Source organism: Helianthus annuus, chromosome 13 (assembly GCF_002127325.2).
Source record: "Helianthus annuus cultivar XRQ/B chromosome 13, HanXRQr2.0-SUNRISE, whole genome shotgun sequence".
Classification (NCBI taxonomy): Eukaryota; Viridiplantae; Streptophyta; class Magnoliopsida; order Asterales; family Asteraceae; genus Helianthus; species Helianthus annuus.
The window spans coordinates 87,586,049-87,654,639 of record NC_035445.2 but is presented as its reverse complement, the minus strand read 5'-3'; the positions used below and the strand labels follow the sequence as shown (position 1 = coordinate 87,654,639).

The window sequence follows — 68,591 nt, the reverse complement described above, 5'->3', positions numbered from 1 at the left end:
CTGATGGTCTCCTCTATTGTTGTGATCGCGTCTGGATTCGAGATCGTGACAATCTTCGTGACCTTATCATGAACGAAGCACACAAATCTAAGTACTCAATTCATCCTGGCGCTGACAAGATGTACCATAATCTACGTACATCCTATTGGTGGCCCGGTATGAAGAAAGACATTGCTGTGTACGTTTCCAAGTGTCTCACCTGTTCGAAAGTCAAAGCCGAGCACCAACGACCTTCTGGTCTACTCGAACAACCTGAAATCCCCGTGTGGAAATGGGATAGCATTGCGATGGACTTCATAACTAAACTCCCGCGTACACCTTCTGGTTACGACAGCATTTGGGTAGTCATTGATCGTTTAACTAAGTCCGCACAATTCATTCCCATTCGCGAAGATTTCAAGGTTGAACGACTTGCTCGTGTCTATACCAATGAAGTCATACGCCATCATGGTGTTCCTCTTGACATCATTTTTGATCGTGATGGTCATTTCACTTCGCGTCTCTGGCAAACTTTTCAGTCCGCTATGGGTACTCATCTGAATCTCAGTACGGCTTTTCATCCTCAAACGGATGGACAGACTGAACGTACTATCCAAACCCTAGAGGACATGCTCCGTTCTTGTGTCATCGACTTTGGTCGTAGTTGGGATGTGCATTTACCTTTGATCGAGTTCTCATACAACAATAGCTACCACTCCAGTATTCAAATGGCTCCTTTCGAGGCATTGTATGGTCGCAAATGCCGATCTCCTTTAAGCTGGCACGAGATTGGTGACAAACATTTTACTGGCCCTGAGATCATACAAGAAGCAACGGATAAGATTCTTCAAATCCGTGACAATCTACTCAAGGCTCGAAGTCGTCAAAAGAGCTACGCTGACAAGGGACGCAAACCTATGGAATTCAACGTTGGTGACCACGTTCTTCTCAAGGTGTCTCCTTGGAAAGGAGTGGTTCGTTTTGGTAAAAAGGGAAAACTTGCCCCTCGATATGTTGGTCCTTTCAAGATACTCGAAAGGATTGGTAAGGTGGCTTATCGACTCGATTTACCTCAAGAGCTCAACAACGTTCATCCAACGTTCCACGTCTCTAACCTAAAGAAATGTCTCGCTGATGAAGGACTTCAAGTTCCTCTCGAAGATCTTCAAATCAATGATACTATGCATTTCGTGGAGAAACCGGTAGAAATCGTGGACCAGCAAGTCAAGTTACTAAGGCGCAGTAAGATTCCTATCGTCAAGGTTAGATGGGAAGGAAAACGTGGCACCGAATTTACTTGGGAACTCAAAAAGGATATGAAGTCAAAATATCCTCATCTTTTCCCTGCGTCTTCCTAAATTTCGGGACAAAATTTCCTAAAGGAGGGGAGACTGTAACGCCCGGCTCTTTTGTACTTTCCATTTATAGAAGGTTTTGTTCGTATTTCTATTTTTTTGGAAACTTTGTATTCTTGTAATCGTTCCCTTCTTTGTAATCATTGTCAAACCGAGACTTGGATCATTAATGAAGCTTATATTTTGTTACATCTATGTTAAACGCATTCTATGTATACTCGTATGTTCGATTTGGTGAATCAATCTATGTTTAATCGTAATTCTTGGAAACTATGTGCGAAACTTGTAATTAATCTAAACTTATGCATGGAACATATTTAGAACGAGAACGACACTTGATTTGATACTTATACGCGTGATTATACTTGGTTTATACTTCTCATACTTAACCATGTCTTAAACTATGCCTTTATGGCAAATATGGCCCTTAAAATACCCTAAATGCATCAAATACACAACTCCAGGGCCAAATTGTAAAAAAATGAAACATATCCGGAACCACAAAGGGCTCGCGGCCCGTGTGAACTTGCCTGGATATCCCAGGCGGGCCGCGTGGACCTTCATATCTGCAGAAAGATGGATGGTCGCGACCAGCCTCCATTTTTGAGCGGGATTTCCTTGTTTAAACCGAGTTTTGGCTCTTGTTAACCCCTCTAATCAACCCTAATCACTTCCCTATAAGTACCCAAGGTCCTCCAAGCACTTGGACACTTTCATCACACTCAAATCTCTCAAAAACACTCTCAAGTTCCAGCAAGAATCTGCATTTTCGGACAGATTCATACCTCTACACTAAACTTGGTATAACTTGCTCATTTCTTGATGAAAACACTTGATTCTTCTTCCTATTTGCTTGGTTAATCATGGAGTTTGATTCCTTGACTTCTCCTTGGAGAAATCAGACCTGGAATTGCTCCGAAATTGACCAAAAACTTTCTGTTTTGTTACATCTTATGCAAACTTCATCCAACTTGTGTTTAACACAACTCAAACCAATGTCCTAATGCTTACAACCCCTCTTATGGTTGGTTAAGCTTAAAAACATGGTTGAGACACTTAAATCAGAGGATTAAACCTCATAAACTTTCTGTTTTGTTAGGGTATTTAACCCACAAGTCATGTCAAGCTTAGACCTTGATGAATGAGTGATTGTAGAACAACTTGGGTTGTTCCAACATAAAATCCTCACATGATTTGATGATTTCCTTTAGTTTAGATTATTTACATACTTGTATTAACCCTAGTTCGTGACCCTCCTTGGTTGTCTTTACATCAAGTGAAGTGGTGAACATTCAAGGGGTCCCAAAATGGAAGCATGTTCTTCCTACCCCATACATGACATTCATGAATGACTCGAGGTGCCTAAACGAAGATCTTAATCTTCTACCTCCTACTTGAAATATTGAACTTAATAATATGTAATACTTAAATATATATATACACACATTCGAACCTTTAGTATTAAACTCGTGTTTATATGTTAAAGTAGTAGAATGACATCTAAGACTTAACACTCCAAATATGATTCTAATGGGCCTACTACCCGTGAAATACAATATAACCCTAGTGGTTACGTAGTGTCATATAAGGGTATAAGTCAAGGATGATTATTTTGATATCCTACTTTATGCTATGTTAAACTCCAAATTATAATCTTCCGTTATACGCCAAACTCACACACCTACGTTTCCTTGTGTAGAAGGACTAGGTGCTCCAACTTAATCCATCCACCAAACTCGCTCGCGGGATTTCAAGTAGGAAAGCTTGCAACCACCGTGAGTATACTCGAACCCATTTTTACTTTTAAACACTTTGGGTGCAACATGTATTCTATATTAAACACACTTGACACTTGAAACTTATTTGAAAAATGCTCTATCCATTTAAACATGAAACTTGTGATACTTGAGACTATTTTGTACTATGTGAACGTTTAATCCCTGTGTGTAGTTCCGCCTTAACAATAGTAGCGCTATAGGGGTAATGCACCTCCCCGTTAGTCTTTGGGGTATTGTTAGGAGGAGACATATTAACCTCCCGTGAAACTTTGGGATAGGTACTTTAACGCATTGGAAACTTGGGCTATCACTTGGACTGCGTAAACTAGCATGGTTGAAACTATTTTAATATGTTTATGTTGGATATGAGTTTTTTTATTCTATTATGCTATGTAGACAAACTTGTATACTCGCTCTTTGCTTTTGCATTGAAACTCTATTTTAATACATGTTGCAGGTTGATTATTGAAGTATGGATGATTGATGTAACAAGTTTAGGGTGGACTAGATACACACCTAAATTTATCTATCTTTTTTGTTATGTTATTTGTTGGAACAATGTTGTTATTTCTTTTTTGAATTTGTTTGACATTTAGTTTTGAAATGAAATTTGAATTTAATTAAATATTGTCACATAGTGTTATGACGTCTCTAGCAATCTTTACACACTTCGTCTCATCTCGATGTTTCCGTCATCGGTTGGGGTGTGACAAAAGGTGGTTACAGGACGTGAAGGGTCCTTAAAAATCTAAGGTGTCATAGGACGTTATCCCGTTACACTCGACATAGGATATATGATTTGGTAATGCTTCTTTATATATTCTTATTACATCCGTATATATAATTGATTAGTAGGGTCAGAATATACTAGGAAAATCTTTTTACTAGCAATACTAAAAAGTAATCTTGACCATCAATTAATTAATCAATGACTTGGATTAAATAATTGATAAAAAAGAAGGAGGCGCATGAGTTTGTGTATGGGTATTCTAGTCAATACAAAGCAATAGCTTTCCTCTCCTTCAATTCCTCCAGTTTTTTAAATGTTAATAACTCTTTCATACGACATTATTATTTTTTTTTAAAATTGCACAAAAAAACGAGCCTTTTTTTATCTTTAAAACGAGTATACTATTGCTATATTTTTGAAAAAAAAAATTCGAAAACTCAGATGCGTAAAACGCAATAGACAAAAAGCATAAAAAATGATTTTTTTTTTCTAAAACGCAATTGACAAAAAAAAATACAAAGAAATGTCTTGTTTCTAAAACGCAAAAAGACAAAAAACACAAAAGAAATGTGTTATTTCTAAAACGCAATAGCTGAAAAACACAAAAAAATGTCTTATTTCTAAAACGCAATGGCTAGAAAACACAAAGAAATATCTTTTTTCTAAAACGCAATAGCCAGAAAACACAAAAAATGTCTTTTTTTTTCTAAAACGCAATGGCTAGAAAACACCTTATTTCTAAAACGCAATGGCCAGAAAACACAAAGAAATGTTTTTTTTTTCTAAAACGCAATGACACAAAAAATGTCTTTTTTTCTAAAACGCAATAGCTAGAAAACATTTTTTTTTTCTAAAACGCATCGGCTAAACACAAAAAAAAATGTCTTTTTTTTTTTCTAAAACGGAATGGATTAAAAACACATAAAATGTGTTTTTACCTAAAACGTAATAGACTGAAAACACAACAAAATGTGTTGTTTCTAAAACGCAATGGACTGAAAATACAAAAAAAAATGTTTTTTTCATTCCTTTGTAAAACGCAATAATTCAATTCAAAAACCCATATTGTAAAAATGCAATTCAAAATTTTCTTACATAGATGAAGTCGATTTTCTTCAGATTTCTTCAACGATTGACGAAATTTGAATGCTAGAAACACTTATCAGTGACCGAATCGAACGAATCGAGTGATTCGCTTCAAAATCACGGGAAAAAAAAATGAGATACTGTATGAAATTAAACTGGTTTTCTTAAAAAAAGTTGAAGAACCCGTTGATTGGGTGTTTGAATCATTAATTGGTGACGAAAATCGCACTATAATGTAGTGATTATTGAGATAAAAGTGAAGAAAATATTGAAGATGGTGGGTTTTGAAGTTAAAGGGTGAGAAAAGGAATGGGATTGGATAAAACTGACTAAAATATTATTCCCTTTATTTTTAAATTTTGTCACATGTCATAATTCTATTGCTTTTTATTCTTCCTAGCTAAATTAAACTTTCTATTTGATCATCTACTTGATTAGTAAGGGGCAACGGGGTGGTCGCGGCAAGGGTGGTCGGCAAACCCTTTGCTGATTCGGTAGTCCACCGCCATAAAGAAGATGATGATCGACAAACTTGAAGTTGGGTTGTTTTCGGCATATACTTGCCGATTGCAGCAAAGAAGAGGGAAGGAAAAGTGGTGGGGTCAATAGGTATATCAACCAATCATCTTTTAAAAAAAAAAAAAAATTAGTTTGCCTAATCTCTCCATGCACCTCTTATGTTTTTTGGGTAATAGAAAAAAATGAGAGACAAATTACATGGCACAATTCAATTGGGTGGGGTGAAACTTTGCCTAAGGGGTTAGACATGCATCCCTCTCACCCTAATACACAATATCTTACGAGCTTTTCATTATTACAACAAAGAATCAAGGCTGCCAGATCAATAGGATAATGGCAACCGCAAGAGTTTGGGGGTCGGGTTTCTTTATCCCAAGTTAAAAATAAATAAATTAGGCCGTGTCGGGTTTCTTTACCTCAATATTAGTAAATGAAAAATGATTACAAAATGAATAATCAACTGCACGACAAACATATTTAAGCAAACAAAAAGAATAGAAAAAAATTGTCAGTTTTTGTATCAATCTATAATTCCATAAATATTCGTAGTTTTTGCTAACAATTGGAGACAAAAGAGAGAGGCATATGATAATGCAATGAGTCACCAACTCAAGTGCATTGTATAAAGCTGAAATGCAAGCAACAATATATTGGTGAGAGGAAAAAGATATTATTTGACCGTAGAAGGTGAGATCTTCTTGGATACAAGGAGATTTTATACACATGCTATAGATGATCGTGATCTCTATGCATATTCTCCTTGTTAATATTATGCTTAAAGTTTTCAATTATGATTAATAGTTGACTATTTGAATATCAAAAATTGGATCTTAAGATATACTAAACTGTACCAAAACCTAAGGTGGTTACTCCAATGTTCTAACATTGTCCAACAAATAATAGACCAAGGATAGTAACGGGGCTGTTTAGGTAAAAGGGTTGAAGGGTTCAACTTTGCCTAATGCAGGTCGTGGGATCCCCCCACGTTTGCAAGACGTGAAGAGAGGTTCACTAGTTAATTTTGGTTGTTTGCTCAAGATCCTCAACTGAAGTGTTTAGTTTCGGATGTGTAAACAAAAGGAATGTGTGTGTTGAATGTGAAAGAAAGTGACTTGCATGAAGCAAGTACTTGAGGAGAATGACCAGAGATTTCAGGAATCAGGGCTGGTCCTATAATGTTTTTCACACTTAATGAAGGGTCTAATTTATAGGGAAAGCCATTGCTCAAAGAGGAAGCTGTTTGACTAGTGAACATGCTTGTAGTGGGGGTTTTGCCCTTTTTGGGGTTGAAGCCTTTTGACCTGCGGATAAAAGGTTGTGCTTTGTGGACTCGTGCTACTTTTGCGGCTGGGGAGTTTGGTGAAGCAATCAGAGATGTGACTCTCAACTGTTCACGTACTGCTTTATCTCAACTCCCGGGTTTTCAACCTTCGAACCTTTTAACCTTTTAAGCCTTAATGTGTCTAAGTCATTTTATTTAGTCTTGGGCAACCCCCGTCATCAGCCCCCCAAGTCAGAGGTTTTTGGGAGTGAGCCCAAAGGCTTCTGACTTTTGCACATTTGCTTTTATTGCTTAAAGGCTTAAAGGCTTGAAAGCTTGGAATCCGTTGAGAATTTTTTGAATTTAAAAAAAAAAAACTGACAACTGATCTGATTTGTGGCAGTTTATAGGTCGGCGGTTTTTGCAGAGAGTAGGTTAATGACTATTGTGCCATCATAACTTCTATTTGGGTTTTATTTTCATCATTCAAGACAAACAACAGTTTTCGTTTTCTCTTCAAGTTTTCTCCATATTTCCTTTCCATCTTTCAGGTTAGTTCCGGTTTCCTCTATTTGCTTTACTTTGTTCTTTATTTTGATCATGGGTGCCCGAAAGGATCTCTCCGTTAGTTTTTCACGCCTCACTCAAGAGGAAGTTGAGAACTTTTGCATTGATTTTGGTATTGGTCTTAAGTTCAGTCCGGTTGCACCGGCTTGTGATAAATCTGTTGATTAGTGTCCCCCTGGTTCGATTGCCCTATATTGCCGACATTTTGAGTTCTCCAACCTTCGCCATCCCTTTTCACTCTTTGTATTGAATGTTTTGGAGTATTACTGTGTCTCTTTTGGTCAAATCCATCCGAATGGTATGGCTAGGGTTTTGCACTTCGAGGTTCTATGTCGTGCCCTTGGTTATGATCCTTCATTGTTGCTTTTTTGTCGGTTTTTTCGTTTGGCAAAAAACGGTGATTGGTTCACCTTTGAAACATCCAAGGTTGATACTTGTCTCATCTCTTCCATGGTTACCACACTTGGTACTTGGAAAGACCGTTTTTTTTCTGGGTTTCTGATTCTATTATCCCCTTCAAAATGGTGTGGAGGCACCCGGATGCTGTTCTCAATGAACCGGAACCCTTTGAATCCGATTTGAATGACGCTTTTCTTAAAGCCATTCGAGAGTGCCCTTCAAGGGTTCGTCCCTTCCCTAAACATTTGCTAGTTCTGTTAGGGGTTAGTAAATTGTGGGAAAAGGCCAATCGGGATCCGGTTCTTATGAGGAATGGCCAGGGTATGCTTTTTTCCTTGTTTTTGCCTTTTTTAAATGTCTTTGTTTGGTGATTTATTTGTTTTTTGTAACATTTTGCAGTTATGTCTGCTTTGTACTTTATCAAGAGTGACAATACTTCTGACGTTGTTTTTACCGATGCCCAAGCCGCTGAAGGGGATAATGCTGTTGCCAGGGGTGTAGAACAGAGGTTTGAAGAACTTGGTATGTTAGTGTCTCCCTCCAATGTTAAGGGTTTTTCTAAGCCTGCTACTCCCAAGGCTTCAACCCGTCGATCTACTTGCCGTTTGCTGAAGGGTGCTCCTCAATCCACTTCTTCTGAACCAGTGGAGTTGAGTGATGAAATTGAGGGTTCTGAAGGTCAAGGTGTTGATGTGGATGTTGAGAAAGAGAAGAAATTGGTTCCTCATGGCAAGAAGAAGACTCCAGCCAAGAAGGTTATGGCTACTCATGTTCATGCTTCTTCGAGTAGGGACGTTGAAGGGTTAGATCCTGATGAGGTTTATGTGCCTGGTTGGTCTGTGAAGCTTGAGGACAGTTTTAAGGATGCTACTGTTTGTGAAGATGTGTTGAGCCACATTGCTCCTCCTTCGGTTCATAGCACCATTGCTGAAATGGATGATGACATGATGTTGTCCCGCATGATTTTGAGTACTTGCAACCTTGCTGCCATGCTTCCTCAGGGAGTTGCTCATTTTCGTAAAAGGATGCATGAGTATGAAGAATTTTCTAAGAAGAAAGAGAAAATGAAATCTTCAATGGCTGCAATGAAGAAAGAGATTGGTGGGTTTGCTGAGAAGGAAGAGGCCTGGGTCAAAAAGGTTGGTGAATTGACCAGGAGGCATGAAATTGAGTTAGGTGATCTTAAGAAAAGCTTTGAGGCCGATCGGTTGAAGCTAAAAGCTGATAGGGAGGCTTTATCTGTTCAGCAGAAAGCCTTTGATGAAGAGAAGGAAGGCTTAAAAGCTTTGGTTGCTCAAGCCACCAGTGATAACCAATGGCTAATTGAGCAAGGTTTCCAGCAGGTTGTTACTTACCTTCTTCATTCCAAGGAGTTCAATTCCGCTCTTGGTGAAGTTTACACTAAACTGCTCAACTTGGGGAAACATCAAGGCCTCATTGCTGGTTATAAGCTTCATGAGTCTGGATAATCTTTAGAGAAGTCTCCCTTATATCATCCTGAAGCTTCTGAGGTCTTCAAGGGTTCTGTTGAACAGATGGAGAGGCTGACCTACCCGTATGTTAATCAAGTTTCTACTTGTTTTGGTAAGCCTCTTACTGTCTTGCAGGAGCTAAAACCGGAGGGCCTTAACGAAAAAGTCTGTGCCGAAGTCCTTGGTTCCCTTTCAAGAAAGCGATCTTATTCGGGAGATAGTGATGACACCCTTTCAGAAGGACCTGCTGCTTCGAAGGATGCAAGCTTGGAGGCTTCAGCAGTTGGTGGTGATGGCGGCTTGAAAGCTAAGAAGTCAAAGAAAGCAAAGAAGGTTATGAGTGATGGTTCCGGGGCTTCCAAACCTTCTGCTGATGCTTGATGGACATTTGTAGCTTTCTTAGCACTTTTAAAAACAATTTGTTGTTTGTAACACTAACTTAAACAATTCTAGGTTTCACAGGAACCCTTAAGGTTCTTGTTATGTGGTTGTGGTTAGGCCTGTATGGCCGTTTGAACAATTTCTAAGGCTTCCTTTATTATGCTACTATGTTTAACTATCTGTCTTGTGTTATGCTTTTTATGCTTGTGCCTATTTTGTTAAGGCAGCTTGGTTGGCTTCAAGCCTTCAAGCTTTCTGGCTACCCCCTATGTAGGTTGAAGCCTTTAAGGTTTCTGGTCGTCACATATTTAGCTTGGAGCCTTTAAGGCTTTTTAGTTTCATGTTTTGGTTTATTTTTTTGAGTTTTATAACTTTTCTTTCAAGTTGTTGTATTGTTCCTTAGGTTATTTCTTTTTTCCTTGTAACTTTGTCTTTGTTGAGTTTGTGTTGCCTTTATGTTTTTTATATCTTAAAGGGTTCAGTGCTGCAGTCACTTAGCCTTGGTATTTTTAACAAGAAGACATAGCACCTATCCTATTCATTACCTTTCTGGTTTTCATTTGATATCGTAAGCCTGTGTGTTGATTATTTTTCTAAAGCTTAAGGAACATTTGGTGTAGGCTGTTCAAACCCGCCTATGAGACAACTTTGTTTTCAATGATGAGTCTCATGGAGTTGTATTGATTTAGGAACTCACCCCTTATATAGGTTCATTCAACCCTTAAACCTATTGAGCAATGTGGTCTGGGAGCTCATCCCCTTACATGGCCCTTGCCATGGAGTTTTTTGCTAGGTTCTCAACCTGATTTTAGGATAGAAAGACAAATTTGATAAAACAACTTCATTCATTCAAGAGATTTTGTTTTTACAAAAGGTGTTTATAGTGCAACTCTTGAAATACAACTTGTGAAATACAAACCAATCTTTCTTGTTTAGAGATGGAACCTTTTCAAGGTTTTTCCATTCCAGTGTCTTGGAAGCCTTTTACCTTCTGAGTCTGCTAGCTTGTAAGATCCACCCTTATGTGCTTCAAGGATGGTATACGGGCCCTCCCATTTTGGGCCAAGCTTTCCTTGGTTTTCCTTTTTGCTAGCTTCATTGTTTTTAAGCACCATGTCACCTGGCTTGAAGCGTTCATTCTTGACTCTTTTGTTATAGTAGGCTTCCATTTGTTGTTTGTACTTGGCCTCTTGAATTGCAGCTTGGTCTCGTGCTTCCTCTAGGAGTTGTAAGTTCAACATGGTCTCTTTTTGGTTTGCTTCGGGATCCATGTTGACAATTCATTGTGTTACAACTCCTATTTCAGCTGGAATCACAGCTTCAGACCCAAATACCAAGCTATAGGGTGTTCTTTTGTGGCTTGTTTTTTCGATTGTCCTTATGGCCCATAGAACACTTAGCAATTCTTCAAGCCAATTGTTTTCATACCTTCCCAATCTGGTTTTGATTCCTTCCACTATGCTTCGATTCGTCCTCTCAACTTGACCGTTTGATTGTGGGTATGCCACTGAGCTGAAAACCTGAGTGATTCTTAATTCTTTACACCAAACGCTGAAAGGCTTCTCAGCAAATTGCTTTCCATTGTCGGTGACAAGTACTCCCGGCAATCCATAACGGCAAATAATGTTTTCCCAAACGAAGTCAATGACCTGTTTGCCCGTGATTTTTGCAAGTGGTTTAACCTCAGGCCACTTGGTGAAATAATCTTTGGCCACCAACAAGAATTTTACTCCACCTTTGGCTTGTGGGAATGGACCAACGATATCCATTCCCCATTTATGAAATGGCCATGCTGAGGTTATCGGGACAAGGTCATGCTTGGGGTTCTTCGGGACTGGTGCATGAATTTGGCAGGCATCACACTTCCTTAATTGCTCAGTGGTATCTCGGTGCACTCAGGGCAGATTTTATATAGCATTGTAACTAATGAAATGATTTAGTTTGATAATCATACTTAGATTGTATTTTATAAACCAAAGACGGATTTGGTGTAATTTAAGTCGTTAAAAATTGTATTTTATGAAGTTTCTTCCTTAGGAATATATTTAAAAAAAACAAATTTCAAGGAGTATAATTAGATTTACTATTTATAAAACAAATATCAAGGAGCATAATTGATGTAGACTAGAAAATGGGATACAAAACCGAACCTGTTGATTCTCACAGAATGTCAGGAACGATTCTTCCAAAATTCGTTGATTCACGAAGAATACCGAAAATTAGGGGTTTCACACACAAAACACTCAACAGTGAATTGGGAGAGAAAAATGACTTTTCATATAATTCCAAATTGATTAGCTTCCTCCTATTACATTCATATAAATAATAACGTAAATTGAAAACGGGCCTCAAAACACACTTGGGCCAAAAGCTAGAACGAAAAAAAAGTCCACGAAAAGCACTAAAAAACATAAAAAAAATAAATAACTCATAGAAATAAGCGTTTTTGGGCTCGAAAGATGACCCAAACCACCAACGATCGTTTTTCGAAAGATGGGCTTCGTTCTCATGATCTACTCGCCTGGTTGCACGCCAAAAAACGGACACCTGTAGCCCAAGTTAGAGCCATTTTAGTGAAGCCCCTTTTGTTACACGATCTTGGGCCTCCAAATACAAAATGGCCCCCTCCTCCACACTTGGGCCCGCATCAATAATTAGATTTACTATTTTCTAACAAGAAATATCCATCCTATTAAGAATGTTAAAAGTTCGTATCTTAAGTGGTCTCGCACGCAAGCCATGAGGACAAATCAATCTTATATTAACGTAAAAAAAACACACACACACACACACACACACCTCCTTATCCAACACCTTGTTCTATATAAGATTTGAACCTTTTAACGAGCAAGGGGTCTCACTAGAAGCAGTCTCTCTATTCCTACAGGGTAGAGGTAAGGCTGTCTTTATCTTACCCTCCTCAGACCCTACCTTAGCTTTGCTATTGGTGGGATATACTGAGTATGATGATGATGAACTATTTATATAAGGAACACCATTGTAACATCCGACTTATCATACTAACCAATATTCTCATAATGTCACATATCTTAAAGTTTCTTCCATCCAACCACAGTTAGAGTGGAGTATACTTTCATTCACATCCAGAGCGCCCGAATAAATTGTTGATGTTTGAAGTTAAACATTCCTTATGATCAAACATCTCTTATATCTACAAGTGAAAATTACCTACGGCGTAACGACCACCCCTCTAGAGACTTATTACCATCCTTGATGTTTGACCCATCATTTTAAAACGACACGAGTGACCTTGATCTCATATACAACATCCAACCCCTAAATGCCAACTAACATTGTCCGTGTTCCTAGTGGGGTCTCACAAACTTTGTATTTAGCTACCTGTAACACCTCGTAAATTCATGTCTGGTAATGTACTAACACGTGTCCATACTCTCATTTGTGCCTAATGTTGGCCGAGAGGGACTATTTTTGCCAATTATTGAAAGTATGAATGTGGAGGGACTAAAAATGGAAACTTACTGAAAATTTTGGGTATCACTCGTCGTATACAGACCGTAGGCTATAAGTCTCTATGGTCCGCAAAGAGGACTGGAAAACCTGGTGCGCCCCAAGCCTTTACGGACCGCAAAGAGAAGCCTCTACGGTCCGTAGAGCAGTGCCAGTGACAAAAATATGCCTGGAGCCTAAAGAAACCTGGATGGAACCTCCATTTCGAAGCCATGGGCTATTTGGTTGCTCATGACACGTACTAGGACACTTGTAGTGATCCTTTAACACTTCACAACACCTGGATCCATCTCAAATCTTGCTCCAACAATATAAATAGCACACTAGTTGCAACATTTGTTCTTGCACCTTCTTGAATTCATTCTCTCATCTCCTCTAGAAGTTCCTAACTGAAAGGAGCATCCAAATCAGTCTTATTTCATCCAAGGATCACTTTTAAGTGTTCCTCTCTTCTGTATTTTCATTTTATAGGCTTTAAAAGCTGAAAGTCAAGCAAAAACGATATTTGCTTTGACTTTCGGTTTAGACCATTATGGTCCATCTATTGCTCGAGTCGAATATGGCTACGCGATCATAATTAGGTAGGTGTTAATCCATCAAAAGGGCACCTCCTGAAAATCACGTGAACTTGGTTAATTGATGGGTCAAATTTTATTTACTTAAAAAGTCAAAAGTCAGTTTTATGAAAACTTTATAAACTAATTTTATATATATATATATATATGTTATAATCAGTGTTTTGACACTTAAACAAGTTGGTAATTAATATTAGAACACGTATGAACATGTTCAGCCCGTAAATTCCAGTTTTAAGATCGGTTCGCAACCAAAAGTCGAGCAATTTGACTTCTGCTTTGACTTTCGATTCTGACCCGATTTAGCTTAGTTAGCTACTGAATTAGAGTTGCATTATGATTGTATTATAATGTAGCATAACCCTTTGAGGTTATATTACATGATCATAATCAGATTCTGAGTTTATATGCAAGTTTCTATATTATGCCTAACTTTGACCAAAATGCTCTTTTTTGCATAAAACATGGTTTTAATCAACAATGAACTTGAAAATGATTTATCTACTGATATGTTAATATAATTAACATATTTTGATATTATGAAACTGATCATAACCTGAGTTCTGATTAAATATCGTAAATTATGTTATTTAATGACCAAAACGCCATTTTGGCGCATTGTATGGTTTTAAACCATAACTATCAATCAAAACTTAATACCTACTGATATTATAACATATTTAAAATTGTTTTCATAGTAGGTACTTGATCATAACTCAGATTTTTAAATAAGTTCTCAAACTATGTATATAATGACCAAAATGCCCATACGGTGCATAATTTGGTCTTAAACCATAAAACCCATACATGTTTGATTATTTATTGATATTACACCATAAATAAAGTATTTTTACAAAATGAACATGTTCATAATATCAGTTTTTATGCATGTTCTTATATTACATCACATAACGACTAAAATGCCCTTGTGGTGCATATTTTGATTTTAAAGCCTTAATGGTCATATAAGTTGATAACCTACTGATGTTACAACTTATTTAAAGTACATTGGCATATAGAACTTGTTTATGACTCAACCGGATACACGATATCGTTTATATGCGTACGGTTAAGCTTATGTAACTAGTTTACATAAGTTTACCGAAACGGGTCAATCCTTATTATTTTTACTTCAAATTCCAGAATGTATATTGTTTACCCACATTATACAAGTCTTAGTACTTGTTGGGTTTAAACCACATTCTATTCCAGTAATCGCTTAATCAAGCGTATCGTACCTTTTTCGATATTTTAAGTCAACTGGTCCAAGTGTATGATTTAAATAGGACCCGTTGACATTCTAATTGGTTATTTATACCATCATTACAGACTAGGGTCTTCCAGTAAATTGCAACCTACCTTAGTTATTTAATTAACGGCTGAGCTATTTATAATTCTTGCATATTAAGACAAGTTTTAGCCTAGGTAAATACTCTTAACCAATTTTCCCTATACGGGCTTGGAATACGGTAAATTATTACCACTTGGTCGGGTATAGGATCATACGTCGGATTGTGACTACAAAATTCTATGATCCGCTTAATCGGTTTTGTCTGATAACTTAAACATTAGGGGTTAACGCGACCGTGTCCTGGATATCCTTGACTCATTTAAGTTGCTAATGGCCATGACTGAGCACGGGTGGTAGGCATACACCTGACAGATGCTAATGCTATTATAAAATGTTTTCTTACCCACTAGTTGGGGATACCCCTTTGTGGGTTTAAGTGGCGTGTCGGTTAATCATGTCTCGGTGTTTAGTACTAGGCCCCATATGTATTGACATGCATGTAAAACTGTAAACAAGATCATTTTGAATTGTCCTAAGTTATTTATAAAATCACGTGCCATGTGCACTTAAAATGATTTTTGAAAATGTTTTCAAAACGAGTCGGTTGATTGTATTTACCAGTGTAAGCTGACGTATTTTCAAAAGACTGAGTTACAGGTTGCAAGGATACGTAAATAGGCTGGAAGTTGCTCGGTAATGCTAGAAGGGGAATTTGCAACTCCTTTGCATAAAGCCTAGTAGTCTGTTGATCTCCTTTTTGTACATTTTACGATCCGACTGTGGATCTCTATTATAAACAAGTCTGTATTTATTATTATTATTATTTGAACTTTCGGACATTTACATTTGTAATAATATTTTAAACTCCAAGACTTCCGTTGTGCTACCTGTGATTTGTCTATGATGATACCAATCTTATGTCACGATACTCCCCACCCGGGCCTACCAGGCGATGGTCGGAAATTCGGGGGTGTCCGTAGGCTATAAGCCTCTACAGTCCGCAAAGAGGACTGGAAAACCTGGTGTGCCCCAAGCCTTTACGGACCGCAAAGAGAAGCCTCTACGGTCCGTAGAGCAGTGCCAGCGACAAAAATATGCTTAGAGCCCAAACAAACCTGCATGAAACCTCCATTTTGAAACCATGTGCTATTTGGCTGCTTATGACATGTACTAGGACACTTCTTGTGATCCTCTAACACTTCACAACACCTGGATCCATCTCAAATGTTGCTCCAACACTATAAATAACACACTAGTTGCAACATTTGTTCTTGCACCTTCTTGAATTCATTCTCTCATATCCTCTGGAAAAGGAGCATCCAAATCAGTCTTATTTCGTCCAAGGATCACTTGTAAGTGTTCCTCTCTTCTGCATTTTCATTTTATAGGCTTTAAAAGCCGAAAGTCAAGCAAAAACGATATTTGCTTTGACTTTCAGTTTAGACTATTATGGTCCATCCATTGTTCGAGTCGAACATGGTTACGTGATCGTAATTAGGTAGATGTTAATACCTCAAAAGGGCACCTCCTGAAAATCACGTTAACTTGGTCAATTAACGGGTCAAAGTTTATTTACTTAAAAGTCAAAAGTCAGTTTTATGAAAACTTTATAAACTGATTATATATATGTTATAATCAGTGTTTTGACACTTAAACAAGTTGGTAATTAATATTAGAACATGTATGAACATGTTCAGGCCGTCTGTTCCAGTTTTAAGGTCGGTTCGCAACCGAAAGTCAAGCAGTTTGACTTCTGCTTTGACTTTTGATTCAGACCCGATTTAGCTTAGTTAGCTATTGAATTAAAGTTGCATTATGGTCGTATTATAATGTAGCATAACCCTTTGAGGTTATATTACATGATCATAATCAGATCCTGAGTTTATATGCAAGTTTCTATATTATGCCTAACTTTGACCAAAATGCCTTTTTTGCATAAAACATGGTTTTAATCAACAATGAACTTGCAAATGATTTATCTACTGATATGTTAATATAATTAACATATTTTGATATTATGAAACTGATCATAACCTCAGTTTTGATTAAATATCATAAATTATGTTATCTAACGACCAAAACGCGCTTTTGGTGCATAGTATGGTTTTAGACCATAACTATCAATCAAAACTTAATACCTACTGATATTATAACATATTTAAAATGTTCTCACAGTAGGTACTTGATCATAACTTAGATTTTAAATAAGTTCTTAAACTATGTATATTATGACCAAAATGCCCCTACGGTGCATAGTTTGGTCTTAAACCATAAAATCCATACATGTTTGATTACTTACTGACATCATAAATAAAGTATTTTACAGAATGAACATATTCAGAATATTAGTTTTTATGCAAGTTCTTATATTACGTCATATAATGACTAAAATGCCTTTATGGTGCAAATTTTGATTTTAAAGCCTTAATGGTCATATAAGTTGATAACCTACTGATGTTATAACTTATTTAAATTACATTGGCATATAGAACTTGTTTATGACTCATCCGGATACCCGATATCGCTTATATGCGTAAAGTTAAGCTTATGTAACTAGTTTATGTAAGTTTACCGACATGGGTCAATTCTTATCATTTATACTTCAAATTCCAGAATGTATATTGTTTACCCATATTATACAAGTCTTAGTACCTGTTAATGTTGGCCGAGAGGGACTATTTTTGCCAATTATTGAAAGTATGAATGTAGAGGGACTAAATATGGAAACTTGTAAAATTTTTGGGTTTCACTCGTCGTATACGGACCGTAGGCTATAAGACTCTACGGTCCGCAAAGAGGACTAGAAAATCTGGTGCGACCCAAGCCTTTACGGACCGCAACGAGAAGCCTCTACGGTCCGTAGAGCAGTGTCATCGACAAAAATATGCTAGAAGCCCAAACAAACCTGCATGAAACCTGATTTTCGAAACCATGGGCTATTTGGCTGCTCACGACACATACTAGGACACTTGTAGTGATCCTCTAACATTTCACAACACATGGATCCATCTCAAATCTTGCTCCAACACTATAAATAACACACTAGTTGCAACATTGGTTCTTGCACCTTCTTGAATTCCTTCTTTCATCTCCACTGGAAGTTCCTAACTGAAAGGAGCATCCAAATCAGTCTTACTTCGTCCAAGGATCACTTGTAAGTGTTCCTCTCTTCTGCATTTTCATTTTATACGCTTTAAAAGCTAAAAGTCAAGCAAAAACGATATTTTCTTTGACTTTCAGTTTAGACCACTATGGTCCAGCCATTGTTCGAGTCGAACATGGCTACGTGATCGCAATTAGGTAGGTGTTAATCCCTCAAAAGGGCACCTCCTGAAAATCACGTTAACTTGGTCAATTGACGGGTCAAAGTTTATTTACTTAAAAAGTAAAAAGTCATTTTTATGAAAACTTTATAAACTAATTATATATATGCATACATGTTCAGCCCATCAATTCCAGTTTTAAGGTTGGTTCGCAACCGAAAGTCGAGCAGTTTGACTTTTGCTTTGACTTTCAATTCTGACCCGATTTAGCTTAGTTAGCTTCTGAATTAAAGTTGCATTATGATCGTATTATAATGTAGCATAACCCTCTGAGGTTATATTACATGATCATAATCAGATTCCGAGTTTATATGCAAGTTTCTATATTATGCCTAACTTTGACCAAAATGTCCTTTTTGCATAAAACATGGTTTTAATCATCAATGAACCTGCAATGATTTATTTACTGATATGTTAATATAATTAACATATTTTGATATTAGGAAACTGATCATAACCTAAGTTTTGATTAAATATCGTAAATTATGTTATTTAATGACCAAAACGCCCTTTTAGCGCATAATATGGTTTTAAACCATAGCTATCAATCAAAACTTAATACCTACTGATATTATAACATATTTAAAATGTTTTCATAGTAGGTATTTGATCATAACTCAGATTTTTAAATAAGTTCTCAAACTATTTATATAGGGCTGTAATCGAACCGAATGAACACGAACAAATCCATGTTCGTGTCAGTTCGTTAAGGAAATTAACGTGTTTGCGAACTGTTCATGAATGCATACCAAACATAAGTTTATGTTCGTGTTTGTTCGTTAAGGAAATTTAGTTGTTCGCGAACAGTTCGTGAACACTGATCTCGTATAAAAACAAGCATTGACGAATAAAACAAAAGTAAACGAACATTTAACTTGAAAATAAAAAATAAAAACATTGTTAACCCTAAGCATCAGGCATGAGTAATTAAATACAACCATTAAATGATAAATTAAAGACACAAGAAGTTTACTACAATCACCAAACGATTGATCAAGTTTAACTAACTTAGACATAATTTTAGCTAACTTAAAAAAAACAAGGTTTCAATATGTTTAGATAATAGGTTTATTATCTATTATTTTTTTAATATAATCAAACGAACACGAATGAATGTAAACGAACAAACATGAACGAACGTAACCGAACATATTACCGAACGTTCACGAACGCAGTCGAACGAACGAGACCTTTGTTCGTGTTCGTTCGCTAAGCTAATCGGACGAAACTTTTTTGTAACGCCCCAAAAACCGAATTATTAAATTCGTTACCATGTTACCATGTTAGTAAAATGAGATACAATAACTAAGTTAATAAACCTAGTTAAATGCCTAATAGATAAGTTAAAAGTTGAAACTTGTGGCAAATATAATGGTATGTTAAACTTGAGGGACTTAGGTTGCCAAAATGAAAACATGAATTATTAAAAACAAAACATCACACACACACAAGGTGTGTGTGCGTGACATCGATCAGGGGAGAAGGAGGGAGGGGTGCAAACCCTAACCCTCAAGAAACCATCAAATTGGGAAGAAATCTCGAGGAAGATCGGATGCATGAACCTGAAATGTTGACCATTTAAGTGTCTCTAACACAAGGTAAGTCGAATTAAGTGTTTCGATGATGTTTGGTTAAGTGGGTTATATGTAATCCGTGAGTATCTATTGAAATTGAGAAGGAATTCTAAACAATATGAATATATAGAGGCTATAGCATGCTTAATTTCTATTATGTTGATGATTTGGGGAAAAACCCATTTGTAGTAGTAGTAGAATGAGATTGATGATGACTATATGTGTTATGTTCTATAGAATTTTGATGGGTAAAGTTAGATGTTGTATAATGTTGTTGAATGAACCTAATTAGAATGGAAATTGTGTGGTAATTGTTGAATCAATGATTTTGATATGAGGTAGTAAGCTTATGTGCAAGATACTTGTACATTGAGCATAGATAGTAGTACGCTCACAAGGTGTTTGATGAAATGTCTAAGCGATGTTATGATATGAGAGTTATATGAAACATCTTGAGAATTATGAAGGAATTATAGAAAGACGAAGTTAGTAGTAAACTAACTTGAATATTGTGCCTTGGATGGGATTCGTAGGGGTATTCGGAGGAACTATGTATAAGATTAGAAGAATATGCATGAATTAGTTGTACACTATGCTTAGGAGGTAGTAAACACGCCAAGTGTATGATGAAATGCATGTAGTGTTGTCCGTATAAGCTATTGTGATGTTACGGGTATATAATGATAAGTCGAAAGTTAAATTAAATGAACCGTTGACCTCTGAAAGTCAACTGTGTATAGAAGAATGGTTAGACGTGTTGTCATAATTGTAAGGTTAAAGTAAGTTATACGGTGCGTGTTAGATGTATGTGTGTTCAATGCGATGACATGATGGATTACACGAATTGGAAATGATATGAAGTTGGTGTATTATGCTTGTTAGTAGTGACTAATGAAAGTCAAATGTGAATTATGCTATCGATATGATCCTTAACATGTACAATTGTGTATGCTAATAAGAATGCGATTTCCATGACATGGAAGTATAGGAATCATTGTAAATGTGTCACCTTAAAATGAACCTCAAGTAAGTTAAGACGTTCATAATGAAAGAAATTTTATGGCATGTATTTTCCGCTGCGTCTTTTCAGTTAAAGCGTGTTTAGGGCGTAACAAGTTGGTATCAGAGCCCTGGTTTGAGAGAATCAAGTAACAGGAGGTGAATACTTGAACTCAAACTGGTGTGATCTCGTGACCAAGAACCCGTGCAATCCAAGACTCGATCGAGGCCTAAAGGAAAAAGTGAATGTAAGTATGTATTAGTTTATGTATTTGAAGGAAACTAATAGTACGTTTTGTGAAGGGTAAGCGCAATTGTTGGAAGAGATGATCCGTGAATGCGGTCTAGGACCGGCATCGAGGCAAGTAATGAAACGAATTGACCTCAGGTACGTAAACCTAGCGTATGGGCGTATGAAATGGTATGGTTAAGCAAGTGAAAGAAAAATTTTGAACGAATTATGATAACGACATGGTAAATAAGTTTAAAAATTTTACACGAGCCGAAACTAAATTCTTCGGACATAAGGTGGCGATTACGCGAAGACACGAAAATAGTACGTGGAATGTGTACCTGGCCAGTACACAAGAAACGTATGACGTTCGTGAGACCGTGATAATTATTACAGGTATGTCCGATAGAGTTTGGTAGCAGCTAGGCGTGTGGGTGAAATGGGTAGTAGGACTCTCGAGGGATTGAGAGTACTTTGTAGGAATGAAAGATGTGAATGCAATGCTTGAATCCGCGAGACGAATTCAAGGAATGAAATATGCGAATGCCATGCTTGAATCCGCGAGACGGATTCAAGGAATGAAATATGCGAATGCAATGCTTGAATCCGCGAGACGGATTCAAGGAATGAAATATGCGAATGCAATGCTTGAATCCGCGAGACGGATTCAAGGAATGAAAGATACAAATGATGCAAATCCCTTGCGGATTTGGTTATGATAGCGAATGCTATGATAAGCTATGCAAGTCGACCGGTTCAAGTTGAACAAATCGAGTAAGGATAAGGTACCATCCGTTTAGAACGGGTGGTCATGAAAAAAAAAACGAATGTATGAAGTTCAATTCGTTATACGGATAGAACGAAAGATTTATGTTGAAAGCAATTAACCCGATGTGACCGGGTCGTAAGTGGCATGCTTGAATCTCATTATGAGAGTATATGCCATTACCCCTTTAATTGGGTAATCGAATGTGTAATGGAAATGAAAGTATATGAGCAAATGAAACTAAAATGTTAGTATTGTAAGCGAAATAAGTATTATGACTAACCTTAAAAACGGGAAGGGCAAGTGTTTGCAAGAAAAACTGGAACAGTGAAGCGATGAGATCGTAAGCATGTCTGAATTGAAAAGGAGTACAAACATGTACTTCGATACGTATGTATATATATATAATAAGAGATAAGTGGCAGTTTGACCTTGAAAGGTCAAACTGCAGAAGCTGAGAAATAATTTAATTTCAAACCGTGGGAGCGTTAGTGAAGAGAGGAAAAGTGTAGTGTAGTACACCAAATGAGTTAAATAATTACAAAATAATGGTTATGTATTTACCCATCAAGAACGGGTCAATTAATAAGAATGATATATTAAGAAATGGCCATGTATTGACCCGTTATGAATAGGTCTAACACACTAATGTCTTAAGAAGGAATTGAGAAAGTGTTGATATATAAATGAGGTGATGTGATAAACATCGTGTCTGAATGAGATCGAATGAAATGTGTAAACCCCTAATTTTGTAATGAGATTGGCAGTAATCATGATGCAATAAATCTACCTAGGACGGTGAAAGAATGCTCATGAATGGAAGCTCATGTTACCAGATGGACAAGATCAACCCTGTTAAGATACGGATTCGTGAAGGAACGAGTCAACTCGGGTTGTTACACGTTGGTTCGTGCCAAATTAGCGAGGTTAGTAAATGGTTTAACTTGTGGATGTTAAATAGAAAGTTACATATTGAATAATACTTTTATGCGAACTGGTAGTACTGAATTTGAATGATCGTAACTGTGGAAAATTCTGATAGAATATAAGAAACGACAAGTATCGGTAAGAAATGCTAACCTTGATGCTCGGCTCGTTGGCCATGTTCATTTGAACAAGGCATTGTAGAAAAGATATGCATGACATAAATAACAATAGCAACCATGGAAATAATGCTTAGTCTTCGTGTTAAGTACGGATAAGTAAATGTAAGAAGGGTGATTTTGGTTGTAATAATAAGTCTTTGAATGATTGTAGTAGGCGTATGATAATATATCGACCCTTCCTATGAGCTTAAAGGTAATCAGAGGCAATGATAGTAATGGAATGTTTAGGATAGCTCATAGTGAACAAAATAAAAGATAGCATATGATGTATGAGTAGTATGAAATAAATCAATTTATTTTGATTAGTAAATGTATGAATGTAATATGGTTAAATAGGAAGCTAAAAACAAGTTGTGACCCTAGGTCTTTACGAGTAATAATTGTATACATTTGGAACAATTTCAATGAATGAAATGCTAGTGATAGTATGTACTAGAAACTAGCAATACAAAGTGAAAGACACTAATAAGAGCTCTGGATCAGACCCTGACCCTCGTGTGATTATGAAAGTAAATTACCAATTTAAGAAGATAAGAACAATGCCTACGATTATAATTATTCATGGTTAAGACTTTTGCAAAGACCCCGAATGAATTATGTTGTAATTTGCCCATTGAGTGAGTACATTAGAAGGGTAAGAGTAGGAACGAGAAAGGTTTCGGGGACGAAACCTTCTTTAAGGGGGTAGACTTGTAACGCCCCAAAAACCGAATTATTAAATTCGTTACCATGTTACCATGTTAGTAAAATGAGATACAATAACTAAGTTAATAAACCTAGTTAAATGCCTAACAGATAAGTTAAAAGTTGAAACTTGTGGCAAATATAATGGTATGTTAAACTTGAGGGACTTAGGGTGCCAAAATGAAAACATGAATTATTAAAAACAAAACATCACACACACACACACAAGGTGTGTGTGCGTGACATCGATCAGAGGAGAAGGAGGGAGGGGTGCAAACCCTAACCCTCAAGAAACCATCAAATTGGGAAGAAATCTCGAGGAAGATCGGATGCATGAACCTGAAATGTTGACCATTTAAGTGTCTCTAACACAAGGTAAGTCGAATTAAGTGTTTCGATGATGTTTGGTTAAGTGGGTTATATGTAATCCGTGAGTATCTATTGAATTTGTCACACCCCGATTTCCACGTGTCACCGGTGGGCCCGGTGGGGGAGTATCGTGACGTGGTTGGCAACGTAATAGTCAAACAACACAACATAATAATGCACAGCGGAAGCAAATTAAAATATGATACAACCGAATTTATTTATTGTAATCAAAGTCACAATATCCGGATGTTTATCCATAGTAGGATCGAAACAAAATTATATTTATGGTTCAACAGACTTCAGGCATCTTGAGTTTGCGAGACTTCTAATGATGCTTAGGAGAAATCCCAGCCCATTTCGCTTAGTACCTGCATTTAATCTTTTTGGGAAAATACGTCAGTTTACACTGGTAAATACAATCAACTGACTCATTTTGTAAAATGATTGAAAATTGGTTTGGATGCACGTGGCATAAACATTTTTGTTTAACTTGGGAGAATTATTTAATATTATAATCTTGTGAACGAATTACATGTTACTTATGCGTTCAGTAGCCCGAATCTTGTCCGGGTTAAAGATCAATAGACACACCACATCATAGAGTTATACACGGACGGTGTACGCCTACACCCCGTGCTCAGGTCGTGGCCATCTCGTAAGATGATGCCAAGGATATCCGGGACATGGTCATTAACCCCCCAAAGGCTGTAAAGTAAACAAGACTGTTTAAACGAGCCGATCAAATTATTCAACTACCCACTTTAACGGTGGAGATTTGATGCCCGATCAAGCGGTATGCTATATACCGTAACCCAAGCCCGTATAGGGAAAATAAGTTAAAAGTATTTACCTGATGCAAGTATTAATCACAATAAGCAAAATGCACGTAGCTTTTACTGGTTCTCCTAATCTGGAACGAAGGTTTATAATAATCTATTAGAATTCTAACGGGTCTTTTATTAAGCTTAAGCTTAGACCGACTAGTTTCAAGATACGGTTCGTACGCACGATTAAGCGAAGACCGGATAGAATGTGATTTAGACCCGACAAGTTTGAAGACTTGCTTAATATGGGTTTATTATTCACATTCTGGATTTTGAGATAAAACCGTTAAGGTTTGACCCGTTTCGGCCAATTTATGTAAACTTGTTACATAAACCGAACCGAACGTGAAATAAGCGTAACGGGTATCCGTAAGAGCCATATACATGTTTCCTAGGTTAATATGCTTCAAATATGTTGTAACATCAGTAGGATGTCTTTCATTATGCCCGAGACGAATTTAAACACAAACTATGCCCCGTAGGGGTAGTTTGGTCATTTTAAAGGTTGTAAAAGAGTTTAGATGTTTAATTGAGTTACAGGTCTGATGTAAACAGTAAACATACTCAATTTAATATGTTATATCAGTAGACTAAAGCATGTATGTGAAACTTATCATTTTTAACCAAACTAGGCCCCGTAGGGGTATTTTGGTAATTTCACATAAGCCGAAAAGCTCAAAACTGAAGTCTGAGTTTATCAACCTTTGCTTACTGTTAAAATATTATAATTTGTCTCTTATATCAGTAGGTATCAACCCGGGTATGTCCAATATGATTTTAAAACATACTATGCGTTAAAAACGCTAATTAAGGCGATTAAGGCCATTTCCGGGTTCGATACTAAAATCTGATATTTTTATTTTTCCAGAAGGCTTAAAATAATTTATTTATCATATGTGATCAGTAGCAAAAGGTTTGGAGTCGTTTAGATAAGTAAAACTCATTTTATGGCCCGTAAGGGCAAAACCGACAATTACCGGATTAAGCCTGCGACTATGAGTTATGCTCAGCCTAAAATTGATTAAAAATCTTTAAAATTCCCAAAATAATATATTACATCAGTGGGTAAAAGATTTGATACCAAAAAGTATGTTTAACTAGGCTATACGCTAATTACGCCATTTTATTATCATAAAGCATTAATTTTGCGATAATGAGCATAACTCTTAATCTACAATTCAAACTGATGTCAAACTTTGCATACAAGTCTATATATCAGTAACTAAGGTTTCTACACTTTTACATTTTCATAAACCACGTTTTAAGGTAATAAGGGCATAACGGTCAACATATGAGCAATTAACGGAAACATGCATATTAATTGGATAACTAATGAACCAAGGTGTATAATCACAGAGGGTTGTTCTAACATGTAACCTAGTCCAATTAAAGCTCTGAGGTATTTCTAAAATATGCCTAAACGGGTCAGAACTGAAAGTCAAAGTGAAAGTCAAACTATGTGACTTTCGGTTCTGAACCGGGTCTAAACAGGAATTTGTCGGGTTGAACATGTTTAGACATGTTCTTACACTTATTACTAAGTTACAACAATGATCCAACAGGTTGTATATGATCTACAATGTTAATTATGCATAAATGGCATTTTAGACTTCCTGTTGACTTTTTAAGTAAAGGTTTGACCCGACTTTTGACCTGGTTAGAGTGATGATCAGGGGAAACCCTTTTGAGGTTTTATTACCCACATAAATACCATCTTATATCTACTTTTAATTCGAGATATTACTGAGCCATTATTAACTAATCTCGAAGTCAAACCGTAATTACGACGGTTTGACTTTTAGCTAATAACTAAGCTAAAACTTAATTAAGAAAGGTTAAGTCAACTTACAAGAGTCCTATGCATGAAATGTGATCACTTGAGAGCAGACTTGAGCTCCAGAAATGACCAGATTGCTTGAATGAAGGTGTGAAGACCAATGTTGCATATCATGGGCTTTATATAGTGAAAATTTCACCACAATTTGTTGACACATGGTTCTACTAGTGCCCACAACTGATCAAGACTTGTACTAGTGTGTAGGGGGTGTTTTAGGGGCCAAGTGAGGTGGAAAGATCGATCAAAGGTGGAGTAACTTGGCTGTGGCAGTCAAAGGATCATGCAAATCAAGGTTCTGTCCAGATATGGCAGTCGCGTAGCGCGACTGCCTGAGCCTATAAGCTCGCGCTACGCGAGCACCTCAGATCATCCAACAAACTTTGGTTAAATTGCAGTTTAGTCCCTGGCTCTTCAAACTTCGATTAGGCACTTGTTTATTGCATTTTGAGCCCTCGTAATTGATCTATAAGAGCCTCAAGGCATATGCCCACTTTGTTAAGTCCCCGGGTAACTTTATTGTTACCCGAAAAGTCCTAACTTTCAGCGTTTACGTTTTAACTCTTCGCACACGAATTTGATCATAACTTTCTCATACAATAACGAAACTTTATGAAATTTAAATCCTGTATTCTAGTGAGCATAATTATCGGTTACAAAACTTCGAGTTTGTTAAAAGGTCACTCAGAGGTATAATTTAAACATGTTGACACATTTAGTCCCTGTAGTTTGAAATATCTCACTTTTTGCTTCGTATGATCCATGATTTATTCGTTTGAAGGTATGAGCATCATGTAGGGTTAATGTACATTATATTTATTCATAGTTGACACTTAGAATACGTATATCCACATGCTTTCCATGTTTGTCAACTTTAGTCCTTTTATAATATTCTTTCACACGTTTTAAGCATATGACACGTGTCAACATATTATAGGACGTGAATTTTCGAGGTGTTACATCCTCACCCCCTTAAAATAAATCTCGACCCGAGATTTACTGAAATAAATAAGGGTATTTTTCTTTCATCGTGGATTCAACCTCCCACGTGTATTCGGGACCTCTACGGGCATCCCATTTGACCTTAACAATTGGTATATGCTTCCTTCGAAGCTTCTTTACCTGCCGATCTTCAATCGACAAAGGTTTTTCAACAAATTTCAGGCTCTCGTCTATATGCACATCTGTGTGTGGTATAACCAGTGATTCGTCAGCGAAGCACTTTTTCAGATTGCAGATGTGGAACACATTGTGAATCCCACTGAGCTCTTCCGGTAAGTTTAACTTATAGGCAACTGACCCGACACGTTCGATAATCTCGAAAGGTCCTATATATATTGGGCTTAGCTTGCCTTTCTTACCAAATCGCATCACCCCCTTCCAGGGTGATACTTTTAGCAACACTTTGTCACCTACTTCGAAGTGGAAAGCCTTACGCTTCGGGTCTGCGTAGCTCTTCTGCCTATCTCGGGCAGCTTTAAGACGGTCACGAATCTGGACAATCTTGTCCGTCGTTTCGAAGACTATTTCCGGTCCTGATAACTGGACGTCTCCAACTTCCGCCCAACACACGGGCGATCTACACTTTCTACCATATAATGCCTCAAAAGGCGTAGCCTTTATGCTGGTGTGGTAGCTATTGTTGTAGGAGAATTCGATTAATGGTAGGTTCTTATCCCAACTATCACCCAAATCGATTGCACATGCACGTAGCATGTCTTCCAATGTTTGAATAGTACGCTCACTCTGACCGTCAGTCTGAGGATGATAAGCCGTACTAAAATTTAAACGTGTGCCCAAAGATTGCTGGAAACTTTTCCAAAAATGCGATGTGTATCTAGTATCTCTGTCAGAGATAATAGACACAGGTATGCCATGCAAGGCTACAATCTTATCAACGTACAGCTGGGCTAACATATCGGAGCTATAAGTCTCATTGATGGGTAAGAAATGTGCTGACTTAGTCAGTCTATCGACTATAACCCATATCGTGTCATTTCCTTTCCTTGTCTTGGGTAACTTGGTAATAAAATCCATAGTTACGCACTCCCACTTCCACTCGGGAAGTTCAGGCTGTTGTAGCAAGCCTGATGGCTTTTGATGCTCAGCTTTGACTTGCGCACAAGTCAAGCATTTGGCTACATGGGCGGCTACAGACTTTTTCAAGCCTATCCACCAATAATTTGCCTTTAGATCTTGGTACATCTTATCAGCTCCAGGGTGAACGGAATATTTAGAATTATGGGCTTCCTGGAGGATAACATCACGAAGTCCTCCATAAATTGGAACCCATATTCGCCCATTCAATCGTAAAATTCCGTCTTTGCTAAGAGTCAACTGCTCCTCAGTTACTCCTAACTTTTCATTTGGATAATTAGCTTCCAACACAGCTTCCTTCTGTGCAGCTAACAACCTTTCCATCAAATTGTTCCTTACTTCAATGCTCTTGGCATTGATTCGGATAGGTTTCACCCTTTCCTTACGACTTAGGGCATCGGCGACTACATTCGCTTTGCCGGGATGGTATCGGATTTCACAATCATAATCATTCAAGGTCTCCATCCAACGGCGTTGCCTCATGTTTAATTCTTTCTGATTAAACAAATGCTGGAGGCTCTTGTGATCAGAATAGATCACAAACTTGATTCCATAAAGATAATGCCTCCACAATTTCAGTGCGAACACAACGGCACCCAATTCCAAATCATGGGTGGTGTAATTCTTTTCATGCACCTTTAACTGTCGTGATGCATAGGCAATAACCTTGCCCTTTTGCATAAGCACACACCCCATGCCGGTGTGTGAAGCATCGCAGTAAACTACGAATTCTTCAGTGCCTTCAGGTAATGTCAGTACAGGAGCGTTGCTCAACTTTTGCTTCAGGATCTCAAAGGACTCTTGCTGCTTAGGGCCCCAAACAAACCTTTCCTTTTTCTTGGTCAAGGAAGTTAAGGGCGCAGCAATCCTTGAGAAATTTTCAATGAAGCGCCTGTAATATCCTGCCAATCCCAGGAAGCTACGGATCTCCGTAGGCGTCTTCGGCTCTTGCCAATTCATAATCGCTTCAACTTTAGCGGGATCCACCTGGATACCACGCTCGCTGACCACATGTCCAAGGAATTGGACCTCCCGAAGCCAAAATTCACACTTGGAGAATTTGGCATAGAGTTTCTCGTGATGCAAAAGTTTGAGAATACATCGGAGATGTTTCTCATGATCGGCTTGGTTCTTAGAGTAAATGAGAATGTCGTCGATGAAGACGATAACGAATTTATCCAAATATGGCTTGCAAACGCGATTCATGAGGTCCATGAATGCAGCTGGTGCATTAGTGAGTCCAAAAGGCATCACTAGGAACTCGTAATGACCATAACGAGTTCTAAATGCTGTTTTATGCACGTCTTCATCTCTAACCTTCAGCTGATGGTAGCCTGACCTCAAATCAATCTTTGAGAAGTAACTAGCTCCTTGTAACTGATCGAACAAGTCGTCGATCCTAGGCAAGGGATATCTGTTCTTGACCGTGACTTTATTAAGCTCACGATAGTCGATGCACAGACGCATCGACCCATCCTTCTTCTTTACGAACAGAACTGGCGCTCCCCAAGGGGACGAACTAGGTTTGATGAAACCTTTGGCTAACAATTCGTCTAGATGTGTCCTCAATTCTTTCATCTCCGTTGGAGCCAACCTATAGGGTGCCCTGGCAATTGGGGCTGCTCCAGGGATGATATCAATCCTGAATTCCACTTGCCTATCTGGTGGCAAACCGGGTAGTTCCTCCGGAAAAACTTCTGGGAATTCAGAGATAATGGGGATGTCCTCTATCTTTGGTTTAGGCTCATCAATAATCACTTGTGCCATGTAGATGATACAACCCTTCTTTAGACATTTGGAAGCCTTGAGCATAGTCACCTGCTCAGGCAGTCCATGTTGGGTATCTCCCCGAATAGTAAGTGGTTCGCCCGATGGAGTTTTTATCACTACCTGCTTTTTGTTGCAGACAATCTGGGCCTGGTTGCGAGATAACCAGTCCATACCCAACACTATGTCAAAACTAGCCAACTTAAACGGAAGTAGAGACAGAGGAAAAGAATGGTTCTTAATGGATATAACACATCCATCTAACATAGTTGAGACGGGTTCTATGGTTCCATCTGCTAACTCTACCTCATAATTCACTTTTAAGGCTTTGACAGGTAATTTCAGCAATTCACAAAATTTATGATCTACGAAAGACTTATCTGCGCCTGAATCAAAAAGTACTCTTGCAAAGACATCATTTACAAGGAAGGTACTTGTTATGACATTATCGTCTTGCACAGCCTCTTTCGCGTCCATTTTGAAGACTCTAGCATTAGTCTTCTTAACCTCCTCAGGCTTCTTGTTGTACTTTGGGCAGTTGGTCTTGATGTGCCCCTTTTCATTGCAACGGTAGCACGTTGCGTCTTTTATCTTTTTGCAATCCAGGGTTTTGTGATCCGTGGACTTGCAAATTCCACAAGCAAAGGGTTTTGACTGAGTCTGAGAGTTTGACTCCAGTCTGCACTTTCCATAGTGCTGCTTCTTGCAAATTTTACACTTGGGCTTTTCACCAGAATTATGCCCATCCTTCCTCGACTCTGACCCTTTCTTATTGTCACCGCTCCCACGGTGCTTCTTGTTCGACTTCCGCGAACCATCGTCTTCACGCTTCCTTTTCTCGGCCTCCTTATTCCTCAGCGATCTCTGCCTGACCGCATCCAGAGTGAGGGATAAGGAAATGTCAGCTACAGACCTGAAGGTAGCTGGCCGAGAAGCTTTTACGCTTGCCTTGATTTCCGGGGCTAAACCTCCGATAAAGCGAGCGATTCTTTTTGGTTCCGGGGTTACCAGGTAAGGAACCAACCGGGATAGCGTATTGAAGCTTGTCAGGTAAGCTTGACAGTCTAGGTTCGTCATCACCAACGATAGAAAGTCAGATTCTATCTTCTCCACCTCATGTTGAGGGCAGTAGTTATCCTTGATTAGGGCGACAAATTGATCCCACGACATATTATACAATGGGATTTTTCCGGTGGCCTCAATCAGAGATCTCCACCATGCTAACGCTTCACCCTTGAAGGATTGTGACACAAACTTAACTACATCCCTTTCAGCGCACCCGCTGATATCTACCACCGTGTCCATCTCGTCCAGCCAAGTCATACAGTCGACGGCCCCCCTTTCCCTAGTAAAATCCCTGGGCTTGCAAGACACGAAGTACTTATAGGTGCAACCCTTGTTACGGGGTTCTTGATGCAGTACTAATTGTTGAGATGGGACACTTTGATGGTTGGTGGACTGACGGTCATCACCATCTTTCTTGGGTCCATTCTTTTTGGGAGGAGGCTTGCTATGAGCCTCAGAATGTGTCTTGGGCTTTGAATGTGGTGCAGAGTGGGTCCTACTTCGAGTACCACTGTATTCCTCATATTGCCTTTCCAAAGCCTGTGTAACAGCGCCGTCTATGATCGCTTTTAATTCAGCACCCGTTAACGTAATCTGGCCGTTCTCATTTTGCTCCACTGGATGGCTATTTATTTCATTTGAGTCAGCCATTTGGATTGAACTGTTGCAGAAAACAAGCACAATATTTTATTTGGGAGTTTTTAAGGAATTACCCCTTAGGGTAACTCGTTAACCATGGCAATCAGAGACCATATTTGGTTAACTTATTAATCGTATTAATTTAGGATTTCAATTAAAATTTATCCTAATTGTAAACAATAACAATATATATTAGCACATAAGGCTTAGTCACATGGACAATTTGAATTTTAAGCTATGATTTCAGAGAATCAAGACTTTTAAGGTTTGAACCAAGTTCTTTACCCTCATCAGACAGGGAGTCATAGCTACCTCTGCCTTATGGCTCATATGGAAGTGAGCTGGGCTCGTAGGCATCATATTACCACGTATGGTAAATTATGACCATCTTAATTGATGATCTCAACCCATGATTCAGAGATCATATAATTGGGTTTGGAATCTTCTAAAGAATCCTTATATATATAAGAATGACATATGATTTTAACGAATCACTTCTGCCAGGAGTGTTAACATGTTTTAAGATGTTAACAGGGATTTGAATCTTTTAAACAGGTCTTACCATCTTGGCCCGGGCTTGTATTTGACACGAGGCTAGGTTTCACACTCTAAGACTCTTAATTAAATAATTACATAGGCAGATTAATTTAAAAGGAATGATCTTAATTTATTTCATTTATAAATTATTTATGCACAAAATGGCAACATGAAATTCATAAAACAAACATTCCATTAATTATACATAGGTTACATGTTGCCCTGAACGGGTCTTTTCAAACAACCATTACCCACGTAGGGGTTTTAAACAAGTACTTGCCCACGCAGGGGCTTTAAGTAAACAAACTAGTCCACGCAGGGACCTTAAACATCATACCCACGCAGGGGTTTAATTAACACACGTACCCACGTAGGGGTTTAATAACAAAACATACCCACGCAGGGGCTTTAACAATATAATAGTCCACGCAGGGACTTACACAAATAAAATACCCTCGCAGGGGTTTATACTAAAAGACTGGCCCACGCAGGGGCTCAACAATACTTGGGAGGATTCAGTGGTCCTTCTTGCTCTTTCCTTTGATTAAGCTTGTCAATCCTTGGAAGAACGTTTGCCGCTCCCTTCGCTCCCTGTGAAATTCTCGCTCTACATAGTCCAACCTTTGCAGAATTTCTTCACGCTCAGGCGGAGAGAACCTTGGTGGTTGCGATTGTGTCCGTATAATAGGTCTTGCAGGTATCTGGTACCCATGAGTTGGGTACCCTACTCCCCATGGATCTCCATAGGGTCCTTGGGTGTTATAGTTAGCCGTTACCACATACGGATCGTCTTCGGCGTAATTGTAGTTGGTGTGTACTGGCTGCTCAAACGGGTTGTACGCCATAGAACCCGTGTATGCCGGACTTGGGTTATCAAAACCCATAGGCGGTGGTTGTGGTGCAACTGGGCGTGAAGGCCCACCCATTTGTGGATCTTCTTGATGTGGCGGGTAGTGGCTGCCACTTGATTGAAGCGGAGAACTAAAATGAAAGTCTCCTGTTCGCACAGATATGCGCGCTCCGGTTCTCCTACGCCTTGGTGGCTACGGGGGTGCCGGTTGAACTGGTGGTGGAGGAGGTGGTGGCGTGACTGCCACGAACCTTGGATCCTCAGAGGGGTCTTGTTGTTGTTGTTGCTGCTGAGGTGATGCATGGCGAGGCGGCGTAAAGTACCATTCGTGCCTGGTAAACATAGCTTGAAAGCTATCTGGACCGACATAGGGTGATCCGTGGAAGGAAGATCCATCCGAGATCTCTATCGGGTGGTTTGGTGTGCCACTGGCAGGCTCGACGGGGTCCGTATCCTCGTCCATGTCGTTCGCATGATCTCCAGAGAAATGATCTTCTGGACCTAATGGGTTAAAATTCCCTGGTTCTTGCAGGAAGTTTGTCGGGTTAAACTGGCCCCTAAAAACTGGTGTAGGGTCACTGAAGGAGTTGTGCGATAAGGATCGCTGTAATGGTATGTATGAAGGTTGAGGGTTGTGGGGCTCATAATCTGGTTGTGGCCCATAAGGGTTAGGAGGTGTTGAACTGTGTGAGACTGACCGTCTGGCCGACTCAAAGAGGTTCCTCCGGTTCTGCTGGGGATCGTCACTCTCCGTGGTAGATGGAGCTCGCGCATTCGAGGGTCCAGCTTCATTATTGTTGGGGGCGGTGATTGGCCCCTTGCCTCTTCCTCTTCTCCTGAAGAATCTTGGCGGCATTTTGTTAATTCCTGTCAATATGGCATGAGATAACAAAACAAAACATAGGCAAAATAAAGGATAATACAAATAAATTGGGATTTGTCCTATGTTGTAGGTCTAGACTCGAAGTTTAGAATTGTGCAATTGTGTAACTGAGATTAAACACAAAAAGGCTAGTGTTTAATTCACTCAGTGTTGGCTCTGATACCAACCTGTCACACCCCGATTTCCACGTCACGATACTCCCCCACCGGGCCCACCGGTGACACGTGGAAATCGGGGTGTGACAAAATTGAGAAGGAATTCTAAACAATATGAATATATAGAGGCTATAGCATGCTTAATTTCTATTATGTTGATGATTTGGGGAAAAACCCATTTGTAGTAGTAGTAGAATGAGATTGATGATGACTATATGTGTTATGTTCTATAGAATTTTGATGGGTAAAGTTAGATGTTGTATAATGTTGTTGAATGAACCTAATTAGAATGGAAATTGTGTGGTAATTGTTGAATCAATGATTTTGATATGAGGTAGTAAGCTTATGTGCAAGATACTTGTACATTGAGCATAGATAGTAGTACGCTCACAAGGTGTTTGATGAAATGTCTAAGCGATGTTATGATATGAGAGTTATATGAAACATCTTGAGAATTATGAAGGAATTATAGAAAGACGAAGTTAGTAGTAAACTAACTTGAATATTGTGCCTTGGATGGGATTCGTAGGGGTATTCGGAGGAACTATGTATAAGATTAGAAGAATATGCATGAATTAGTTGTACACTATGCTTAGGAGGTAGTAAACACGCCAAGTGTATGATGAAATGCATGTAGTGTTGTCCGTATAAGCTATTGTGATGTTACGGGTATATAATGATAAGTCGAAAGTTAAATTAAATGAACCGTTGACCTCTGAAAGTCAACTGTGTATAGAAGAATGGTTAGACGTGTTGTCATAATTGTAAGGTTAAAGTAAGTTATACGGTGCGTGTTAGATGTATGTGTGTTCAATGCGATGACATGATGGATTACACGAATTGGAAATGATATGAAGTTGGTGTATTATGCTTGTTAGTAGTGACTAATGAAAGTCAAATGTGAATTATGCTATCGATATGATCCTTAACATGTACAATTGTGTATGCTAATAAGAATGCGATTTCCATGACATGGAAGTATAGGAATCATTGTAAATGTGTCACCTTAAAATGAACCTCAAGTAAGTTAAGACGTTCATAATGAAAGAAATTTTATGGCATGTATTTTCCGCTGCGTCTTTTCAGTTAAAGCGTGTTTAGGGCGTAACAAGTTGGTATCAGAGCCCTGGTTTGAGAGAATCAAGTAACAGGAGGTGAATACTTGAACTCAAACTGGTGTGCTCTCGTGACCAAGAACCCGTGCAATCCAAGACTCGATCAAGGCCTAAAGGCAAAAGCGAATGTAAGTATGTATTAGTTTATGTATTTGAAGCGAATGTAAGCGAATGTAAGTATGTATTAGTTTATGCAATCCAAGACTCGATCCAAGACTCGATCGAGGCCTAAAGGCAAAAGCCCCCATCCACATCCAAACCCAAGAAATAACAAAGACAGAAGCTTTGGCATAGGGCCGTGCTCACCTAGCATGGGCTGTGCCTGGTGGGAATTTATTGCAGCAGAAAAAGACAACAACAAAAGACAAAATTTAAGCTCAACACGGGGCCGTGCTAAAGTAACACGGGGCATGGTCAACTCTTAGATTTCCAGAATCTGAAGAAGTACAACAAGTACACTGGCCACGGGCCGTGCCGTTGACACACGGGGCTGTGTTAGTACAAGTCTGACAATGCAGTTAATGTAGAAGAGAGAGACTGAGGACCACGGGGCCGTGCCATGCGGGCACGGGCCGTGTTGGATGTTCTGTTTTCAGCTATAAATAGGGATGCTTGGTTCCACTTCAACTCATCTCTTGGCAAACCACTACTCTCTCACTTGCCATCACTCCACCACCACTACAACACCATCATCCACTACCATCATCCATTTTCCATCTTTAGAGTGTATGTGTAGTCTCGGGATCTAAGACTGATCGTAAGAATCTTTGTCAAACTAAGGCCATGCTTGGCTAAATTCTTACATCACTTGGTGAAGATTTTTCTTTTATGTATTTTCTTTTATGATTTCCAATCTTTGGCTACTTTTTAATTGAGTATGTATTAATGACTTTAATAATTAGTTTTTTTATATTGAAGGCGAATCTATTCAAATACTCTTCATATGTTCGTTTACTCAACATGTTTTTATCTTTACAGTCTATATAAAGCATGCTAATTAACCCGAAAGGGAGATTAGAAGGGTGGTTTGGGTAATTCTATGTCTCGTTCAGTATATAGATCCTGCGAGAACCCGGTTCAAGCCTAGTAACACCTCACGAGTCGGAGCGGGCATTACCCACCACGGGAGATGTGCAAAAAGCTTGAATCCCTTATTCTTAAACTACTATTAAAACTTTAAACCAATCCCGCGAGGACTATATCCCTGCTGACTCAGACCAACAGGTTGACGGTGATCGCCGCCTTTTACGAGGGGTCCACCACATTTTGCATTAATAATTTACTTAATTATTTTTCAATATTCCGACCTAGTGGGATTGTATCCTTGCTGACTCAAACCACTAGGTTGAGGGTAACGTCGCCTCCAAAAGAGGGGCCTACTACTATAACTAAGATAATCTCTTAAAATGTCCAAAGTGCGGAAATCATCAAAAGGGTACATGAAAGATAAGTTGGATCCAGGTGATTCTTTCTTGTCTATCATTTTTTATTTTATTTTTATTTTCTGTTTTTATATTTTTATTAGCTTAAAAATCTTTTCTCAAAAGTTGATTCGATTAAATATTAACGATAAGCCGGTACTAAAAGCTCTTGTGTCGTTGGACGACCTTGGTATCTTGCCATCACTATACTACGTCCGTAATGGGTATACTTGCCCTAGTGTGTGTGTAGAGTGATAGTAGAATATCGTGTTTTATAAAATTAAAACTTGAAATCGGCGAGTAAAAAGAGCTAAAAATATAACTAAAAATATATACACCCACACGCACGTCACGTGACCCTCTAAGTTTTCAATAGGAGTATGGTTGTGTGTCGGGTTCGTCACCTCTAACCTCCAAACACTTCCCATTGATTCTGTAAACCCTATCAACTCAAACGGGCTGTTTTCCTTACTGTAGCTACACTCTTATTGTAACGCCCTGCGTTTCGATACTTTTATTAACTTAGCAAGTCTTACCGTACTTCCTATCCTGTTAGGCTTGTACTCTCGAGACGACCGATCATAATGGATATGAGACTATTTTAATCATGATTATGTTAAACTATGTACAAACTAGTACTCTACCTTATTACTTTATGTGATGCTTCTTATATGTGTGAACGATGTGTTTACTCTAGATTTTTGACTCTTTGTGATATTTTGATACTTAATGAACGAGAGACTAGCTTAACACGAACTTGAAACACGAAATTACTCTTGTTATTTATGCTATTTGAACATCTAGATACAACAATACTGTATATAATGGTTGCTCACAATAATATACAACACAACATTTAAACTCGCTCGCAAAACGAACCAAAGTTGGGAAACTTAAACTCGTTAGAATTTTGTGGGTTTTAGAACTTTTTTGATTTTTTAGATTTTTATGATTCTTTTTTGAATTTTTTACATTTTTGAATTTTTTGATTTTATAGATTTTTTTGAATATTTTGAACTTTTTTTATTTTTAAATCTTTTTTAATATGTTAGATATTTTTATGATTTTTTTAATTTTTTTATTTTTATGGATCTTTTTGAATTTTTAGAATTTTTTTGATTTTTATTTTTCTTTTTGATTTTTTTTTGAATTTTTTGATTTTCTATGGAAGGCTTTAAAAGAAATTTTTCTTTTTCTACTTTTTTTTAACTAGTAGTGGAGCGATCTGTATGGATCATGGATCGATCCATATAATTAATTGTATAAATTGATCGATCAGTTGGATTAATTATTGGATTAGTGGATATTTTTTATGATCCAACAAGTGATTTAAATGGATTGGATATGGATCAATATCCAATCCATTGACATGCCTAGTGTATAGGCATTATAGTCTAGTTGAAATGGATATGATCGGATTGTTTCGCTGATAACATGATAATACTCTAGTAGTCTGCCAGTGATATTGTTTACCGTCCAAAAGAATATAATGAGTTAATTAATTTCATGAATATAAAAGTCTTCAAAAATAGATTTATTTTAGTTCAAATACACTTTTTCCGTCCAAAGGTATTCATCAAACTCATAATTTCATAGGCTCTTCACCCAACATATCGAATCTTTATAGTCTTGATTATTTGTTGAAATGTTAAAAAAACTGTTTTAAAAATGTTATAATATAAAAGCAGGCCTTCTAGAAACTTAATGTCTTGCGAATAAAGATTAATATCATTATAAATCACATAAAATAAAAAATATTTAACGAGCCAAACTTGGCTCATCTGTTCAAAGATACAATTTTAATTTATATGTGGTCCTCCTCTTAGATTCTCAATAAAATATGATGTTCATCATATACAATCTTTTACTAATGTAAATCATGAATGATCTTTTTTTAAGTGCTCTAAACTCACATACAAATAGGGGTACTTTGGGTATGTTTGAAAAATAAGCTTAGGTTAGAGTTAACAGGTCAAAACTGAACGAAATGTAAGTTTTATTTGTATATATGCATTTTATAAAATAGTTGTAGTTATAACTAAATTTTCTAATTGTAACATAAAGTGACAAATTGACACATAACCTTAGAATAAGCATATAATTAATTAAAAGAAAAGAATTATTGGGTTTATAACTATTTTTTTAAAGCTAATTTTAAAGCTTAGAGAACCTAAACATAGGGTGATAATTTCCGACACAACATGAAAATAATCGGGTAGTGCTCATGTTAATATGTTTAACATGTTAACCCCCCTCCACACAAAACCTTTTTTAATCGAACAGCCAACCCACTAACCTGTTTAACCCATTTTTTACTGCCCACCAACAAATTAACACGTTTACACCTAATTAGTATGCGTTAACCCATTTAACATATTTAGATAAATGGACTAAACAGATGGTGTTAGAGTTATTTTAAGTGTGTGCTAGTTAGGGTTGATGTTTTTACACGAACAAAAATATGGGCCTTCGGTTTGAACAATTCAGCACATCATTCCGCCAACACAACCTGTCAACCCTGACTCGATTTACACGCCTACGTAAATACCTCAATAGAAAAAGAAACCCATCGTTTATTATTTTAGATACACCTAGACCAAATACCAGTTGGTTTATGAATAATTATTAAGATATTAATATTCTTTAAAAATGATTAGAAAAGATGAAATGACTTGAGTATATGTTTAGCTAAACTTTAAGACAAAACTTAGCCTAATCGAATGTCAACTTATTTGATTCCTTGACTTACTAAATGTCAATACTATGTTTTCATGGAAGAAACTTCTAATTCCTTTTGCCTAGAAATATGATCCCTTATGCACTAAAATCCAAAGGATAAATGATCCACTATTTAAACTTTAAAAAAGGGGAAAAAAACTGTTTTCTACCAATAATTGATAGAATCATGTAATCTTTATTGTTTTCTTCATATATTTTCTAACTGTATAAAAGATCAATTTGGATTGGTTTGCTCTTTCATAATTTAAAAAGTCCAACACAGACTAAGCATTTCAAAAATAAATTATAAAAAGTTGATTAAATAGCCACACCGAACCGTTTTGACCGGTCAAACTAACCCAACCAACATGATTGGTTTGGGTTTTCCCTTACAGAAACCTATTAACAATTCGACCTAGAATTTTTATCAAAACCAGTTGAACAGGACTTTAAAGACTCGAAGCCTCCCTAATCATGTTGGTTTGTCCAAAATGTGTGACAAATTAGAAGCATGAGCTAGTGGTAGTTTATTACTGAGATTTCCATAGAGAATTGTTGGTTGGAGAACTTGTGTATAATCCACTGAGTTGGTGCATAATCTACCTTTTTGCAAGGTGCTTCTATGACTTGTGCCTTATGCATTACAATTGTACAACACTCTAGGTTTGAATATGGACCATGCTATTCACACACGGCCAAAATTATTTTCACACCTCAAAACGCCCCGCTATGGCCAAAGAGGGGCGCTTTGGTGTAAAGTCAACAGACAAGGTCTGAACCGGTCAGACCTTGTCTGTTGCTTTACATCAAAGCGCCCCGCTTTGGCCTAAGCTGGGCGCTTTGGTTTTTTTTTTTTTTTTTTTTTTTTTTTTTACATTTTGGGGCAAAGCGCCCCTCTTAGGTCAAAGCGCAGCGCTTAGGGTCTTTTTTTAATTTTTTAAAATTGTTTTTAATTCACAAACGCGTCGATAATAGCCTAAATTTTACGCTTTTTCCATTATACATCATTTTTTAATATATATGGACTATACTGCAAGTTTCGAATCAAATCGGTTACGTGTGATGTCGTATTCCATTATATCGTATCATTTTGATTTGAAAGCACAAGTACTCCTATGAGTAGTTTTATGTGTATCAGCCGCCTACCGTACATGTATATGACGTATTTTTTCATTAATTGTAGTATTATGATGTATATTGTCATTTTGGGTCGTACAAGTGCGTATTGAATCTGATTGGGTCGTGTCGGTGACATTCGGTTTTTAATGTGATGTAACGCATATATTGAACAAACACAAACGTACTTTTGGATTGTAAAAGAATTAACGTCAATATTATTAAACACATTTAACTTTTCGTTCAGTAGTGGAGAGCATGTATTTCGTATAGAAATTTTTGGGTATATACGTTTCCGACCCCCTAGTTTTATAGAAATTTTACTATATTAGTCAAATATAGCTAGCAATTATATTTCAAACATATTAATTTTTCGTGTCGGCATTATAGATGAATTTTGTTTTTCAAAAAAGAGTAAATTACGTTTTTGGCCCCTATGGTTATATCACTTTTACTATATTAGCCCAAAATAAGATTTTTTAACATATGTGCCCCATGGTCTCTATAACTAACTATTTTGGCCCCTGAGTCTAACCAACCTCAAACTCTGATTAATTATTACTAACATAATAGGCACATGATGTCTAATATGGTAATTTCCCCTCCCCTTTTATGGCGTGAAAGAAGGTTTTGCATGGCGAGTCATAGAGTTGGAGTCTTGGAGTCTTGGAGAGATTGGTTTGTCAGACTCAGGACCTTCACACCATCACCATCATCATCAACACTTTCCATACTCTGTTTTTCCAGCCTTTAATCCTCCCAACACAGGCTTCATGTACATAAAATTTCATTTTTTGCTATTTTTATTGTAAAGTATTCCTCTTTTTCACATGGGTTTCTTGAAAAATACTATCTTTAATCTTTAATATAATATAATGTAGTACTATAGTGAATTCTACTATAAGTCTATAATCCTCTGTTTTTCTTGACACTTTTGTTGTTGTTTTTAGTAATCAAGAAGGACCATCTTTTGATTTTGGGGAGCTAGAAGAAGCAATTGTTCTTCAAGGATACAACTCACGGTGATGAGACTAAATTACGTATGATTTTGATTCCTACTCTTTCTGGCGTTTGATAAAGCATAACAAACTTTACCCACAAGAACACACACTAGTGTGAGAGAAAAACAGAGAACCAAAACTCCAAAAGTGTGATTTACTGATTTATGAATTTTGTTGTCTTTTTGTGCATCTTTTTTTTTTGGATTTTTTGATGATAATCCTAAAAGATATTCTTCATTATGATCTTTATACACAACAGTGCGGCCAAGGCCAGCTACTACACTGGACATGTTCCCTTCTTGGCCTATGAGAATTCATCAAACCTCAAGTCGTGATTTACTGAATGGAATTCCAATGGCCAATTTGGGGGTTTTTCTTGGAGAAGATGATGGAAATTTAGGGGTTTTGTGGTGTAAATGAATATTAATTTGTTTTTAATATGTGTCACTAAAAGGGGAGGGGAAATTACCATATTAGACATCATGTGCCTATCATGTGAGTTATAATTAACCAGAGTTTGGAGTTTGGTTAGACTCAGGGGCCAAAATAGTTAGTTATAGAGACCATAGGGGCACATATGTTAAAAAATCTTATTTTGGGCTAATATAGTAAAAGTGATATAACCACAGGGGCCAAAAACGTAATTTACTCTTCAAAAAATGTTAACAAGAACTCATTTAAGCTCCGTCGGTAGTGAGGTCCATGCCATCTTTAACCAATCACACTTTTTTTTTTAAAAAAAAGTTTACCACTTCACCAAGTGTCTAACCATTGCCAACCCTTTTCAACATAGTTTAAACACTTATGACTGAATAACGTGGCACACTCTCATTGGTTAATTTTGAAGTTTACCACTTTCAAATGTCTAACCACTCCCTACACCCTAATGTATACTATATTTCATTGTGGCAAGTGGTATTGTGGAGCCCACAAGAACTGCTAAATGTATACTATAGCACGGATGGGACTAGTCAAAGAGTTGGAAGACAAGGACTGAACCTGTCAGACCTTGTCTGTTGACTTTACACCAAAGCGTCCCTCTTTGGCCATAGCGGGGCGCTTTGGGGTGTTTAAATAGACCAAGAGTGTGTGCGAATAGACCAGACCTTGAATATTCACTTAAAACCCATGTAATCTATACATTAAAAATTAATAGTATTACACTACATTACATATTACATTACATATATATTTATTTCAGAGATAACGAATAGTAATTTTATTTTTATAATACTATATAGTTTTTTATTATTTTATTATTTAATATATTATAATAGTTTATTATTATATTTACTTTTAATAAAATATTTTTCTTTTTTTAAACATATATTTCTTTTACCTTTTTTTTAATAATTGTCTTTTCTTTTATTTTATTATTTAATATATTATAATAGTTTATTATTATATTTACTTTTAATAACATATTTTTCTTTTCTAAACATATATTTCCTTTACCTTTTTTAATGATTGTTTTTTTTTCTTTTTTTAACTATATTAATTTATCGATTAATTTGATACTCTTTAATAAGTTACGTTTATAACTTTTTTCTAAAAACTTAAGTACGTGGTTCCGTTATAAGTTTTGTTAAAACGAGGTTATACTCAAAATAAAGTATTTATTTGGCATCATAAAACGGTACGATGATAAACTAAATCGTTCTAATGGTTTGACTTTCTAAACAACATGTTTTATTTTTAAATCACGTTTGTTTTACATTATCATTTGCTCTATTTCGTCGCAACGCGCGATGTAAAAAAAAACTAGTATCCATTAATAACCAATTAATAACTTGTACATCATGTGTATTTTGTGTTTTTTTAACCTTTCTCATCTATGCATTAAAAATTAATACTATATCCATTAATAACCAATTAATAACTTGAACATCATGTGTATTTTGTGTTTTTCTTTAACCTTTCCTAATTCTGAAGGATTCTTTTTTTTTTCTTCTAAAAGAAGGAAGAATTTAAACAAATACAAGTAGGGAGTAATTGAAAGTGAAGCAAAATCAAGAAATGCACAAAACACATAGTTTATCATCATCATCATTCAAAGCCCACTAAAAATAGACATTAAAAATACAATATTTCTTCCTAAAATCAAGATCTCAGAACAGAAAAATCATGGTTAAATAGGAAAATAATATTATATTCCAAGCTGCATGTGTTGTCTTGGTATCACACAGCTAGCTCAAAGTTATGTGATATGTAATGGCTTCTATTAAATTACCTAGATATTGTTCAGAAGCATATCCCACATATTATGATACTACACATGCCTTATACCATATACATATATATATTATAATTATATGGGAGGTGATTTCTACACATATCATATACCACCATCAACCAGCACATTGTAGCACACCCTTCTGACTTGTACGCGCGTACACCCTTCTGACTTGTACGCGCATACCTATACAGAACATGTGAATGTATGATATGATAAGATTCGATCTCATCAACGCGGGATGCATTAAACGCTTAGTTAGATAGCATATAAGGAGTCTTCATGAATGTAGAGGGCTAACAAGACCATATAAATTTTAAATTTTCGAATACTATATGGAATCTTTCTTCTTTGTTTTCAAGTTAGTTGACTCCTTTAATTGTTTAGCTTTATTATGACAAAATCAATTGAACAATCATTCAAGTTTTATTCTAAAATAATTATGCAAAACCAGCTATTGCCGACCAATAACATGGTACAGTAATCAATGAAAGATTGTTTTCATAGTTTAATGTTTATATTTCAAAGATAGAAAGCAAATGAATCTTGAAAGGACATAGATGTAGTTACCAATGTACCATAGGGACATGCTTGAAAAAGGGAGAAAGATATATACAAGTATACAATTAGTACCATTTACCTTAAGGAATACACAACCAGCATGGTATTTAAAGTTTCACACATGCACACTCAATGCAATGCAATATGCTTAATTAGCATAACATAAAGAATATACTTGATTAGCGCAATATAAAGCATAGAGGATCGTTCAATACAAAACACTATGAGAACCGTACCAACGCTTCTACATATTCATGTAACAGTGATACATAAGACGGTTATCTTTCTCTCTCCAACTGTATCTTTAAAGCACTACGTATAAGCATATATGTATATATATAATATAAGGGTAGAGGATCCTGTACATTAATCCAGAAGTGTGAGAAGTGTATTATAACACTATATATAACACTATATAACACCATATAAACACCGTATAACACTATGTAACACCATATAACACCATATAACACTATGTAACACTATATAACATTATATAACAAATATAACACTATATTTTGTCTGATAGCATGTCTATGATAGATGTATAGTGTTATATTTGTTATATAGTGTTACATAGTGTTATATGGTGTTATATGGTATTACATAGTGTTATACGGTGTTTACATGGTGTTATATAGTGTTATATATAGTGTTATAATACACTTCTCACACTTCTGGATTAATGTACAATATCCCTACCCATAATATAAGATTAATTAAGCATTATTATGTATGATGTTTCATAGAACCAACAATGCAGGTAAACACATCTTCCAATGTCATATCTCATTCACATGTAAAGAATGGTATAAGTTTAATAAGGTACTTTCTTTGATGATTCTATGAAAACCAAAATCCGTACTTACAGTTGGATCTAACCTGGAAAACAGAAATATAATACATAAATTAGTAAAACTAATAAAGATTTCAAGATACTGTAAATGGAATGAAATTTCAATGATGTGGTGTGATGATAACTTAAGTAAAGACCAAGTATTCGAAACTTACCTACTTCAGATAAACCTTTCATACGTATAACATGGCGTGATGTCATTTGTGACACAATTATATAACAAAACAAAGCTGTAAATATATATATTTTTTATTTTTTGTGTGTGTGTAACAAGAGGCTATATATATATACACAGTCTCAAAGCATCATATTCCAAAGTGATCATGGAGGGTGGGGATGTATTTAGAGTAAGTAGCGCGCGTATAAGTAGCTCAAATATATGGAGAAATAGTGGTAGAGATATATTTTCAAGATCTTCAGTTGAAGAAGACGACGAAGAAGCATTAAAATGGGCTGCTATAGAAAAACTACCGACAAATTTAAGATTAGAAAGAGGCATTTTGACCGAAGAAACAACGGGTCAGCCAAGAGAAATCGATATCAAGAATCTTGATTTGGTTGAAAAGAGAAACCTGCTTGAAAGACTTGTGAAAATTGCAGAGGAAGATAATGAGAAATTCTTGTTAAAACTCAAGAATCGCATTGACCGGTAATTTAAACTTAACGTCTTTATCTCATCTTGAATCATTTCTTCTCGTCGTTTTTAGATTATCAATTTAAGTTTTTGTTTCTGACATTTGGATGCATTGCATAGAGTCGGGCTTCAGCTACCAACTATTGAGGTCCGTTTTGAGCACTTAAACGTTGATGCCGAAGCATATGTTGGAGGCAGGGCACTGCCTACCATATTAAACTTCCTGGTTAACATCCTAGAGGTTGTTTAAATTTACGTTTACACGCCTGCACATACCATTTTAGCTTAATATTAATATAATATAAAGTTCATTTTTTCCTATCTCCAGGGATCATTGAATTACCTGCATCTTGTCCCTAGTAGAAAGATACCGTTACCAGTACTTCATGATGTCAGCGGTATTATCAAGCCCGGAAGGTTAGAATTAAACATAACTGTTGGTGCATTAATGTGTCTGTAGCCGTTTTGGCAGTGTCTAGATCCTTGTATAGGTCGTCGTTTATGTGTTTGTGTTAAGTTAGACAAAGTTTTGTGTCAATTTGTAACGAAACGTATGAGTCATACGCGTGTTAACAAAATTTGAACTATAAGCTATTTCTTTTACGAATAAATATAACTAATTACACAAACGGTATATGCAGAATGACATTGCTATTGGGCCCACCTAGCTCGGGAAAAACAACGCTGCTTCTGGCGTTGGCTGGAAAACTCGGGTCGGGTTTAAAAGTAAGAGAACACAATCTAATGCATCTAGTATGGATTGAAAAGTTGTTTGACTTTTTAAAAAGTCAAAACTTATGTGAATGTGTATGTGTACAGGTATCTGGTAGAGTAACTTACAATGGGCATGAAATGAATGAATTTGTCCCTCAAAGATCATCGGCTTATATAAGTCAAAACGATCTTCATATCGGAGAAATGACTGTCAGAGAGACGTTAGCTTTCTCAGCCAGATGTCAAGGCGTTGGAGCAAGTTACGGTTAGTAAAAATTATACAAACTTTTAACGAGGATTCGACCAATTTTGGCATGATATGCATCTCATATGGATGTGAAAAATGTTCAGAAATGTTGGCTGAATTGTCAAGGAGAGAAAAGGAAGCAAACATTAAGCCGGATCCCGATCTTGACATCTACATGAAGGTAAAATTTTATAAAAAATAAATAAATAAATTAAAAAAACATTTGATACTGAAAAATTCTTGGATTTTTGGCTTAATTCTACAGGCGGCGTCACTAGAAGGACAAGAGGCTAGTGTTGTTACCGAGTATGTTATCAAGGTACCGGTTTATGAACTTGCCGATTATGAGTATAATATAAGTTTGTGAAGGATATCAAACTAACATTCGGGTTGGTGATTTTCGATATGAAGATTTTAGGTCTTGAAGTATGTGCTGATACTATAGTAGGCGATGAAATGTTCAGAGGTATATCTGGAGGGCAAAAAAAGCGCGTTACAACTGGTATGAAACGAAACTACAAAAAAAAAAAAAAAAAAAAAACACACACACACACAAACTTAGTGTAAAATTTAATAATAATTTTGATTAAAGTGATTTATAATGGAAATGAAATGCAGGGGAAATGATGGTTGGACCAGCAAGAGCATTGTTCATGGATGAGATATCAACTGGACTAGACAGTTCGACAACGTTTCAAATAGTGAATTCGATTAGGCAATCAATCCATATTCTTCAGGGTACTTCAGTAATTTCACTCCTTCAACCTGCACCGGAAACTTATGACTTATTTGACGACATCATCCTTCTCTCGGATGGACAAGTCGTTTACCAAGGTCCCCGTGAGAACGTTCTAGAGTTCTTCGAGTACATGGGATTCAAATGTCCCGAGAGAAAAGGCGTTGCAGACTTCTTACAAGAAGTAATCTTAAATCTAATTTATTATTCTTTTTTTTTTTGAAAGGAATAACACAAATTTTAACTCATTTTTTATTAATTATTATTATAGGTGACATCAATGAAAGATCAAGAGCAATATTGGACTAAAAGAGACCAACCTTACAGTTTTATTACTTCAAGAGAATTTGCAGAGGCATTTCAGTCATTTCATATAGGAAAACAACTAGGAGATGAACTTTCTACCCCGTTTGATCGATCAAAAAGCCACCCACACGCGTTAACGACTAAGAAGTTTGGCGTCAGTAAAAAGGAACTATTGAAAGCTTGCATATCTAGAGAGTATTTGCTCATGAAAAGAAACTCATTCGTCTATATATTCAAGATGACACAACTCATCTTCATGGCTTCAATAACAATGACGTTGTTTTTAAGGACCGAAATGCCAAAGAAAACATTTGTCGATGGTACAATTTTCATGGGCGCGCTGTTTTTCACATTAGTCATGATCACATTCAACGGATTCTCCGAATTATCTTTGAGCATTTTAAAACTTCCTGTGTTTTATAAGCATAGAGATCTTTTGTTCTTTCCCGCTTGGGCTTATTCTCTACCGACATGGGTTCTCAAGATCCCGGTCACAATCGTTGAAGTTGCTACATGGGTAATTATGACTTATTATGTCATAGGATTTGATTCAGACCCTGCAAGGTATAGTTTATAACCCAAAAAAAATTAATAAAAATTCAGATAGTATCTAATATTCTAATTTTTTTTTTTTTTTTTTGAAATGATAAACTTCTTTTATTTTTATTTATTTTTTTTAATTCAATGAGTTAATAATATTAAAATATGAATATCCAATACGATTACAAACTAATGGTAGGTAGACGAGCAACAAGCTGCGCCGCAGGTTCTTCACATTATACATTATGGATTTTTTTCGGACTTTTGCAGGTTCTTCAAACAAATGGTTTTGCTTATATGCATTCACCAAATGTCATCCGCATTATTTCGTTTCATTGGGTCATTAGGAAGAAATATTATTGTTGCTAATACGTTTGGTTCGTTCGGATTGCTTACTATTTTTGTTCTTGGTGGATTCATCTTGGCACGAGGTAAAGTATATACATAAGTTTATCAAAGAAGATATCATATACATACAAACAGGGTAGGGATACTGTACATTAATTCAGAAGTGTGAGAAGTGTATTATAACACTATATATAACACTATATAACACCATATAAACACCGTATAACAATATGTAACACCATATAACACCACATAACACTAGGTAACACTATATAACACTATATAACAATATATAACACTATACATCTATCATAGACATGCTATCAGACAAACTATAGTGTTATATGGTGTTACATATTGTTATACGGTGTTTATATGGTGTTATATAGTGTTATATATAGTGTTATAATACACTTCTCACACTTCTGAATTAATTTACACTATCCCTACCCCATACATACATATAGACATATATTGTTAAATTTATTATAACTTAATTTAATTTTCACTGTATGCAGATGATATAAGGGGTTGGTGGATATGGTGTTATTGGTTTTCACCAATGATGTATGGACAAAATGGTATGGCAGTGAATGAATTTCTAGGAGATAGTTGGAATAAGGTAATAATCATTTAAGCTAACATAATGTTTTATCAAGTGTATAAACATATACTTTAATCATATGAAAAATGTGTGTTACAGGTTTTACCGAATTCCACAGACACAATTGGTGTTTCGGTTCTTAAATCTCGAGGAATATTCCCAGAAGCGTATTGGTATTGGATAGCAGTAGGCGTGTCAATCGGTTATATGTTTCTTTTCAATATTTGCTTCACTTTGGCTCTTGAATACCTCAACCGTAAGTATCTAAAACCATTCGAACGTATAATTTTTTGTATATATAATATGAAGTTGGTATAATTATCAAATACCATTGTTGCAGCCTTTGGGAATCCACAGGCGGTTCTATCGGAAGAAAGCATGGCTGCAAGAAAAGCTATGAAAACCGGACACCCGATTGAATTATCAGCAAGATCATCCTCGGGTGTGTCATCAAGAACCAAATTAATCACCCCTTAATCACTAAATTAATAAGTACTAATTATATTATTTTACATTATTAATTATACAAACAAATGCAGAAAGGAAGAGTGAAGTACGAATGTCGTCAAGAGTGGGCAGCATAAACGGATCAAATCAGAACAAAAAACGCGGAATGGTTTTACCATTTGTACCGCTTTCGATCACATTTGATAATATAAGATATGCGGTTGATATGCCACAAGAAATGAAAGCGCAAGGTGTAGCGCAAGATCGGTTAGAGTTATTAAAAGGTGTTAGCGGTGCTTTTAGGCCGGGAGTTCTCACAGCTCTAATGGGGATTAGTGGTGCTGGTAAGACGACGTTAATGGATGTTTTAGCAGGAAGAAAAACAGGTGGTTACATTGAGGGAGCAATAACTATTTCCGGGTACCCGAAGAAACAAGAAACGTTTGCTCGTATAGCAGGATACTGTGAGCAAACCGATATCCACTCGCCTCATGTCACAGTCTATGAATCGTTGCAGTATTCCGCATGGCTCAGGTTACCTCCTGAAGTTGATTCTGCAACCCGAGAGGTAAATATCAAAGCTATATGAAAATAATTATAGTTTTATGTGATAATACTAACAGAATATTTGATGTTATGTTTAATTATATGTAGATGTTTGTTGAGGAGGTAATGGAGCTGGTGGAACTGGTTCCGTTAAAGGAAGCGCTCGTGGGCTTACCAGGAGTAAATGGGCTTTCAACTGAACAACGAAAAAGGCTTACGATAGCGGTTGAGCTCGTGGCTAACCCGTCTATAATATTCATGGATGAGCCCACGTCGGGACTTGATGCACGGGCTGCAGCCATAGTCATGAGAACGGTTAGGAACACAGTTGACACAGGAAGAACAGTCGTCTGCACCATACATCAGCCGAGCATCGACATATTTGATGCTTTTGATGAGGTAAGCTTAGCTATATGAGATAAAACACTTTAAACTTGTATGAAATTATTAGAAAACTAACCAATATTTTTTTTATGGATTATGGAATACAGTTATTTCTTTTGAAAAGAGGAGGTGAAGAAATATACGTCGGTCCGTTAGGACGTCATTCTTCTCACTTAATCAAGTACTTTGAGGTCAGTGTAGTTAACATCGAAAAGTTTTTAATGTTTTTTTTTTTTTTTAATAAAACTTCAATCTGATCTTTTAAAATTAAGGGAATCGACGGAGTGAGTAAAATCAAAGACGGTTACAACCCCGCAACTTGGATGTTAGAGGTAACTTCAACCGGTCAAGAAGCAGCTCTCGGGGTTAACTTTGCAGAAGTCTACAAAAACTCAGAATTGTACAAGTATGGTGACTCCATCTGTTGATACTTATATAACCGTTATGCGCGTTCTAATTTACGTTTTTTTGGATACACTACAGGAGAAATAAAGAACTAATAAACGAAAGCAGTAAACCGATACCTGGTTCTTCAGATATACACTTTCGGTCTCAATATTCACAATCGTTTTGGACACAATGTATGGCGTGTTTGTGGAAACAGAATTGGTCCTATTGGAGAAACCCGCCATACACTGCCGTGAGGTTCTTGTTTACAACCGTTATCGCTTTGATGTTTGGCACAATCTTCTGGGACATGGGGTCCAAAAGGTAAGCAGATATAACTAACTAACTAACTAACTAACAAAAAAAAAGATAATCATTGATGGTTTTTTAAAAAACTTGTTTCACTTTTTAATTACAGAGGCAAACAGCAAGATCTTTTCAATGCAATGGGTTCTATGTACGCTGCTATACTCTTTATCGGTGTACAAAACGCCACATCAGTTCAACCAGTTGTTTCGATAGAAAGAACGGTTTTCTACAGAGAAAGAGCAGCCGGAATGTATTCAGCTTTACCATACGCTTTCGGACAGGTGATGATTGAGATTCCATACATCTTTGTTCAGACTATCGTCTACGGGATTATCGTATATGCGATGATTGGATTCGAGTGGACCGCTGTCAAGTTCTGTTGGTTTCTTTTCTTTATGTACTTCACATTCTTGTACTTCACATTTTACGGGATGATGACGGTTGCAGTAACGCCTAACCACAACTTTGCTGCTATAATTTCGTCTGCGTTTTACGCCATATGGAATCTTTTTTCAGGGTTTATCGTTCCACGAACGGTAAGTTTTAATTTTACACTATCCTTTTTATTAATCAATATATAAAACGTCGAGTCTTGAACCGTTTTTTATATGATATACAGAGGATACCGATATGGTGGAGATGGTATTATTACATATGTCCGATTGCGTGGACATTATACGGATTGGTTGCTTCACAATTCGGGGACATAACCGACAAGCTCGATACAGGGGAAACAGTTGCAGAGTTTGTCCACAACTTTTATGGGTTTGAATACGATTTTATAAAATACGTAGCGGTAATCATTGTTGGGTTTACTGTTTTGTTTGGGTTCATATTCGCGTATTCCATCAAGGCGTTTAACTTCCAAAAACGGTAGTAAACGGATACCAAAAGATCTGGAAGCAATGGGCAGTATGTAAATTAAGAAATTTGTTTCGTTTGAGCGTCTTGTTAGTTAGTTTTTGTCATTAGTTACGTTATTAGTTGAGTTACATGTCTTAAGTCTTAACAACTAAAGAGTTACCAGTCCTTATATATATGTAAACAATAAAATGTATGATGTATCTATTCAAATTCAAATGAAATGAAGAAATTTTGAGCACTAATGTAGGAATGCACACACATCCCATCAATTTTCATTATATTATTATTATGGTATAAACTTCCTCAATATAAAAGTAACTTTTATATCTGATCAGTGTTGTAAGAGTCGGGATTAATCGTCGCTTAGTTGGTAACCAGTAGTTACTGATTAAATTTCACCTAGTCAGACCTAAAATCCGTAATGGGTCGAGGCAGTCGAATGGTCAAATTACGGTCCAAATCGGTCAAAAAGTTGTTCAAAATCGATCAAAATCTTTGAAATATTTGAAAATGTTTACTTATTAATCCAATCCGATTAATAAGTTTGAAAAAGTCGTCATCATCATACTCAGTAAATCCCACCAATAGCAAAGCTAAGGTAGGGTCTGAGGAGGGTAAGACTTTACCTTTACCCTGTAGGAATAGAGAGGCTGCTTTCAGTGAGACCCCCTGCTCGATGGTAGTTTTGCATTAAACCTTGGACCCTGGCTCGATGTACTCCCTTGAAAAAGTATATATATAATTTTAAAACTTTTGTATATGTATACATATAAGTATAAAGTTATATTTGATAAAATATACTTATTAATCCAATCCGATTAATAAGTTCGAAAAATTAAATATAAAATTTGGAAGTTTTTGTAGTAATGAATGTATAAGTATAAAATTATATTTGAAAAAATATACTTATGAATCCAATCCGATTAATAATTTGATCATGTAGGCTCAAAGTTGCAATTTTTATCTGACCATAAGAGTTTGAACCACCACAAACAAGTAACATTATATATAGCAAAGATAAAAATGTATGTATGAACTTCAAGATAAAACATAAAGCAGAGTTCTCAGAGACATTTCATCAAACGGGTTACAGGCATTATTATGAACAGAGTAATATTAGGTGTTGGAAGAATGAATTTTACCGTGTTATGTTAACTTTCTAAGCCAGATTACAGGTGTGAGTTTCCTATACTTTTCCGATGTCTCTTTAAAGCAAAATCATCTTTGTTTTCTGTACTTTGGCGTGACAACTTTTTCTTGTGGTAATGTGGAATCATTGGTCAACTAAAATTATATGAGCAGGACAAAGGTTTTTTTGTGAGAATTGGGCAATGTGCACACAATGTTGGATCAGTTGTTTGTTTTTTGGCGTTTGGATTGAAGTTCAACGGCGGACCCACCCTTTGACCACCCTTGAAAAAAAAAAGTATTGAAGGGGTATGGTCCCAAATCTCGCACCAGGCTCGGCGACGAGAGACCATCACCCACCTCGTTATCCCTATCAGCAAGGATCTAATTGAGTTCGTGCGGGCAACGCACGAACCCAAGTTGTTGTTCCAATCGGTCAAGTGATGAGAATGCTTACTTTGTACATGAAAACGGTTGTTTTCGTCACCACAAGGAATGTCATACTGTACATAGCAATGCGGCCTAAAACCGCAATCTGTAGTCCGACAAGTGGCACTGCCACTTTGACTTTAGTGGCAACCAAGCAAGTGGCCTGTCTGAGTACTGACAGCAGTTAGTCGCTGAAGGGGTATGGTCCTAAATCGACCATCACCCGTATCAAACAAACCCCCACCGGTGATGAACCGCGTCCATGCGGTCACATCCTTTGAATCCAATCGGTCTGAAGATGAGAAGCCTTACCTTGTATGTGGAAGCAGATGAACATAACGATGCGGCTGGCACCGCATCATATGGGCATTTTCGTCACGACAAGGGATGCAGGCGACAGTCTCCACGAACGACGATGCGGCTGGCACCGCATCTCGTGTATTTCTTGATCACAAGCAAGACACGCGGTAACATCAGAAGTTACCGCAAGCAGCGATGCGGCTCGCACCGCATCCTTTGTGCTCAACAAGTGGGACTGACACAACAGTGCAAGTAGCATCAATGACAGTCACCTGTCAGGTCTACATAAGCGACAGACTGACGTGGCGTTATCTCCACGTCCGACAAGCCTGACACACCTGCAAAGGTGCAGCATGTCGTCAGTCCGTCCATCCACCTCTTCCTTCACTCCTCGGCTATAAATACCAACCCCAAACCAGGTTTGAGGTATCTCTTCTCAACTCTCTCACTACTACTACTATCATACTTTGCTTCCCAAGCAGACTACTGATTCTCACGCCGGAGAGTGGTAACAAGGAGCACCCCCCACCCCATCCTCCTTGTTACGAGTCACGGTTTGTTTCCTTGTGCAGGAGATCAACCCACCGGTGATCCAGCCAGCGATCCTCGAGAGGAAGGGATTAACCCTTCTTGACGAGACCAGTGAGTTAACCCTGCCCGGTTAACCATTGTTTCATCATTGGCGCCCACCACTACTCTTAGCACTTTTTCAACCATCCTTCTCCCTCTCAAAAGATCATGACTGATCACCAAAACAACACTGGGGATAACCAAAACCCCGCAAACCCAGGGCCGGTAGGGATTAATCCCTCAACCTCACACCCTGGACACATTGGCATGTCAATGCAAAGGGGTCCATCCCTTACGTTCGGACATGACCTATCACAGTACGCACCTGTGATCCCACCAGACATGGACCCTCATGCCTGGTATGACCAGCAGGCAGCCCTGCTGGCCGCAACATATAACCGCGCTTGTGCGAAAGCGCAAGTACAAGCTGGGCCTACCCCAGCACCGCACACCCCTACGGTTCGTATTTTACAATACGAAGGCAGGGTACCCTCACGTCCAGCCTCGAGAAGCAGACGTGAAGATCACGGATCATCGTACTGTGATGTCCGCACAATAAACGAGGATGATTCCTCGTACGGGTCCCACACCAGGGGGCCAGTACATACCCGCCTAGGTCCTTACAGCGAGGACAGGCGACGGTCGGCATCCCGACATGGCTCCGGAATTCAGAGTCGGTTGGGCCCACAGCCATATACCGAAGGGTATGGTCGTACCGACCCGGACGACCATACATATTGCGGGGATTCTCATGCTTCCAGTAGCAGACCGGGAGGACGACACTATATTCCTCCCACTCATCCCCGCAACACATACCTCAGGGCTGCAAAGCGCCCTGAGAATCAGCCCTACAAACCGAAAGCTGCGGCCGAAAACTCCAAATTCGCCCCGCGAATTGCCCACGCCCATTTCACCACAACAAAATTCCCATTCAATGTTGGGAAATACAACGGTTCGTCCGACCCAGACGACCACATGAACATTTTCATGGGTGCAGGGTGCAACGGCCAGTGGGATGAACCCACTTGGTGTAATTTTTTCCCCAGACCCTCACGGGTCTGGCCAGGGCTTGGTTCGATTCTTTGCCAGTGGGATCACTGGCCTCATTCGAGGACTTACATGCAAAGTTCCTCGCTCATTTCAGCCAGCAACGACGTCACGAACGTGATTCGACGGACGTCATGAATATCTGGCGCAGGGACGACGAATCTCTCGAAGCATTCGTCGTCCGATACAATAAAGAGTGCCTGGAGATAGGTGACGTGGCAGACCAAATGGCACGGAACCACTTCATCAAGGCCGTCAGGGACAAGCAGATGGTTATGACCATCTCTGGCAAGGAGGGCTTGCCTAAAAATGGGAAGATGTCATGGCCGCAGTCAAGACATACGCCCAGACGCAGTGGTCCCTTGAACCGCATATGGCAAAGGCACAGCCCCAAGCCGAAACATCCCACCAGGGGTCCAAGCGTAACAATAAACGCAACCGGGACGTTGGAAATCGCGAGAGCATTTCTAAACCATACTTCCCGCGGACCAACCCGTTTCACCCAAGGAACCATAACGCCCAACGGGACAACCAGGCATCAAAGAAAGATTCTCGAGACCGCAACTGGACCGAGATCACTGTGTCGCCAAGCGAAGTCCTTCTTACGGACGCACAGCTCTTGCGACCGGCCCAACCAATGAAGTCCAAGAAAAATCATGATCTCACTCTCTATTGTGAGTATCACAAGGACTCGGGCCACACAACAAACAACTGCATCAGTCTCCGGCTGGAGATTGAACGAGCCTTAAAAGAGGGCAAACTGCAACATCTTTTGCCAGGTGGGCAGAAACCCACCAAGCGCATCACCCCTCATGGCGAAGGCACCTCCTCAGGGAAGAGGACCATGTATGTGGCCTCGACCCACATGATTAACGGAGGCAAAGGAAGGCCGCACAAAGCGGCGAGAAGACCGGACAATGACTGGAAAGACGAGCAAGTCGTCTTTCCAAAAGTACGAGGCGGACCGCGCGACAGGCGCGCTGTCGATATTACAGGCCAACTGGCTCATTACTGCACCGAGCGTCTATTCATCGACCCAGGCAGTACTTCTGATATAATCTACGAGCAATGTTTCAACCAGTTCGATCAGGAGGACAAGGATCGGTTGCAAGCAGTGGATTACCCGTTGGCCGGGTTCGCAGGGGAAACTGTCTTTCCCCTAGGCCAGATCACTTTTCCTGTACGTCTCACCAGCGGAAGGCACACAAGAACAGAAGAGGTAAACTTTATGGTTTTACCTCATACCTCCAGATATGACGTGCTCCTTGGGAGAGAATCCCAAGGTGATTTCAATATGATTACGTTCGTACCCTACTCTGCTGTCGGTTTCCCAACCGAAACAGGGGTCGCGATAATCTACGCACGCAGAGACGTCATGATGTCGGATGAAATACGTCGGACCAAGATAGCAAGGCCTACCCCCAACAACCAACCAGAAAAATGGGTTCTCAACGCAAGATACCCAGAACAAAAGGTTACGTTGGGCCACGCCTTGTCCCCTAACACCAAAGCGCACCTAAAGCAGCTTCTCTTCAGGAACCAAGACATTTTCGCGTGGACACCCGCAGACATGACTGGGTCCCGCGTGAAATCGCGCAACATTGCTTAAATACCATGCCAGGTATTAAGCCGGTGATCCAAGGCCAACGCCACCTTGGATCCGCTAAAAACCAGGCGATGCATGAGCAGGTGGAAGAACTGCTCTCCGCAGGCATCCTGCGGGAAGTCAAATACCAGACTTGGTTATCCAACGCAGTCATGGTAGAGAAACCATCCGGGGGCTGGCGCATGTGCGTCGATTACAAAGACCTCAACAAAGCCTGTCCCAAGGATTGTTACGCACTTCCGAAAATCGACGAAAAAGTCGATAACCTCGCACCTTTCAGATGGTAGTGTTTCCTCGATTGTTATAAAGGCTACCACCAAGTACAGATGGCAATCGAGGATGAAGACAAAACGGCATTCCGCACTCCCACCGTGAATTACTGTTATACAAAAATGTCGTTTGGGTGGCGCAACGCGGGCGCAACCTATCAAAAACTGATGAATGACACTTTCCGCGGGCAAATAAGCAAAAGTGTCGAAATCTACATGGACGATTTAGTCGTCATGAGCATGGAGGAAGATACCATGCTCACTGATATTGAACGAACATTCCAAACTCTGCGAAGCGTTAACATAAAGCTCAATCCAGGGAAATGCTCGTTTGGAATGGAAGAAGGAAAATTCCTTGGATTCATCGTAACCAAAGATGCATTCAAGGTAAACCCGGAAAAGGTTCAGGCGATCGAGCACATGCCATCGCCTTCAACGATGAAAGAAATGCAACGGCTGGCCGGCAGGCTAGCCGCACTAAATAGATTCTTAGCCAACCATGCAGCTAAGTCATATCCTTTCATCAAGACCCTGCGGAACTGTTTAAAGAAAGAACAATTCCAGTGAACCGCAGAGGCCGAAAATGCTTTCCGGGAAATGAAGGAGTGTTTGATACAACTCCCAACTCTAACCGCACCACGCAAAGATGAACCACTCATACTATACCTATCTGCCGCAGATAACGCGGTAGGTGCGGTACTGATAGTGGAGCGGGAGGGGGTTCAAACACCCATCTATTACATCAGCAAGATGCTCAACGACCCAGAGACAAGGTATTCAATAATGGAGAAATTGGTATTAGCACTAGTACACGCTTCAAGACGGTTGCGACGCTACTTCGCAAACCATGTCATCACGGTGCTAACCAATTACAGGATCGGCCCGATCCTATCCAAACCTGACATCTCTGGGAGATTAGCGAAATGGGCAATCGAGCTGGGCGCGCACACGCTGAACTATAAACCGCGCCCCGCGATTAAAGGCCAAGTCTTAGCTGATTTCGTCGCCGAGGTACCGGCCAATCGCATCCAAGAATGCGAAGAAGCACAAAATCCTACACCAGCACCATCTTCCTCGGAAACTTGGGCACTTTTTACTGATGGTGCCTCCAACGAGGAAGGTGCAGGCGCAGGTCTGCGACTCGTCAGCCCTGATGGCCAAGAACTTACATATGCAATCCGCCTTGATTTCAAAAGCACAAATAACGAGGTAGAATATGAGGCTCTACTGGCAGGACTACGTTTAGCAATCAAACTCGGCGTGCAACATTTGGAAGCACACGTCGACTCTTTGTTAGTTGCAGGGCAGATACGTGGCGACTATGCCGCAAAGGGGGATATCATGATCCTCTACCTCGAGCAAGCCCTGCAACTAACATCAAAGTTCACTTCGTTCAATATCCGACATATCAACAGAAGTGAAAACAAATCCGCAGATGCACTATCAAAACTTGCATCCACCAGCTTCCAACACCTGGCAAAGGAGATACGCATCGAAATTCTGCAGAATCCTTCGGTACCCCTGCGCCAGGTCAATGTCATCCAATATGGCACAACATCTTGGATGACACCAATTATTGCATATTTGCAATCAGGTGTGACTCCCGAAAGCAAGTCAGAAGCACGCAAGTTACAATACAAAGCGTGCCATTATCAAATGGGAGACGGTATCTTATACCGTAAATCATACCTAGGGCCACTCCTACGATGCGTCAACCCCCAAGACGCCACATACCTCATCAGAGAAATACACGAGGGAATGTGTGGCATACACGCAGGACCACGCATGGTAGTGGCCAAAATCATGAATGCCGGGTACTACTGGCCCGGCATACACCTGGACGCGGTCAAAGAGTTGCGCAAATGTATTAACTGTCAACGACATGCTCCAAAAACTTTGCGCCCCAAGAACAACTTGGTCCCAGTCACCACCGCATGGCCTTTTCAGAAATGGGCAATCGACGCGGTCGGACCCTTCCCAGACACACCAGGTGCGGTCAAATTTATCATAGTAGCGGTTGATTACTTCACAAAATGGGTAGAGGCGAAACCGCTCGCCTCAACCACTGCTATGATAACTAGGAAATTCATTTGGGAACACATCATCTGCCGTTTCGGTCTACCAATGTGCATCATTACCGATAACGGCACCAACTTTGCTGCCGACGAATTTCAAAAATGGCTAGAAGAACTACACATTGAACACATATTCTCATCTGTGGCACATCCGCAAGGGAATGGCCAGGTTGAGAGTATCAACAAAAGTCTAGTCGAAGGCATCAAAGCAAGGTTGGGAACAGCCAGGCGTGGCTGGGTCGATGAACTCCCAAGCATCCTATGGGCTCACCGCACAAGCCCAAAAACGAGCAATGGGGAGACACCTTTCAGCCTAGTATATGGCTCAGAAGCGGTGATCCCCGCGGAAGTAGGCCTCCCTTCACCCAGAATGTTGGCTATTGAAAAAATAGACAACAGTATGGAACGCAGGATTGACTTAGACCTCTTGGAAGAAAGGCGTGAAAACGCTGCCATCAACGAGGCCAAGTACAAATCCAAACTTGAAAAGTACTACAACTCAAGCGTCGGCGTTTGTACTTTCAACCCGGGAGACTACGTCCTCCGCGACAACGAAGCATCTAATGCTGAACGCCCAGGAAAACTTGCCCCCAAGTGGGAAGGACCCTACCTCATCAATGAGGTCTTAGGCAAAGGCGCGTATAAGTTACAAACGTTAGAAGGCGAAACTATCGCACGCACATGGAATGCACAACAGCTTAGACGATGCTACATGTAAGCCATGTTTTTTACATTTTCATGTAACCTATCGGGCCGCAGGCCATTTGCAAATAAATAAATGAGCAATTCAATGCAATATTGTTTGTTACTACTATTACAAATGCGTGTTCCACTTTGCGGTATCCGCAAAAACAGATTGGCAAAATCTTCATTCGCGATACCGACACAAAGTGCTCACCACACACAAATATTGTAATAGGCCAGCAAAGGCAAGACGTTAAGTGTCTATCCGGCCAAATACACAAGTTTTTACAAAACTTAACAATTTCTAAAACCTAACAAGGCAAGCAATGGAATTGACACACTTATACGACAACGGTATAGAGGATACTCAACCCCATTCACAATGGGTAGAGTCCCGCATGCACACATTCAAACATGCAAGAAGTAAAGACACTTATACAAATTGAGCAACGAACTTTATATTCAAAAAATTCAGGCACCCACGCGGTGCACAATGGATTTACATAAAATTCCAACATGTACAAGAGGAAAACAAAAAAGGGGGCACACAGGCCAACCTGAGTCCTATTTTGTACCACTGGTACCCCGCCATCTTGGCCGCCACCAGCAGTATTTACCTCTTCCGCGTTGGCATATAGCATCCGCAACCGGTCTACATAATCCGCTGCCTCCAAGCATTCATCAAGCTTCTCCACACAAGAGAGAGACGTATCATAAAAGGATGCAACGGCCGCCTCAAGAAGAGCTTCGGTGTCCACGTCACGAAACCCGGACCGTTCTTCAGTATAACCGCCTTTAGACATGACGTTTATATGACCGATACAGCGGCTATAACCAGCTTTAAAACCAGCATCGCGGGCACGCTGCTTGACCAAGTCTAAACCAGTTGCGGTTTCAGGAGCATCCATGATAGACTGAACAATCTGCAACACAAGAATAATAAGGTCATCACGTGCTAAACATTTGATACAAAGGCACAGGATACTTACATGTGCAATACCGCGACTCCGCATCCACTCGCGGTCAGCCTCAAGCTGGTTAAACGAAGAGGTCAGAGCATCTCTGGCCTCGACAGCCTCATTAGCCCGCTTTTCAGCAATAGTCACGCGGGCTGTCACGGCCCCCGACCCGGTTTGACCCGTTTCAAGAGCCGCGGGACAGAAAATCCCGTGGTATTTATTTTTATAGCGGAAGTCTTAACAGGATCGTTTTAAACTTTGAAAAATGCCCGAATATTATTTATTTACATTTCAGGATAAATCCCGTAAACCTCATAATTTCATTATTTTACAAACATGTTTATTTAATTGAGCCACTATTTCAAGCTTGATGGTGCTCCGTAGCACGTGTACTGAAATCACAGTATGTCACCTGAAACATGTTGTAAAAATGTTTTGTCAGCGGGGAAATACTGAGTGAATCATTCATTTTGATAAAATGACACATAGTTATAAATTACAGCATAAGAGCGATTACTATGGCAGTATCTTAATTAATATCTGGTCTTGCCACCCGTGTGACGATGGTCATACCACTATTGGGTCCAGTCACCCAATTAGTGACGTTTTGTCACTGTTAGGTCTTATTAGCCTAACCACTGTTAGGGCTTATTGCCTAACCGTGAGAAATTAGTAATGTGCACAATACCCCACTAACCAGCGGTTAAGATAACCACGACTTAATCCCTGTAATTATAACATTTTGAAAATAATTTGGAGTATTGTAAAACAGTTGATAAAAAGAGAATGACTCACAAACTGTGCGGAAAGAGTTTATAAAAGGGAAATGACTCACATTGCAGATTTAACGGGCAAGGTATAAGCCTACTGATTAGCCTTGATTAAACCTAATTTGATAATAATGCACACACAATAGGTTAGTAACTAATTCAGCAGTTACGTCAATTCACGAGATCAAACCCTCACAATGATTAATAAGTGCAATACTTAATAATTCAATCGGATTCACAACGAATAACAGAGCATAGTCCGAATTCGAACAGCACTCAGATATTCAAGTCGAAATCACGACGAATAATCAAAGTAGAAGCTCAATTTGAGCAGCACTCAGACAATCGTTGGATAGTTATAATCGATCAGACGTTGAATCGTAATAGCGATCGAGTTATTACCCTGATTGCGGCAACACCTTGTGATTGTGTGTGTTTAATTGTAGTATTACAGCTCTATCTCGACCTACAAAAGGAATTTGGCCGTCATTATAACAACAGAAAGCAAGTGCCAAGGTCGGCTATTTATACACGAATTTGGACTTGCTTACGGACCGTAAGCCTGAGCCCTTACGGTCCGTAAGGGACACCTAAAAATTCTTTGGCTTGCCCTGCACGGGACTAGCCCTGATAAGTCAGAAATTTGGTCCAATTATATTTCAACAACGTTTTAAGTAGATAATCGTCAACTAGGGTTTACCCCCTTGAGTTTTAGGGGCCCTGATCCTGGTTCCGATTGCTCTGAAATTTTCAGGGTTTATGCAGAATTACTTGGGTGTCTCAATTAGGGTTTTCTTATTGACTAATTATCATCCTAATTATCGATTTTAGTGACAGTTGTTACATCCTCCCCACCTTATGAAAAATCTCGTCCTCGAGATTTACTGAAATAGATGAGGGTATTTTCACCTTATTTCTGATTCTAGCTTTTACGTGTATTCTGGTCCTCTTTTGGCTGTGAACAGCACTAGTTGTTTTGTGCTTTGGAAAACTTGATCTTCTTATCTTATTTGTAATAGATTCTCTATCATTTAAAATTTGCCATTTACCTCTTTACCTTGGAGAGGTACTACCAGGGATTTATCTAATAGACATTTCTTAAGGTTGGATACATGAAATACATCATGTACCTCTGCTAATTCTTCTGGTAGTTATAAATGATAGGCCACTGGTCCTATTTGTTGGATTACTTGAATGGTCTTACGTACCTTAGACTTAGCTTTCCTAACTCTTTTCCAAGGAGATACTTTCAATAGTATTTTGTCTCCAACTTGAACTCCAACGACCTTTATTTGTATCACTTTTCTAACTGTCTCCAACCTTTCCTTCGTGATACTAAATATGACAGTCGTAGTCACTTAGGATTTCCTTTTTCTTCATAAACGATACTGAAGTATTCCCACATGGAGGAACTTGGTCGTATAAATCCTTTACTTAGTAATTAATCTAATCTAATTGTTTCTTTAATTCTAATGTTTCAGTAGATGCTGTCTGATATAGTGTCTTAGTACAGTTTCTGGATTTAGAGGAATTCTAAATTCTATTTCTCTATTGGGTGGTAATCCTGGTAGGTTTTGGGGAAAATGTTAGGATATTCCGATATAATCGGAATGTCTTCTATCTTCTTATCTTTTGGTATCAGCAACTATTGATACCATATATACTATTCCTGATTTCTTGTAAAGAACTGGCCAGCTTCATTACTGATGTTAATTTCAGTAATTTTTGTGGTTTATCTCTGGTTATTATTACTAATTCTCTTGCTGGTGTATGGATCTCTACGGAACTTAGATCATAGAGAACTCAAGCATAGTTGGCTATTAACCAATCTATTCCTAATACAACATCGAATCCGGCTAAATTAATTACTAACAAGTTTTGCAGAAAATTTATATCCAAATTTTATCTTTGCTTTTCGTAAAAATCTTATTTAGTCTAACGAAATTCCTATCTGTCGTTTCAATTGTAAAAGTCTGCCTACGGTTGATTAAGGATAACTTAAGGGCTTGGCAGAATGAAGAATTTATAAAATTGTAGTTTGCATCAGAATTAAATAATATTTACATAAATGTTAGTGAACTAAAATGTACCGACTATGATGTCAGGAATTACTTCAGCTTCCTGAGTAGTTAATTGAAAAGCTCTTGCGTTTTTCTTGGTATTCCCTTCTGCAGTCTTTTCGTTTGCTGGATTGCCTAATTTCGGGCAGCTTGTTCTGAAGTGTCCGGGTTCTCCACAATTGTAGCAAGTTATTGCCTTCTTTTTCTGCAATCCTCTTCTTGATGTCCAGGAATTTTGCAGTAATTGCAGCATCCTCTGCATTTTCCAAAATGTTTTCCCTTGCAGGTATTGCAAAATGGAATAGTGGAAAATCGCCCATTTTCTCTTTTCTTGAAATTGTTACTAGTACCTATATGAAATTCTTGGGAAATTCTCTGGGCCAAATCCTTTCTCCTATTTTCTTCCCGAGTGCGTACCAATCCGTCAGTTAGAGTGTTAGCTAATTCTACCGCATCGTCAATCGTGCGGGGTCTCGCAGCTTTGACAATGTCACGAATCTCACTAATCAAACCCCAGATATAGCGAGAGATAAGTACCGGTTCTGGCGAAGCCAAAGTAGGTACAATTCTGGCATACTCAAAGAATTTTGAAGTATACCCTCGACAATCTACATCTACCATTCGGTGACTTAAAAACTTATTCGTCATCTGCTCTTTTTCATATTCGGGACAGAATTTTCTTTCTATTATTTGCTTAAATTCTTCCCAACTCATGGCATAGGCCACGTTACTTCCTTTAGCTTGTAACACTGTATTCCACCATTCTAACGCTTCTTCCTTGAAAAGGTGCGAAGCATACATAACCTTATCTTCCTCAACACATTTACTTATTCTGATCACTGCCTCGGTTTTCTCTAACCAACGCAGTGCCGCAGTTGCCCCTTCATTGCCTGCGAACTCTACAGGTTTACAGGCAAGGAACTCCTTGTAAGTGCAACCAGGCGTTGCAGCTTTCTTTTTCTTAGAGAGCGGAGCTTGTCGTAGTTCCTCATCATGATTAACATGATTATTGCCTCCGTTTACGCTATTACTGAAGTTATCTTCAGAAATACGTTTGCTAGGAATGATTTGCTGTGGTTCTATTGGATTTTTAACAGCAGCATCATTGTTGGAATAGTGTTAGCTATCCCTTGAGCAACAATATTTTCTATATCCTGCCTAGTCATATATTGATCCCTTGATTGTTGCTCGGATTGATTGACCTCGTTGACAGGTTCATTATTAGTGTTTTCCATCGGATAACTAATTTATAGATAAATAATTAGTATACCAGAAGTAATTTCAATGTCACCCTTAATTGCACATAATTACGTAAACAGCCAAAAGTTGTAAATTTTCTAAAATTTTCATGGTATTATACTTCTATATACAACCGTCCCATTACTTATTTTACATATACTAATTTTACTATTACTATTATACAATCATTTTTATAAATCTCCTATCTTTTTGCCAAATAATATTCTAGTAATGGTGTTTCCTCTGATTGTATTTCCAGGAGATCTGTTTCTCAATCTCTTGGATCCTATTCCCAACATTAATTAATTCTTTAGTCAAAGTGGCGGAGTCTAGCTATATTCTTGGTTACTTATTGGTGGATTTGGTTCTGGATCGTACTGAGGAAAAAGCTTATAGGGATAATTTTGAATCTGTATTTCATTAGTCAACCATTCGTCTATTGCTAAAGGTTGCGGGTGGATCGAAGGGTTTGGAATAGCTGGTTCTACATCTATTACTAGTTGTTTTTCATTAACAGACTTGATAGAATTATAATCTGTCAATGAAAAATCGAATTCTTCCTGGGATGGTAACCCCTCAATTTGCCTAGAGCTTTCCCCGATTTCTATTTTCTTAGGGGTGGGTTTTTCGAGAGGTACAGCGTTGAATTCTATAGGTTCTTCCCTTTCTGCTATATATCTATTGAAATCTCTGGAAACTTCTATTCTTACTGGATAGAGATTTAAATTCTAAAGGGCGTCAGACAAGTCACTCATGTTGTTTAACATAACATAGTTACTAAGTCAGAAGTTATAACAAATTTGATAGAAAAATTTGAAATATACTTTTATACTGTTTAACTATCAAAACAACTAAAATTTAAAATACCCTAGGTTTTATTTGTAAGTTTATTTACTTACTGAATAAGGCTTCTAGATTATGGATAATTTTGGTCTAATTTATTTAAAATTTGTATTAATTGCTATGTTGGCTAGCATATAAAGATCTGCCCTATGCTGTATATAATTAGTCAGATAATAAAACACATAATCATCAAATAACAATTAGAAATTCCTAAGTATTTTTCAATTACTTTAATAGGCTAAAATCAATAGTAAGCTTAAATCAGTGGCTTGATCGGTGGCTCTGATACCACCTTTTTCTGTCACGGCCCCCGACCCGGTTTGACCCGTTTCAGGAGCCGCGGGACAGAAAATCCCATGGTATTTATTTTTATAGCGGAAGTCTTAACAGGATCGTTTTAAACTTTGAAAAATGCCCGAATATTATTTATTTACATTTCAGGATAAATCCCGTAAACCTCATAATTTCATTATTTTACAAACATGTTTATTTAATTGAGCCACTATTTCAAGCTTGATGGTGCTCCGTAGCACGTGTACTGAAATCACAGTATGTCACCTGAAACATGTTGTAAAAATGTTTTGTCAGCGGGGAAATACTGAGTGAATCATTCATTTTGATAAAATGACACATAGTTATAAATTACAGCATAAGAGCGATTACTATGGCAGTATCTTAATTAATATCTGGTCTTGCCACCCGTGTGACGATGGTCATACCACTATTGGGTCCAGTCACCCAATTAGTGACGTTTTGTCACTGTTAGGTCTTATTAGCCTAACCACTGTTAGGGCTTATTGCCTAACTGTGAGAAATTAGTAATGTGCACAATACCCCACTAACCAACGGTCAAGATAACCACGACTTAATCCCTGTAATTATAACATTTTGAAAATAATTTGGAGTATTGTAAAACAGTTGATAAAAAGAGAATGACTCACAAACTGTGAGAAAAGAGTTTATAAAAGGGAAATGACTCACATTGCAGATTTAACGGGCAAGGTATAAGCCTACTGATTAGCCTTGATTAAACCTAATTTGATAATAATGCACACACAATAGGTTAGTAACTAATTCAGCAGTTACGTCAATTCACGAGATCAAACCCTCACAATGATTAATAAGTGCAATACTTAATAATTCAATCGGATTCACAACGAATAACAGAGCATAGTCCGAATTCGAACAGCACTCAGATATTCAAGTCGAAATCACGACGAATAATCAAAGTAGAAGCTCAATTTGAGCAGCACTCAGACAATCGTTGGATAGTTATAATCGATCGGACGTTGAATCGTAATAGCGATCGAGTTATTACCCTGATTGCGGCAGCACCTTGTGATTGTGTGTGTTTAATTGTAGTATTACAGCTCTATCTCGACGTACAAAAGGAATTTGGCCGTCATTATAACAACAGAAAGCAAGTGCCAAGGTCGGCTATTTATACACGAATTTGGACTTGCTGACGGACCGTAAGCCTGAGCCCTTACGGTCCATAAGGGACACCTAAAAATTCTTTGGCTTGCCCTGCACGGGACTAGCCCTGATAAGTCAGAAATTTGGTCCAATTATATTTCAACAACGTTTTAAGTAGATAATCGTCAACTAGGGTTTACCCCCCTTGAGTTTTAGGGGCCCTGATCCTGGTTCCGATTGCTCTGAAATTTTCAGGGTTTATGCAGAATTACTTGGGTGTCTCAATTAGGGTTTTCTTATTGACTAATTTTCATCCTAATTATCGATTTTAGTGACAGTTGTTACATGGGCTGTGAGGTCTGCAACCTTGACCTCGCGAGTCTGAACCTCAGCCTTTCAAAAGCAAGAAACAGTTTGTACGAAATTGGTAAACATTCTCAAAAGGCAGAAGGAAAGATAAAATAAGAAAGATAAATCATACCTGGAGGCTCACAACAGTCTGGTTTAAACGAGTACGTTCAGC

At 38.2% G+C, this 68,591-nt stretch overlaps 1 protein-coding gene and 1 long non-coding RNA gene across 2 annotated transcripts; both read left to right on the top strand.

The window, feature by feature from the left end:
* The first annotated feature begins 41,613 nt into the window (after positions 1 to 41,613).
* LOC118485677 lies at positions 41,614 to 42,517 on the top strand. The gene is made up of 2 exons (XR_004877439.1): positions 41,614 to 41,731; positions 41,907 to 42,517. It is a non-coding gene; the product is annotated as an uncharacterized LOC118485677 (long non-coding RNA).
* Positions 42,518 to 45,930: 3,413 nt separating this feature from the next.
* On the top strand, positions 45,931 to 52,915 carry LOC110898479 (pleiotropic drug resistance protein 1). The gene is made up of 21 exons (XM_022145264.1): positions 45,931 to 46,256; positions 46,362 to 46,482; positions 46,570 to 46,658; positions 46,883 to 46,967; positions 47,061 to 47,220; positions 47,307 to 47,383; positions 47,468 to 47,521; positions 47,614 to 47,704; positions 47,821 to 48,122; positions 48,210 to 48,808; positions 49,055 to 49,215; positions 49,651 to 49,754; positions 49,836 to 49,992; positions 50,077 to 50,178; positions 50,276 to 50,751; positions 50,838 to 51,128; positions 51,221 to 51,304; positions 51,386 to 51,519; positions 51,597 to 51,824; positions 51,919 to 52,345; positions 52,429 to 52,915. The coding sequence occupies exons 1-21, from the start codon at positions 45,931 to 45,933 to the stop codon at positions 52,684 to 52,686; spliced, it is 4,326 nt and encodes a 1,441-aa protein (XP_022000956.1). The 3' UTR covers positions 52,687 to 52,915.
* The last annotated feature ends 15,676 nt before the right edge of the window (positions 52,916 to 68,591 follow it).

Coding starts and splice junctions, on each gene's coding strand:
- LOC110898479 (XM_022145264.1), top strand. CDS start 45,931: ATGGAGGGTGGGGATGTATTTAGAGTAAGTAGCGCGCGTATAAGTAGC. Junction 46,483..46,569: donor TCCTGGTTAACATCCTAGAG/GTTGTTTAAATT, acceptor TCCTATCTCCAG/GGATCATTGAATTACCTGCA. Junction 47,522..47,613: donor TTACCGAGTATGTTATCAAG/GTACCGGTTTAT, acceptor TTCGATATGAAG/ATTTTAGGTCTTGAAGTATG.